Genomic DNA, 72,089 nt, shown 5'->3' on the forward strand with positions numbered 1-72,089 from the left:
TGTCCATATAGCTGTGCTTATATGCACACCATAACATTCCAAACATTTATATGTTAATAACTCACATCAAAATATGTACTAACACAAAACACTGTACAGACAGGATCATACAAGTTTAAGTCAGTCCAACCCAAGACTTATATACAAAAGTAGTTCAATGCTTTCGCCAACATAACAAAACTATGAATAAAGGACAAAGGCGAAGACAGTCTCGTGCGTGAGACGTTTGGGCTGACTCCTCAAAACTTTGACTGTTTCTCACAATTTTATCGAGGCTGGTTCTGGACATCCCTTGGCTCACCTACATGTACATGAATGAGCGTGAGCAAAAGCCCGGTGAATAATATCAAATAAGGAAAATACATAAGCAATCTTTGAAATAGTTACAGCAGACGGCCCCAATCACTTATATCAATCGGCCTTCGGTCCAATCATTTATGTCAATCGGTTTTTGGCCTAATCATTTATGTCAATCGGCCTTCGGCCCAATCATTTATGTCAATCGGCCTTTGGTCCATCATTCATGTCAATTGGCCTTTGGCCCAATCATTCATGTCAATCGGCCTTCAGCCCAATCATTCATGTCAATCGGCTTTCGGCCCAATCATTCATGTCAATCGAACTTCGGCCCAATCATTTATGTCAATCGACCTTTGGCCCAATCATTCATGTCAATCGGCCTTTGGCCCAATCATTCGTGTCAATCGGCCTTTGGCCCAATCATTTATGTCAATCGTTGTCCACCATTCAAATTAATGAACTTACAAAACTTACATAGAAGTAAACAATTTGACAACAACATATTTCAAATATCTTGTAAGATATTATTCACAGTGATTGGTTGGTTGGTTTGCTTTGGAGCTCGACCCTACACATTCCATGAACACAAAAGGGTCACAAACAATTCAATACATTACAAATTCACATTTTCCTCTTTAAATTTCATTCTTATCTCTTTAACTCAATTACAATGCTCAATGCATGCCTAAGAGTACTTGGAAGTGAAAGAGAACAGAAAATGAAACAGATAATGTCTTTTCAAAATTTCAGAAAACAGGGTCCTCGCTCGAGCGTGGACTTCCCCGCTTGAGCGGCCCCTTGAGGCCTGCAAAAGTGCTAGATATGTCAAATTTACACTCGATCGCGAACTCTGGCACTCGAGCGAAAGGCCTCTCTACATGGCTCCCCGCTCGAGCGGACACCATGTCTGCAGAAAATACTGGGAACACGAATTTCACGCTCGAGCGGCGGTTTCTCCGCTTGAGCGGGAATCAAAATTCTGGAAAATCTAGAACATGTTCTTGAGCTTCAATTCGACATTCTAACCAAGATTTCTTGCATGGAATAGCTCAAACTTCAAATACACTTGTACTAACATGGTATAAACCCCAAATTACAACCCAATGAAGCTCAATCTCATCATTTAATCACATGCATGTCCCAATCTACACCAAATTCACCTCCAACATAACAATTTCATACATTCAAGCTCATACCTCTTATGAATGGTACATGGTGGTCATAAGCATGGATTCTAGCCACAATTTTACATGGATCATATTTTTCATGCTCAATTATGCAAATTCATGGTTATTATGCACATGCATGCATTCCATGACTTCAAATACAACAAAACCAACCCAATTTTCTTATGATCAAACTAACTCATGTTCTTGACCATTAATCAAACTTGAATTCACAATTTACAAACAAAAATCCATGAGTCAATGGTTGGTTACTCACCTAGGAGCCTTGATTCTCACAATTGTGGCTATGTCTTGCACTTAGCCTTCCCAATTCACAAATTATAAGCCAAAATACACCAAGATGCCTCCTTTCCCTCTCAAGGTCGGCTCTCTCTCTTTTCTAAGACTCAAATTCTGATTTTTGCGCTCAAGTAAGTGAATTGGGTGTAATGCCTTTCCTTACGTAAGTCCCACTAATTCCAACTTATTAATATAAAACAATTGGGCACTTAATTCGTTAATTTAATCTAATTAATTTGATCCAAATCAATTTCCAATTAAATTTCACCGTAGGTTCTAAAAATTATGTCAATCACAATGGCGTAATCAATTTCGGGTTCTGTGACCGATAAGGCCTTCAATTTAATTTCCAAAGCAAATGATCAAACAGATATTCCTACGGTGAACAGATAGAAATTCAAAACCACATATTTTCACATAATGGCACACAAAATCATATTAAACACATAATCATGCTCATATTAAGGACCAATTAATATATTACAGAACAGGGATATCACAGTGTAACTTAGTGTGTGTTCGTTCTGTAACTGTAGGGTTGGCATCCGAAGACGCTCATTAGTTGCTTATAGCCCAGTGCTCTGTGAGTAACAATGTTGTAAAGATATGTTCAATTACGAATATTTTCTGAATGATCAACTATTCAGTTTACTGAAACGTTATTGTTTAATGAACGAATGTTTGTCCTATTTGTAAACTGTATTCGTGGTATCCATAACAACTTACTGTTACTGTACTATTATTGCTACTGTCACAGATATCTCTGTCGGTTCCCAAGTTTGGAACCACTACTGTTACTGTTATGATGGCCATCAACTGACTGTTTGGTCTGTTAAGATCTACTGTACTGTTTTGCTATTGGATGTACTACATATAACTGTTATGGTTTCTAAATGGCTGATATGATTGTTTAATGACTGAAAGGACATTCATTCTTAACCTCTTTACACAACTGTCATTCACTGGGCTTTAGCTTACTGTTTATATTTATATGTAGGTGTTCAGGCACCGGATCGATGCTAGGAGCATCGGGGTAACTCCCTTTTTGTCAAGCCAACCATTGTGCCTCACTTCGAGGATCCAAGTGCTGCCAAGTCAAGGCTGTTTTGGGATGTTTTAGATTTCCCCTTTTGCCTTAGTTCTGTAATAAATGTTAAGACTTGCACTGTATTGTTATGGTAAGGATTTGGTCCGTAACCTGAATGTTTGTATATATGACGTACGTGTATACTGTTTTGGTTTTGAATGTGAATATGCTCAGGAAAGTCTTTTTGCATTCAGAATGTCACAGCTCATTGGACACCTTTTATTTACTGTTTTGGCTTCCGCCAGCCCCCGTACTCTGTGTTACTGTCTTGACTGTTAAGCAGGCCTTCAGTAATCACAGATTACTAGCCGGTTACGGTGCTAAACCCCTAGGGGTGGGTTTGGGTCGCGACAGTGAAAACTGCTCAGTTTCGATCCTACCCGGATTCATGCTAAACTTCTCCTCAACTTGGTTTCTCCTATCCTCTCCTCTTTTCTTTAACTCCAAACCCCAAAGTAAGGTGTTCTGAAAGATTTTTCAAAAGAGTTCATCTCTCCTTCATTCATTTCCACTTTGCCCTTGCTCGATTTACCGAAAACGCAACATTTAACAAAACGCGAGTCTCGAAACATCGTAGGAACTTTGTGTCAAAAATATATTTTGAAAGAGAGGGTTTTAAGGTCTAAAATCATTTGTTCAAAATCATTTTAGTCCAAAAGGGGGTGTAAGGTTAGGATTTGACTCTCCTCTTGCCGAAGAAATCGAACCTTTGCACTGTACATCTTTCACCACCAAGTAAACCATCAGTAGCACCCAAGTCTTAAGGACGGTCAAAAATGGGGTGTTTACAGCCCCTTCCTTTAGCAACAACTCCTCAAGCTGAATCATTAAGGCCTGACCAGGGATCAACCTCTGCTCCAGTAGAACAACCATCTACTTCAGCTCCTCAATTGATTCCACCCTCTCAGCGCCAACGGTGACGTCGAGCGCCACTTTTTGCACCAGTAGGCAAGACTCGTAGCTAAAGATGCCTACGTGTCAAGGCGTCCTCTTACGATCCAGCCAACCCACCAATAGCTCTACCAGCAATCCTTCTTGGCACTAAAGTTACCGTTGCCATCTCCTCCAACTAAATGGGTAGCAAGAAGGCAGTTTCTGATGATCTTCTGGCTGACATCCCGAATGTTGTTACCGCCCAATCTCTAGCTTCCCAATCTCAACCCAAACCAAAACCGAAGAGGCTAAAGAAAGCCCAACCCAAGGCAACGGTAACTCAGACTGACACTGAGGACACCTTGCCAATTTCAAAACTGGCCGAGGGCGAGAAGACCTCCTCCGCCGCCGAGAAGAGGCCTGCTGAGGCCGAACCATCCGAATCCACCAAGTCAAAGAGGCCGAGGTCAGACTCTGCGGCCAGCTTGGGTTCTCTCAAATCCGATGCCCCTTGGGCCCCCTCAATCACAATTGAGGACAAGCCAGTCAAAGCTGGTGACAGAGCCGATGACATCGAAGTCAGCGTTACCCTCTCTACTGCCTTGCTCCTTCCCAAATATCTCGACCGCAAAGCCGAGGTCAGCGAATATGAAAATTTCGCTCTGATATTGCAACACTCCCTAAAATTAAGCCCCTGTAGACACTCCATTTTTGACCGTCCTCAAGACTCGGACGTCACCGCTTGGAACACTCGGTGATTATCCATGTTTGTGTTCGTTTGGAGTTCCCGGAGGTCTCGGCTACGCACCCCGCCTCAGGATCTCTGAACTTGACTGTTTAGTGTCTGGTTTTGCACCAAACACTTGTGTTTTGCCTTGGAGGGGCAGGGAATGCCTTGTGAGGCATCCCCACATACCACCGGTAGTGGCTAGAGGCCACCGGCTGGTTTTTGATTCCATCGGCAATGTATATTGCCGGTCGGCACTCTTTGTTGCCGGTCGGCACTCAATTTTGCCAAAATGGCATTTTTGGCCGGCCGACTACTGTGCATCTGCTTTTGCAGATATTTTAAGACAGCTATCTTGCTTTTGGCTCCGCTCCATACACGTGTATGGAGGGATCTCCCTCTTTAGAAGCTTGTCTTGTAAGCTTTACAAGAGAAAAACTTCTATAAAGAGAAGCCTTGTCTCTTGGCTTTAGGGTTAGACACTTGAGACATTTTTGAGATAGAAAAGACAGAGAGAAGCTCTGGTTTTAGGGTTAGGGTTCATACATATCTCCTATCTCTCTTTTTCTCTCTTTGTGCTCTTGGTGTTTTAGTTCATACTATTGCACACAAACACCTAGTGTTTCACCTTCCTTTGGCTCCTGAGGTTCTAAGGGGCTGATTTTGGTGTTTTGGTGTTGGATTCAAGCCAAGGAGGGCCATTGGAGCATCATTTGTGAAGGTGGTCTACAAGGGTGAGAAACTTCCCTTTTATTCTCCATTTTTGCATCTTGTTTTTGCCTATCTTTGAACTGTTTTTGTGCTTAGTGTATAATACAAAAAAGTTCTATTTTTTAGCCCTCTTGATTGTTTATTAAGAGTTTTTTGTGGTTTGAGGGTGTTTGACCCCTCTTAGGCCTTGAAAGGCCCCATTTTGAGCCATTTTGAGCAAGTTTCGAGACTTTGATGTTTGGGCCTCTTCACCACTGAAATCTTGAGGGATTTCACGGGTGGAGATGGTGCCTTAAAGTCTCCAAAAGGAGAGGGCCACCCCCTCTCCTTGTTGTCCTTGAAAAGGACCATTTTTGGCCTCTTGAGGGAGCACCTAGCTAAGCTTCATGTTGACCATGCCTTAGTTGTTTTTTTTGCTTATTATGTCATAATATGCCTCTGTTTTTACTTGGTTTTGGTACACCATGCATGCATAGCATACCTGCCATGTAATGCCATGTTATTGCCTTAATATGCCTTAGGTTATTAGCCTTCGTTAGAGCATGTTTTAGGCTTAGTTTTGTGAAGTTTGTGTGCTCATTTTGCCATGTCTTAGGTCTGTCTATAGTTATTTGGGTCGGATTTGGCATGCTTAGTATAGCTCCTTTGCATTCCGGCTTGTTGGCCTTAAGTATGCGAATGTATAGCACGACATTTTTGCATTGATTTGGTGATTTGGAACCATCCACCATGTCATTTCAGTCCCATTTGCATGCCTATATGTTTACCTTGGATGCTTCCTTAATGCTTTGAAAGCTTGTGTAGCATGTTCCATGTTTTGGCCATTGTGCATGCCTTTAAATTTGAGCCACTTAGATGCCATCTAAGAGCCCCTTTTGCACGGTCTAGGACTGTCTTGAACCTATTTTAAGTCCTCTTAGCCTTGTGAGGCTTGGTTGGCTTAGCCATGGTTCAAGCCCCTTTGACTTGCTTCAAGCACTTGGGCCATTTGTTGCATGCTTAGCTTGACTTGTTGCTTGGTTTGGCACCATGTTTTAACATGATTTTCAGAGCTTATGTTGCATGCTAATTGTCCATGATGTCCATTTTCAAGTGTGCTTGAGAGTTGCACAATTTGTGCCTAAGTGTTGGCCTTTAATCATGTGCATGTGTGTATGTGTTTAGTCCCTTATTTTGGTCACTTTGGCCATTGTTTTAGGCCTATTTAGAGTTGCCTAAATTATGTGTAAGTCCACCTTTCCATTAATTTGCATTACCTCATGTTTGCTTGTATGCTTGCATAAGTGTCTTGCTATGCCATGTTGCACCCTTAGCTTGCATGCCTAGGTTGCATTGCATCTTGCATGCATGCCTTGTTCCTTGACTTGGTGATAGGAATTGGGCCTTGGTTTGTTTGCTTGGTTTGCATTTCATTTGACATGAAAGTTGCACACTTGATTCTTTGGGCCGTCATGCATGAAAATGCGTGATTGGCGGTCCGAGAATCGAGACACATGCCCCTTTGAGTCACAAACATGATAGGGGGCATGATTAGTGCATACATGCCTTGAATTGTGCTGCCATGCTTTGCCTTGCCCTCTGTTGCTGTCAATTGCAGATTCTGCAGGAACACTCTGCCGACCGGCAGTACCAAGTGCCGATCGGCACTCCTATCTCTGCCGATAGCTTCACCAACGGCCGATAGCTATATACCATTGCCGGTGGCAATACTATTCAGCCGGTGGTGATTTCCAGTATCCAGGGAAGCAATCCAGAGGTTTTGGCAGCCTCCAGAGGAGTAAAAGAAGGAAAACAGAGGCAGACTAGGCATGGCGGTGCACTTCCGAGCGAGACCCGAGCACGCGCTGCATCTGGCCCTCCTCCCGAGGCGGTTTACTGATTTTCTTAGCTTATTTAATTTGTTAATTAATTAGGCAATTTGTAATGTTAATTAGCTTGCGTAGTTAATTAATTTGTATTATTTATTTGGTCCCTCCGAGCGAGGGCAAATATGTAATAAGTGTGGGTGAGTAGTGTGTATGTCTTCCAATCCCCACTTCTTTCTTCCCTTTTATTTACCTACTTTGATGGTTAGTATTAGGGCACGTCTAAATTAGCATACCTCATGTAATGCATGCGTGCATTCATACATTTGCTTTGCATGCACCGGGCTCGGCGCATCATTCTAACTACATCTGTATTTCAAATTCCAAATTGAATACATGTTGATTGTGCATTTTCACATGTCATTCATAGAATAGCCGAGCCTACTCTAGTGACATTTTGTATGCGATGCATTAGGCACTTAACATGGACTTGGATCATGCATTGATTACTAACTAGTTTATTGTTTTGGCACGGAGTACGATGTAAGTATTTTCACTTTAGCATCTCGCATGCGTGTGAATGTTGCCATGACAGTATGTTTACCATGTGGCTAAATGCTTACGTGATATTACTGTTTGAATGCCTGAGGGTGAAGGTTAGATTGTTTGAGTTGGAGAAACTCGTTGAAATCCGTATTTTAGCCTACTTGCGAGTAGAAAATTCCAAAGTGTTTTCTAAAACAAACGGATATGCAATGCTTATTTCCAAATTAGGCAATCTAGTCTATACTTGTTTGCTGCGCGCATAACATAGTAATTCTTGGCTAATAAATGGAATAAGAACACATAACGTTTTCAAAATCGGATATCATGGTTAGTAGAGGCCGGTCTTCGGACCGGGCGAAAGGGGGTGCTCATAGCTGACCTTTCCCGATCGTACCCAAGCTCCCGCGCGGAGACAACTCCGGTGATGACGGACATGTGGCCTTCGGCACCGAGTCAGGGTTTCCTAAATTTCCCCATTAAAAAATATTTAGGTGGCAACTCTGTATCTGGCAAAGCAGTCCATGTTTGGCACTTCTTTTCAAAAAACCTGTTTCTCAAAACGATTTGCCGGATTTGGACTCTTTGGTTCAAGATTAAGAACCGTGACACAAATCGAGTTCGAACTGTAGCGAAGGCCCCTCGCGGGACGCGTCTACAGTTTCTGGCGACTCTGCTGGGGATTTTAGAGAGCTTGACTCGAACTCGTGATATCCCATTTTGATTTCATTTATGTGTCTCTTTGCATTGCGTGTGCATTGGTGCGCCTAGGAACACAGTGTTTGCCATCTGCCATTCCTGAACGGTTTGCCGGAGGCTTGTCTTGTCAAGGCATGACCATAAGGCTGACCGGTTATGGGCTCTGACAGTATGGGAACACAAACCCCGGTTTTACCGGGGCACCCTTTTTGACCATTCGACCTAGTGCATATTCGGAATCCATAGTGACCATTCCAAACTAGGGCTGGTTGTTTGAAACCGCTGTGTGCATAGTGAAACCCTAGCTCCTGACAAAATAGGACAGGGAAACCCTACCCCAACATAGGGGTGTTTTGGCTCTCTTTACTTGCTATGTGCTTTTAGAATGTATCTCTACAGGGAAAGTACATATCAGTTTGCAAGTTTAAGTATCAGACCTGAGGACACCAGTATCAGTATCAGTTATGAGAATCAGTTATCTGCGGGTATCAGGGTTCAGTTTTTGGGAACAGTGATGTCTAGGGAACAGTGATCAGCAGTAGAGTACAGTTGTTCAGCTACACCCGTGTTTGATCCGTTTGGGCTGAAATGCTGTTTGTTTCTCCTTTCAGTTCAGAGTGTCCAGAGCCGGTACAGAATAGCCAACGTCCCCCTTGTCGCGGTAGGGCTTGTGATGACGGAGAATTCAGAAGAGATCGTGGTTATGACAGCCGCATTAGAGCAAGGGATCACCCTGCAAGGTGAGGCCAACATTGATGTGTCACATCCACCCAGGTCGCCTGTTGCGCACCCGGTTTGGGCCCCCCAGCTATACCAGGCTCGCGAGCCTACTATATTTGAGCTAATGGGGATGATAGGTGATCTCCAGAGGTCTGTGGCGGATCTCGCCTACGGAATGTCAGCTTCACCCCCAGCCGCACCATATGCCGGGAGCTTTGTACCCCAGGAGCCCCCGTTGTTAGGGCGCATTGTGATTGAACTTAGCCAACCAGAGATGGCCTCCAGCTATGGCAATGACATATCAACATCAACCCAAACCCTCGATCAGGCTGAGGCCAGAGGCAAGAACAAAATGAAGGCAGATGCCGATCCCATTGAACAACTGCTGTGGGCAGTCGAGGCTTTGAAAGCCGGGGGGATGAATAAGCAACAGATATCCGCGGTTGTGGCAAAAACTGTGGAGGATGCTTTCCCCACTGCACCTGAGGGTAGTTCAAGCCAGTCAGAAAATCGGGATGGGCCCCGTCATGCCAGAATAGTTCCTCCTATTCCTACCCCTGCACCTGGGAAAGATCCGAAAGCTAAGGTGGCGCCTGCCGACCCTTTCGCTTGTGCGGCTAGTAAGAGCGCTCAGACTCTAAAGTACCTGCCCCGGGGGCGCAGGACCTTTCATGCTCTCTACATGCCTCTGTCCAAGGCACTTCAGATCCTTGCCGAGAGGGGGCACCTTAAACCCTTGGAGCCTTGGCCTCTCCCGAAAAATCTCCCCGCAACGCATGATGCTGCTCAGTACTGCGCGTACCACCAGCAGACAGGCCACGCAACCGACAATTGCTTCCGCCTCCGTCATGAGGTGCAAGATTTGATTGACAACGAGGTTATCCTCTCGCCTACCTCAGCCAAGTCCGTTACCACCCAGCTATTGGATTTTGAGGACACAGATACTGCAAGTATGTAATCAGAAGGTGAACCATCTGCGGGCGGCGTCCGGTGTATTTTGAATGTGGCGTCTAGCACGCATTTTTGAGTGGCTGTGAACGCTAACTTTGTAAATCCTGGCTTGGGTATCGAGTCAGTCTTTTGTTTTGAGTCTGTCTCTTCGTCTTGAGTCAGTCTTTTTGCTTAAGGGTTTGTCTTGTTGTCGCGAGTCAGTCCCCTTTGTATAAAATACTAGGTGATTCTGGGGTTGTTGCCTCGAACACCGTTTTGTCTTGTAATTACCTGTTTTTGTTTTTGAGTCCGTTTCTGTCGATGGGCCAGTTATACCCACAAATCCGAATGAAATAGCTGTTGCTATCTCACTTTCATGCTTGCTTTCAGCATAAGTGCCAGAGAATTTGAATGGGCTGACAGTACATCTCGCCTGCTCTCCCGCGCGCCAAACTCATTGCATTAACCTAAGTTTTTCAAAAAAAAACCCTTTTGAACACTGCGGTGATGAAAACGAAGAGGAAGGAATTCCTCGGGTTTTGCAAAATTTTGATCATTTTGAGAGAAAGAGAGGCGTGCTAAGCTCTTAATGAATGAAACCATGCTTGTCGGCGTGAGTACTGAGAAGGATCCTGGCTTGATCCAGATTGGTTCCACACTATCTTCGGCGCGAGCGATTTGTCGCTTTCTTAAAAACTTTCAAAAACAAATGTTTTACGCGGCCCTGTGAAGACCTGTGTGGAATCGCTCTTGAGATTGTGCAGCCTAGGATCGCTCTCAGCCTCAAGATTCAACCCGTTCGTTTTCAAACTTTGAACCCGTTCAGAACGTTCAGAAAGTTCAACGGGCAAACGTCATGCAAGGTCTGTATGGCCAGATCAGGGGCAGCCCACGAGCAAGAGGCACCAAAGCCGAATCTGCATCAAAGGAGTAGATCTCACCAGAAGGAGCTCGTGGAGCAGCCATGATAGATTCTCCTACAAATCATTGCAACAACCGTTCTCCTAGACACAGAGAGGCTTCAACTTCAAAAACCATTTGGCATGGACTTGTTACACTTTTACCCTTTGAGAGGCTCGCTGGGCCGAAAACCCGGAAGCGCGACCCAGGCAAAAGTTAGAGCAAGAGAAAAATACAAAAAAAAAGCAAAAAATGCAAAAGAAAAGAAAAGAAAGAAAAAATGTGAAAAAAAAAGAAGAAAATGAAAAGAAGCTCGCAAGGTCGAAAACCCGCATTGGGCACCTTGGCAAAAGTTAGAGCCTGAGAAAGTGAAGGTTAAAATACCCGAGTGTACCTTAACCGGAACTACGTAAGGCTTGATTCCCATGATTCGGGATACGTAGGCAACTTCATCATGAAGTCCAGCCCCCAACGCTTTCATAGCGTCTCAGTCCATGCAATGGTTTCGATTTCATCGCAAAGTCCAGTCGCCAACGCTTCCAAGGCGACTGTGTCCATATATTTGTTGTGACCGTCTTCGTCATCTCTGTGTCCAAGAGCTCTACCACCGCCAATGAAGACTGTTTACGGACTGCTGCGGCACCATCCAAACAAGGGGAAACTTTCCATTGCCACAAGTCGCCATGAGCCGCCATTCAAACCAGGGGCAACATTCCGTTGCCATCCCCCCCTTCAAGCCAGGGGTAATTATCCATTGCCTCCGATCCGAGGTTGCGCATCTCAAAGAGTAAGTTCCATGCTCGTTGAGCATTGACTGTTTGTAAAATAGTTTTTGAAAATTTTTACTAAGGTTGACTATTTTCTCGAAAACTATTCCATTTTCCAAAACTGGACCATTTTCTTGGACCCAAAAAGGAAAATTTTCAGTGCTTACAGCCTGACTTGCACGATTTTCAAATAAAAAATCGAACAAGTACGTTAATCCGACTCTCATCTTGATCAAAACTGTTTTAGTAGAAAGTAAAAACAAGAATGGTTAAAGTGATGAACTAGGCACACAGTTGAGCCAGATGTTCTGTCTCCCCCCCGTCGTCAACATACTTGCCAGAAGGGTACTCTACCTGCCAGAAAAGGGCACCACTGAAGCTGACCGCAAAAGGGCAGAAGGCTCTCACATCCTCCACGCAACGAGGTATCAAGCCAAGTGCGAAGCACGAACGGGAACTGATCAAGATATTCCACTCCTTTGTTTGGACAGATCTAATCACGTCCAAACTCCCCAGCAGAGCATCGTCAACCGATGTCAGTTGCAGATCTGCTACCCGTCCAGTTGTAGCACAGCCCCTCTCTGGGAGAAACTCACTACTGTGAATAAGAAGAAGAATCTAGCGGAATGCTAGGGGCAAGAGCCCGCAACTTTTTGTTTATCCATCAACCACCCAGGGAAGGGATTTAAAATGAGAGATTAAAGAATAGAGAGATGTGCGTTGAGAGAAAAAGTGAGGAAAAGGGCTTTTTTAGAAAACTAGAGATTGAGTGCCAAGTGATGTGAGAATCACAAGTGAGAAAGGGTGGGAAACAATACCCGGGGAAACAGGCTCCATGTGCACATTTGAGTCTTGTGTTTTATTTTGTCTGTCTCGATTCCTGTTTTGAGTCGCTTCGAGTGTTACTCGATGTGTTTAGGTTGTTTACCTTTGTTTTTTTCCCTTGTCGAGTCGTTTTGGCTATGGCCAATCGTCGGCTCAATACCCAGTCATGAACTCATTTCTCGATTTCCAAAAAATCATCTTGTGCTCAGGGTGCTGTGCCATTCTCCACATTTGTGCAAAACAGTATTTGTTCTTTCATAAACCTGCAGGGTCCACCCCCGATAAGTGTGAACAGTAGAACAAGGACCTATCTGAAGCTATGTAGGTTCCAGACTGCAAAGCAAAAGAAAAAAGGAAAATTTGGAGCATCTTAGGGTGTTCCAGCTTTGGCAAGATCCGAGACTGTATTTCAGGTGCACCTTCCCAGACCTCGCAATTTCTCTAGAGTATGAGTGTATCTCGACCCCAAGTGTAAGCCTGCTTCAATACAAAATGGCAATTAAAGCAGCAGCAGATGTTATCTCTCGCCAATATAAACTGGGTGTCCCCTTTTGAGCTGAGCGTATTGCCAAGTCCTCCAAAAGGTAAATCGAAGGCACCAGAGTACATGTTTGATGCCCTTCCATTGCATAGAATGTGCACTTTCATATACACTTCTGTGACATGCGTGCCGCGCATCGTTATGATTCATGCATAGAATATGCTTGCTTTCGATTCTGTATAGAATTTGCTTTCAATATTGCATAGAATATGCTCCTGTTTCTTGCATAGAAAATGCTTGTATCTTTTGCATAGAAAATGCACTCTTCCATACTTGCATAGAAAATGCACCTCATTTGCATAGAACATGCATTCACTCGCACTGTCTTGTGCACTTACACTTGGTATCTCACTAGCACTGTCTTGTGCATCTTGTGGTTGTATCTCGCTCGCACTATTTTTTGCATTGCATATAACTCGCGTTGTTTAGCGTATCGCACTGTCTTGTGCATTTCAAAATCAATCGCGCTGTTTAGCGTATCGCACTGTTTTGTGCATTTCAAAACACTCACGCTGTTTAGCGTATCATGCTGTTTAGCGTATCGCACTGTTTTGTGCATTTCAAAACACTCACGCTGTTTAGCGTATCATGCTGTTTAGCGTATCGCACTGTCTTGTACATTTCAAAATCAATCGCGCTGTTTAGCGTATCGCACTATTTTGTGCATTGCATATCAATCGCGCTGTTTAGCGTATCGCACTGTCTTGTGCATTTCAAAATCAATCGCTTTGTTTAGCGTATCGCACTATTTTGTGCATTGCAAATCAATCGCGCTATCTAGCGTATCGCACTTTCTCACGCTATTTTGCGTATTGCACTGTTTTGTGCAGTTTACATTCGTGCTATTTTGCACATCGCACTGTTTTGTGCAGTTTATCATTCGCGCTATTTTGCGCATTGCACTGTTTTGTGCAGTTTATCATTCGCGCTATTTTGCGCACCGCACTGTTTTGTGCAGTTTATCATTCGTGCTATTTTGCGCATCGCACTGTTTTGTGCAGTTTACATTCGCGCTATTTTGCGCACCTCAATTGCACTATTTTGTGCAGTTTACATTCGCGCTATTTTGCGCATCGCACTATTTTGTGCAGTTTATCATTCGGGCTATTTTGCGCACCGCACTGTTTTGTGCAATTTATCATTCGCGCTATTTTGCACATTGCATTGTTTTGTGTAGTTTACATTCGTGCTATTTTGCGCATCGCACTGTTTTGTGCAGTTTATCATTCGTGCTATTTTGCGCATCGCACTGTTTTGTGCAGTTTATCATTCGTGCTATTTTGCGCATCGCACTTTCTTGTGCATTTCAAATCACTCGCACTGTCTTGTGCATTTCAAATCACTCGCACTATTTTGCGCATCGCACTGTTTTGTGCACGTTACTTGCATTTTGCATGTATCCTATCGCGCTATCTTGCGCACCTTACTTGTACTTGCTAGTACATTGCATTGTTTTGAATATAAACCGGCTTCGCGTAGCGTATAAGTCCAATTTTCAAAATTTTGCATTCCGTGTGGCATGCGTGTCACACTTGTATCATTTTTGCATCTTATGAGGCATGCATGTCTCATTTGTTTCATTTTACATTCCGTGTGGCATGCGTGTCACACTTGTATCATTTTTGCATCTTATGAGGCATGCGTGTCTCATTTGTTTCATTTTACATTCCGTGTGGCATGCGTGTCACACTTGTATCATTTTTGCATCTTATGAGGCATGCGTGTCTCATTTGTTTCATTTTGCATTCCGTGTGGCATGCGTGTCACACTTGTATCATTTTGTATCTTATGAGGCACGCGTGTCTCATTTGTATCATCTTGCATCATGCTTCATTTGCATCGGCATGCGTGTCACATTTTCGCTGGTATGTGTGTCGTCATTAGCATTAGCATGCGTGCCTCATTCTTGCATTGTCATGCATATTGTGCCGGTCTGGCGAGACCTTAAACACGCACGGTCTAGGAGACCTTAAATCCTTGGGAGGTGCGAAACCTCCGGTGCATTGATGTGCACAGTTTTTCGTGGCGTATAAGTCCAATTGTATCAGTTTACATTCCATGTGGCATGCGTGCCTCATTCTTGCATTGTCATGCATGTTGCTACGTGGTCTGGCGAGACCTTAAACACGCACGGTCTAGGAGACCTTAAATCCTTGGGAGGTGCAAAACCTTCGGCACATTGATGTGTGCAGTTCGGTTGCATTGTCATTGCTAACGATATTGTACCTGTTAAGTTTGTTTTCTTTGCAGGCACGATATTGTATGTACGGTTCATTTAAGGCTGGCGCAACCAGACGAACCGCACAGGTATACGCCATGGTTTGGCGAGACCTTAAACACGCACGGTCTAGGAGACCTTAAATCCTCAGAAGGTGCAAGTCCTTCGGTGTTTTTACATTTTGCATCACGGTCTAGGAGACCTTAAATCCTCAGAAGGTGCAAGTCCTTCGGTGTTTTTACATTTTTTGCATCACGGTCTAGGAGACCTTAAATCCTTTGGAGGTGCGAAACCTTCGGTGCATTTCTTGTGCAATCTACACGGTCTAGGAGACCCTAAATCCTCTGAAGGTGCAATTCCTTTGGTGTTTGTCGTGCCCGAACGACTTTCGGTGGTCTGGTAAAGCCACCTGCCTATGGTTGCGGTGAGTTCCTAGAAGACCAACTGGGACGGTGGAAACTAGAGTTCGAACGGCTTATGCCTAGAACGCAAAGGTTCGGGAGTTCCGAGACTAAAGTCTGGTTTAAATACCCAGGGGTGTATCCTCGGCTTGAAATCTGTATGGAAGCCCCATAGATTGAGGCGGCATGTCTACGCCTCAGTTCTGGATACTGAACCAACCTAGTATATCGCCCTGTTGGTAAGATAGGGAAAGTTGCAATCATAGCCATTGCATCATAGTGCATTGTCATGCATTTCCATTATAGCTTGCATGCATCCATTGCATTTTCCCCAGTAGATCGCATCATACTGCATTGTCATGCATTTTGTAAATACCCTTTCCATTGCATGTTCGTAAATATTGCATTGTAGTTTGCATGCATTCATTGCATCACCTCCGCTTATGGCTCGCGCCTTTCCATGTTGAGCTTGGTTTGGTATGTGCCCATACTTCTCGTGTCAAAGCATAGTTCAGTGGACCGTTCTATGTTAGCCGCGGCTTGTTTGTGTACATGCCTTTCCTAGGCAAGATTTGGTTTGGCCCGCGTGCCATATCCATTGCATTGTAGTTTGCATGCATTCATTGCATCACCTTCCATCTATCGCTTGCGCCTTTCCATGTTGAGCTTGGTCTGGTATGTGCCCTTACTTTTCACGTTAAAGCACAGTTCTGCATGTGTACGCGCCTATTCCACGCTGGTATGTTGGTTTGAGGGTTGCGGCACTTTTTCTGTGTTAGACATGGCTCATTTGTGTACATGCCTTTCCTAGGCAAGATTTGGTTTGGCCCGCGTGCCATATCCATTGCATCCATATCCATTGCATCGTAGATCGCATGCATTCATTGCATCACCTTCCATCTATGGCTTGCGCCTTTCCATGTTGAGCGTGGTCTAGTATGTGCCCATACTTCTCGTGTCGAAGCATAGTTCAGTGGACCGTTCTATGTTAGACGTGGCTTGTATGCGTACATGCCTTACCTAGGCAAGATTTGGTTTGGCCCGCGTGCCATATCCATTTCATCTCCCCAGCATATCCATATATATATATATATTACATTGTAGTGTAATTTTTGCATCCGGCATTAGGATCATTGTCCTTTCTCCAGCGGGTTGTTTCCCCACTTATGTCAATCCCCCCCAATACTTATTCTTGTGTCTGTCTACGATGCTCATAGTTCAGTTGACCGTTCTATGGTAGACAGACTTGTTACCTCCATCAATCTATTTGACATAGGTGTGGTTTCGAACCACTCGTGATTGGATCGTGATTCAATTGCTTTGCATATAGTTTGCATTGTTTCAATTGCATTGCATCTTCGTTTGCATTATTTATACATTGTTTTGTATATATTGCATATCATTTTGCATCCATTTCTGCATTCTTATGCATGTTGCTAACAATATTGTACCTGTTAAGTTTGTTTTCTTTTCAGGCACGATATTGTATGTACGATTCATTTGAGGCTGGTGCAACCAGACGAGCCGCACAGGTATTGTATCCTCCGAGTGAGACGTATTGAGAATTGCATAATTCTCTTACATCCTTTCTGCATTATAGTGCAGTTCGGTGTTTGCTAGCTTAAAACTGTCGCATGTTTGCTTCATTACAGCTTTCTTTGCATGATCATAAGTTGTGTCCGGCTTCGTGCATTGTCTTGCATTTTGCCCATGCCTTCGGGCGCATATCTTATTTGTCTTGCATGTTTGTCTGAGTCTTCGGCCTTGTCAAAAATGGGTCGTCTCTGGGCTTTGAAATTCACTCCCGTCATTGTTATGACTTTCGAGTTCTGTCAAAGAGGGGCAACTGTAGACACCCCATTTTTGACCGTCCTCAAGACTCGGACGTCACCGCTTGGAACACTCGGTGATTATCCATGTTTGTGTTCGTTTGGAGTTCCCGGAGGTCTCGGCTACGCGCCCCGCCTTAGGATCTCCGAACTTGACTGTTTAGTGTCTGGTTTTGCACCAAACACTTGTGTTTTGCCTTGGAGGGGCAGGGAATGCCTTGTGAGGCATCCCCACATACCACCGGCAGTGGCTAGAGGCCACCGGCTGGTTTTTGATTCCATCGGTAATGTATATTGCTGGTCGGCACTCTTTGTTGTCTGTCGGCACTCAATTTTGCCAAAATGGCATTTTTGGCCGACCGACTACTGTGCATCTGCTTTTGCAGATATTTTAAGACATTTGTCTTGCTTTTGGCTCCCCTCCATACACGTGTATGGAGGGATCTCCCTCTTTAGAAGCTTGTCTTGTAAGCTTTACAAGACAAAAGCCTCTATAAAGAGAAGCCTTGTCTCTTGGCTTTAGGGTTAGACACTTGAGACATTTTAGAGATAGAAAAGACATAGAGAAGCTCAGGTTTTAGGGTTAGGGTTCATACATATCTCCTATCTCTCTTTTTCTCTCTTTGTGCTCTAGGTGTTTTAGTTCATACTATTGCACACAAACACCTAGTGTTTCACCTTCCTTTGGCTCCTGAGGTTCTAAGGGGCTGATTTTGGTGTTTTGGTGTTGGATTCAAGCCAAGGAGGGCCATTGGAGCATCATTTGTGAAGGTGGTCTACAAGGGTGAGAAACTTCCCTTTTATTCCCCATTTTTGCATCTTGTTTTTGCCTATCTTTGAACTGTTTTTGTGCTTAGTGTATAATACAAAAAAGTTCTATTTTTTAGCCCTCTTGATTGTTTATTAAGAGTTTTTTGTGGTTTGAGGGTGTTTGACCCCTCTTAGGCCTTGAAAGGCCCCATTTTGAGCCATTTTGAGCAAGTTTCGAGACTTTGGTGTTTGGGCCTCTTCACCACTGAAATCTTGAGGGATTTCAGGGGTGGAGATGGTGCCTTAAAGTCTCCAAAAGGAGAGGGCCACCCCTCTCCTTGTTGTCCTTGAAAAGGACCATTTTTGGCCTCTTGAGGGAGCACCTAGCTAAGCTTCATGTTGACCATGCCTTAGTTGTTTTTTGTGCTTATTATGTCATAATATGCCTCTATTTTTACTTGGTTTTGGTACACCATGCATGCTTAGCATACCTGCCATGTAATGCCATGTTATTGCCTTAATATGTCTTTGGTTGTTAGCCTTCGTTAGAGCATGTTTTAGGCTTAGTTTTGTGAAGTTTGTGTGCTCATTTTGCCATGTCTTAGGTCTGTCCATAGTTATTTGGGTCGGATTTGGCATGCTTAGTATAGCTCCTTTGCATTCCGGCTTGTTGGCCTTAAGTATGCGAATGTATAGCACGACATTTTTGCATTGATTTGGTGATTTGGAACCATCCACCATGTCATTTCAGTCCCATTTGCATGCCTATATGTTTACCTTGGATGCTTCCTTAATGCTTTGAAAGCTTGTGTAGCATGTTCCATGTTTTGGCCATTGTGCATGCCTTTAAATTTGAGCCACTTAGATGCCATCTAAGAGCCCCTTTTGCATGGTCTAGGACTGTCTTGAACCTATTTTAAGTCCTCTTAGCCTTGTGAGGCTTGGTTGGCTTAGCCATGGTTCAAGCCCCTTTGACTTGCTTCAAGCACTTGGGCCATTTGTTGCATGCTTAGCTTGACTTGTTGCTTGGTTTGGCACCATGTTTTAACATGATTTTCAGAGCTTATGTTGCATGCTAATTGTCCATGATATCCATTTTCAAGTGTGCTTGAGAGTTGCACAATTTGTGCCTAAGTGTTGGCCTTTAATCATGTGCATGTGTGTATGTGTTTAGTCCCTTATTTTGGTCACTTTGGCCATTGTTTTAGGCCAATTTAGAGTTGCCTAAATTCTGTGTAAGTCCACCTTTCCATTGATTTGCATTACCTCATGTTTGCTTGTATGCTTGCATAAGTGTCTTGCCATGCCATGTTGCACCCTTAGCTTGCATACCTAGGTTGCATTGCATCTTGCATGCATGCCTTGTTCCTTGACTTGGTGATAGGAATTGGGCCTTGGTTTGTTTGCTTGGTTTGCATTTCATTTGACATGAAAGTTGCACACTTGATTCTTTGGGCCGTCATGCATGAAAATGCGTGATTGGCAGTCCGAGAATCGAGACACATGCCCCTTTGAGTCACAAACATGATAGGGGGAATGATTAGTGCATACATGCCTTGAATTGTGCTGCCATGCTTTGCCTTGCCCTCTGTTGCTGTCAATTGCAGATTCTGCAGGAACACTCTGCCGACCGGCAGTACCAAGTGCCGATCGGCACTCCTATCTCTGCCGATAGCTTCACCAATGGCCGATAGCTATATACCACTGCCGGTGGCAATCCTATTCAGCCGGTGGTGATTTCCAGTATCCAGGGAACCAATCCAGAGGTTTTGGCAGCCTCCAGAGGAGTAAAAGAAGGAAAACAGAGGCAGACTAGGCATGGCGGTGCACTTCCGAGCGAGACCCGAGCACGCGCTACATCTGGCCCTCCTCCCGAGGCGGTTTACTGCTTTTCTTAGCTTATTTAATTTGTTAATTAATTAGGCAATTTGTAATGTTAATTAGCTTGCGTAGTTAATTAATTTGTATTATTTATTTGGTCCCTCCGAGCGAGGGCAAATATGTAATAAGTGTGGGTGAGTAGTGTGTATGTCTTCCAATCCCCACTTCTTTCTTCCCTTTTATTTACCTGCTTTGATGGTTAGTATTAGGGCACGTCTAAATTAGCATACCTCATGTAATGCATGCGTGCATTCATACATTTGCTTTGCATGCACCGGGCTCGGCGTATCATTCTAACTACATCTGTATTTCAAATTCCAAATTGAATACATGTTGATTGTGCATTTTCACATGTCATTCATAGAATAGCCGAGCCTACTCTAGTGACATTTTGTATGCGATGCATTAGGCACTTAACATGGACTTGGATCATGCATTGATTACTAACTAGTTTATTGTTTTGGCACGGAGTACGATGTAAGTATTTTCACATTAGCATCTCGCATGCGTGTGAATGTTGCCATGACAGTATGCTTACCATGTGGCTAAATGCTTACGTGATATTACTGTTTGAATGCCTGAGGGTGAAGGTTAGATTGTTTCTGTTGGAGAAACTCGTTGAAATCCGCATTTTAGCCTACTTGCGAATAGCAAATTCCAAAGTGTTTTCTAAAACAAACGGATATGCAATGCTTATTTCCAAATTAGGCAATCTAGTCTATACTTGTTTGCTGCGCGTGTAACATAGTAATTCTAGGCTAATAAATGGAATAAGAACGCATAACGTTTTCAAAATCGGATATCATGGTTAGTAGAGGCCGGTCTTCGGACCGGGCGAAAGGGGGTGCTCATAGCTGACCTTTCCCGATCGTACCCAAGCTCCCGAGCCGAGACAACTCCGGTGATGACGGACATGTGGCCTTCGGCACCGAGTCAGGGTTTCCTAAATTTTCCCATTAAAAAATATTTAGGTGGCGACTCTTTCTCTGGCAAAGCAGTCCATGTTTGGCACTTTTTTCAAAAAATCTGTTTCTCAAAACGATTTGCCGGATTTGGTCTCTTTGGTTCAAGATTAAGAACCGTGACACAAATCGAGTCCGAACTGTAGCGAAGGCCCCTCGCGGGACGCGTCTACAGCCCCTAACACTTAATACTCTCCATACTCTGTTTTTCCATACTTAAAGTTTTATTAACTTTTGTTTTGTCCATTTCTTCTAGGCAATCCAGCACGCCGACTCCTTCATGATACAGGCTTTTGACATCAAGAAGGAGTTCGTCATCAAGACCAAAAAGGCTGCTAATTTGTTGAAGACCGTCAACAGAGTAGAGGCCAAGATGAAAAAGCTCATAGATTAGGCCAAGGCATCCAAACAGGCCCAAGAAGAGGCCGAGGAGAAGGTAGGAGCTGCTGAGGCCATCGCTAAAGTCCTCGAGGCTGAAAAGAAAGAGGCCGAAGCGAAGACCGCCGAGGCCCAAACCGAGCTCATTGCTGCCTTGGCCACAAAGGACGCCGAGATCAAGGCGGCGGACGAGAAAGCAAACACCGAGGGGGCAGCCGACATCCGCGAGGACTACAAGAAGTAAGTGAAATAGGCATGCAACAAGGGTTTCACCCTTAGTTGGATGGCTGCTTTAAAGGAGTTGGTTGTCCCTAAGGACTTGCCTCTCCGAGAAAATAGCTACATCGTCCTGCCATTCCCTCCCTCTCCAAGCCAGTCCGAGGACGAAGTTGAATCTGAAGATCAGGCTGAGGCTGAGAAGATCGAAGAAGCTGCTGGGGCCAAGTCCCCAACCCTGAATGAGCAAGTCTTGGACTTGACTCAGGATGAGGAGGATGAAGTCTCTAAGGGTGCCTCCTCCTAGAAGACAGCCTCCGAGGTGCCAATCGCTGAGAAAAGCATCGATCAGACTCTACAAGAGATCGATGTCGAGCTCAAGGCTGAGAAGGCTGCCGAGAAGGGCTCACAGTTGTCTTCTGAAGCTGGGACACAACCAACTGTTGGCACTGAGTAGTCCATTTTGATGCTTTTCTTTATTTCTTGTACCTTGTACTTTTTTCTTACTTTTGAAGCAATGTTAGCTTTAATTTGGTCGACGTGCCACCTTTGTAATCCGAACAAGTAATCCCTTTGTAGGCCGAAGTGCCATTTTCCATCTTTGCATGCAAGTTCAACTTTTTCTTTCAAATGTTTGTATGTTTGTCTTTCCTTTTCTGCCTTTTATGCTTCCATACTTAGAATATTTTGCATGTCTTCAAAGTACACCTTAACTGTGCAATCTTTTTGGGGTAAAATACCTCGGATATATCCACTGACTTGTTTATCTTGGCCTTGGTTTAACACTTGAAAACATTTTGTAGAAATATTTTCACAAGTGTTTATCTTGGTACTTCACTTTTAGTTAACAAGACTTTTGTGTTAGATGGTAATCTCGGCAAGTACGTAGATACTTCTTTCAACATAACCTCAGCTTAACTACAATTTGTAAATTTTCTTTAAAATTTCAACAAGTGTTAAACCAATTTCCTTTCAACATGACCTCGGCTTACCTTCAACTTGTAAATTTTTTTTAAAATTTCAAAAAGTGTTAAACCAACTTTAGCATGTAAATTCCAACTTCCAAGCATTATTCTTCAACTCTCTGCCCCCTAATGTGAACTTAATTTTCACTTATGTTCACATTAAGTATGTACCTATGATCTTGTCGCCAAGATCAGATTCAAACAGGGACTGGCTGAGGTCATCAACCTCGGTCTCTATTAATCTAACTGATATGTATTTAGTGCCATTCAAAGTTTTCATTCTATCAACACAACAAATCTAGGTTAATTCAACTTAGTTCAACTTGATTATATGCAAGTATAATTCAACTCTGCCATGTAATAAGTCTATGTTATTCATCATGTTCCAATCAGGAACATCGCCAACTTAGTTCAACTCTATTATATGCAAGTATAATTTAACTATGCCATATAATAAGTCTAAGTTATTCATCATGTTCCAATCCGGAACATCGCCAACTTAGTTCAACTCTATTATATGCAAGTATAATTTAACTATGCCATATAATAAGTCTAAGTTATTCGTCATTTTTCAATCAGAAACATCGCCAATTTAGTTCAACTCTATTATATGCAAGTATAATTCAACTCTGCTATATAATAAGTCTAAGTTATTCGTCATGTTTCAATCAAAAACATCGCCAACTTAGTTCAACTCTATTATATGCAAGTATAATTCTACTATGTTATATAATAAGTCTAAGTTATTCGTCATGTTTCAATTAGAAAGATCGCTAAGTGACTGGTCAATCCTTTTACACAAGTTTGGAATCGAGCTAAAATTTTATTAATTACTTCGGCTAATAACAGAAAAACTTAAAAACAAAAGGAAATTTTAATGATAGAAGAACTTCAGGTTGCAAGTATTCCAAGGTCTTGGAAATTCTTTGTCTTCACTGTCTTCAAGCCGATATGCCCCATTGCTTAGGACCGAGATGATTTTATAAGGTCCTTCCTAATTTGGGCCAAGCTTGCCCTCTCTAGGATCCTTCTTGTTGCCGACGACTTTTCTCAGGACAAGGTCCCCAACTTGAAACTCTCGTGGGTTGACCTTTTTGTTGTAAGCCTTGGCAAGCTATTGCTGGTATGTCCCCAGTTGAATTGCTGCTTTCTCCCTTGTTTCTTCCAATAAGTCCAGATCTCGGGCTAAAAATGCATTATTAGTCTCATTCTCCACTCCCCGGGTTCTGACCTCTGGGGTGCCGACCTCTAATGGGATTACTACCTTTGTGCCATAAGCCATGGCAAATGGAGATTCTCCAGTTCATCTTCTCGGTGTAGTCCGATATGCCCATAGTACACTGGGAAACTCATCCACCCACTTGCCCTTTGCTGCTTCCAGCCTTTTCTTAATTCCATCTAGGATAACCTTATTGGATGCTTTTACTTGGCCATTACTATGAGGGAAGCTTGGAGTAGAGTAATAATTCTTCATCTTGTATTTTGCACAGAAGCTCTTGATTAGCTTACTGTCAAACTGCGTACCATTGTCTAATATTGTTGCCCTTGGGATCCTAAACTTGGTAATGATGTTCTTTCATATGAAGTTATTTACATCAATGTCCCGAATCTTTGCAAGGGGTCCGGCTTCAACCCATTTGGTGAAGTAATCTGTTGCCACTAGCAGGAACTTCCTTTGTCCAGTTGCTTGAGGCAGTTGTCCAACAAGATCCATGCCCCATTGGGCAAATGGCCAAGGGCTGGATACTGGGTTCAAGTCTGCTGCTAGTTGGTGTATCAAAGGTGCAAAACTCTGACACTTCTCACACTTTCTGACATAAGCTTCAGCATCTTTCTGCACATAGGGCCACCAATACCACTGAGTAATGGCCCTATGAGCAAGTGACCTGTCCCCCAGTGTGGCTTCCACATACTCCTTCATGTATCTCATACGAGAAGTCTTCAATTTGTGAAGGATGCATACACCTCAAAAGGGGACTAGTAAAAGATCTTCTGTAGAGATGCCCCTCTGCTGTCAGACTGAATCTTGCCGACTTCAGTCTGATCTTATGTGCTTCTTTATAATCATCTAGCAGTTTCCCCTCTTTAAGGAATACTATTATTGTATCCATCCAGCTTGGTCCCATCTCCACACATATTACTCCATACTCTGTGTTCAGTGGTTCTACACTTGGTCCTGGCAAGTAGTCAACCATTATTGTTCTTGCCTCTCCTGGTTTCATTGCACTAGCCAGGTTGGCCAAGGCATCGGCATCATTGTTGTCATCTTGGCCGACTTGCTGTAGTCGGAAATTTTGGAACAATGCCATCAGTCTGCCCACCTCCTTTACATAGGCCATCATCGTTTCATCTCGGGCTGAATATTCGCCTATTGCCTGGTTGACGATAAGCTGGAAGTCACAAAAGACAATTACCTCGTCAGCTTCCATTGCCGCTGCCAATTTTAATCCTGCGATTAATGTTTCATACTCTGCTTCGTTGTTTGAGGCCTTAAACCCCAAATGAATGGATTGTTCCAACATCTGCCCTTCTGGTGATACTAACACTACTCTTGCCCCCGCTCCTTGTCAGTTTGAACTTCCATCAACAAACAGGTGGAAGGAGTCACCGATGTAAATACTGCAGGGCCTGAGTTTCTCTTATTTCCTTTGTTTGGCTATCCCCAACTGGGTTTCTCCTTGTTCACTTGGGTGTCGTATACCTCGGCTCAACGGAGTCCGATGTATGATGGCGCTCGGTGTGAACTCGGCCACGAAGTCGGCCAACACTTGGCCTTTGATTGCTGTTCTGGGTCTAAATTCCAGGTCATATTGTCCTAACACCACTGCCCATCTGGCTATCTTGCCTATCAGATCCCCTTGCTGCAACAGAGACTTCAGAGGGTGCTCAGTTAACACCACAATCTTGTGGGCTTGAAAGTAATGATTCAGCTTCTTAAAGGCCAGTACCAAAGCTAGTGTTAGCTTTTCCAAAGGTAGATGCATGGTCTCTGCATCTGCTAAGGTTTTACTCACGTAGTAAACTGCCCTCTGTTCTTCCTTATCTTCCCTGATTATTATTGCACTGACTGCATGCTCTGAGACTGCCAAGTATAAGAACAGCTCCTCTCCAGGTACTGGATTTGAGAGAATTGGAGCTGTGGTCAAGTACTTTTTCAAGTCGGCCAAGGCGACTTCGCACTCCTTTGTCCATAAGAAGTCTGTGGCTTTCTTTACTAAACTGAAGAAAGGTTTGCATTTATCAGAACTTCTACTTATGAATCTATTTAGGGCTACAACCCTTCCAGTCAACATCTGTATTTACTTTGCCGACGTTGCGCTCTTTAACTCCAAAATGGCCTTGATTTGATCTGGGCTTGCCTCAATGCCCTTTCTAGGGACCAAGTATCCTAGGAATTTCGCTGACCCAACTCCAAATGCACACTTTGATGCATTGAGTCGGAGCCGAAATATTCGTAGGATGTCAAAGACTGTCTTTAGGTCGGCCAGATGATCTTCTGGTTCCTTGGTCTTCATGACCATGTTATCAATGTATACCTCCACTATTTTGCCTATTAGATGCCTGAACATCTTAGTAACCAATCTCTGGTAAGTTGCACCTGTATTTTTCAACCCGAAAGGCATCACTCTGTAACAATACAACCCTTTTAGGGTGATAAATACTGTCTTCTCCTCATCTGGGGGGTACATGGCTATCTGGTGGTACCCCATGTAAGCGTCTAGGAAGCTCATCCTTCCATTTCTTGAAGTGGCATCCACCAATTGGTCAATCTTGGGTAGTGGGAAACTGTCTTTGGGACAAGCCTTGTTCAGGCTGGTGAAGTCCACGCAGACCCTCCACTTTCCATTCTTTTTCTTCACAACCACCATGTTTGATAACCGTGTTGGGTTATTTGCCTCTCGAATGGCTCTGGCCTCCAGAAGTTTATCCACTTTCTCTTCTACTGCCTTAACATGCATCAATGTTGGCCTTCTTGCTCGTTGGATGACAAGTTTCGACCTGTCCACATTCAGTCTATGGCAAGTGACCTCGGGGTCAATGCCAGGCATCTCGTACGATGTCCAAGCAAACACCTCAAGGTTTGCTCTCGAGAATGCCTCTAGTTCCGTTTCTTCCACCTCAGCCAAGCCTGAGTCGAGAAGGAAGAAGCGCTCTTTATCCCCTTGCTAGACCAAGACCTTCTTTAGGGCTTCCTCACTTTTCTCGGTTGGTTCCTTGCCGACGTCCTCTTTAAGGACCTCTATGTCCTCATCTTCAATCTCTGCTACTTCCACTTCTCATATGCGGATTTCATTGCTTTCATGGAGCAATTCTTTGCATGTACTTGATCTCCTCTAACCTCCTCAATTCCATGCTCTGTCTGGAATCGCAACAACTGGTGCAATATTGAGGGAACAGCCTCCATTGCATGCAGCCATGGCCTTCCCAGGATAGTATTGTAAGGAGAGGGAGTGTCAATTATTGTGAACTTTGTTTTTACCTTCTTGGTGCTAGCCTGCACCTCTAAACTCACTGCTCCTAGGGGCCACGTTGGCGTTCCATTGAACCTGACCATTGGACCATTGGACCATTGGATTGTTCCAAATCATCTTGGTGAAGGCCAAGCTCCATGTAACACCTGACATACATGATGTCACAAGAGCTACCCTGGTCGATTAGAATTTGCTTTACCTGGCACTCTCCAATCTGGAGGGATACCACCAAGGCATCGTTGTGTGGATGTTGCACAATCTCTAGGTCATCTTCAATAAAGGACACCACTGGTCCCTGGCACTCGTCTGCCCTAGGTCTCTTCTGTCAGACTTGATACACATATTAGAGGTGTTTTACTTTATGAGTTTCCCCCCGTATCTCATTCTCATTCACCTGCCTGTGGTTGTGGTGCTGGCAGGGGTGGTGCTACTGGTGCCTAAGGTAGTCTCGCTTGCTCTTCCCTTGTCCTGGTCTCATCTATCAGGTCTCTTAAATGACCCTGTCTTACCAGGTCTTCCAGATGCGCCTTTAGGGCTCTGCACCCTTGAGTTAGATGCCCATCCTCATTGTGGTAGGCACAATGTTTCCCCAGACTTCTTCCCATAAATTCACCAGGAAGCTTTTCTGGTGCTCTGTAATAGGGCTGATTCCGAATTCTTTCCAAGACTTTGTAGACCGGAATTCAGAATACGGTTGTGACTGCTTGTGCAGCCCTTAGTCTTGTTTTTGGTTTATTGTATCCACCATTACCTCGGCCTCGCTTCGGCGAGCCATTTTTTTTCTCTTGTTTTGACGCCTTTGTCCCTGGCGTGTCCTCCTTGGCCCTGGCATACTTTTCTATCTTGGCCATAGGTTTCTCCATACGTTTTGGCAATGTCTTTGATAGTGATTTTCGAAGTAGGCAATCATCTTTCAAGCCATTCTTAAAAGACACGACCGCCACCTCCTGGTTGCATCCTGGTATCCGATTAAATACTTCATAATACCTTTTGGCATAGGCCCTAAGGCTTTAATCCTCGTCAATTCTAAGAGCCATCAGGGCGTCCACCCTCAATGGCTGTAGTTTGTTTGTCACAAACCTGGCCACAAACATCTCGGCCAAGCCTTTCCAACTTTTCACAGTTTCTTTTAGCAACTTGTGAAACCAGTCTGATGCAATTTCCCTAAAGGATGAGGGGAACACTTTGCAGAGCAACGGTTCGTTCCCGGTGTACAGTGCCATTGAGTTCAGGTACAAGCCGACGTAAAAGTTAGGATCCGACTTACCGTCGTATATCTGGAACCTCAGCATGTGGAACCTTTTCGGGGCCTCAAATTTGTCCAACTCCACCGAGAACGGCATTCTCGGCTTGACTGGAGAGGTTACCTCGACATCTTGCTGCTTCCTCTGGAGGTAATTCCTCAGATCCTTCTTAGTCTGTCTAGGAGCTCGGCTATCAATGAATTTCAGTCTTTTCGGTGTGCTACTCCCAGCATCGTTATGAGTCCGCTTGAACCGTTCTCCATTGGTTGCGTTGAAACACAGTTCCTTCCCTTGAACATGCTGATGTTCTTCGAGTTTAGCTTTGAAAAATCTAGAAATCCCCTAGATGTTGATTTGTGATTATGTATCAATTTTAAATAGTATATAACAATCCCAATCAAATAATCAAGACAAATTGACACAACGATTTTACGTGGGAAAATCACAATTGGACACCTCCAATTGTGATAAAAAAAACCACGGACAACAGCCACAAAACAATCCACTAAGAAGATATAAAGGAATTACACAGGTACACTCTCAATTACCTAGCGAATCCACGCCCGAATTGAACCAACCTCTATGTGCCTCTTCCAACCCCGTCTTCACCTCGGACTTGTCTTGACGATGAGCCACTCCGGAATCCACCGAAGAACAACCTTCTCTTTTGTGTAGAATAAACAAACAACCCTTTGATGTATACTCTTTAAACTATGAGTTGAATACTCAATCAAAACATTAAAGAAAACTAGCAAAATATCCCCAGATATAAGCCCTAGAACCCAAAAAGAAGATTTGGAGGAGTTATACAAGTTTTGAGAGAAAACCAACTACGTATAGAAAACCAAAGTAATCCTAGTTTTGGAAGAAAACCAAATCCTTATAGAAATCCGAAAATCTGTGTTCGCGCGGTCCGCTTGAGCATGGGACTTCTTACTCGAGCGGAGGCTTCAAAATTGTGTGATTCATATAGACTTCACGCTCGAGCGGAAGTTTCCATGCTCGAGCTCCGAATCACACCATCCAGTACTTTTTCAGGCGAAGCAGAGATGCTGTGAGCTTGCAATCCCCGCTCGAACGGGACGACGAAAATTGGAAAATCTGGAAAACTAGATCCTGTTACAACCTCAGTTTTGATCCACGAAAATTGACAAAGGCACGATTCGGGTTAGATTTGCATCTAATAAACTCATAGCCTCACTGAAATAAAAAGTGCAAAAACAAATACAACTGAAAGGAGTTTTGTCAAACGGGGTTGCCAAGAATAAAACCTAACAATCTCCCCCTTTGGCAATGTCGTGACAAAACAAACCTAACAAATAAAATCCTAAACACCCCAACCCATTATAGCCCACAAAAGCCAACTTCTTTCTCAAGGTCATGATTTGCAAAATAGTTATTAGTGCCACAATCTCCAAAACAACTATTAGTCCCACAAGAGTATATGAAAAAGCAATAGACATATGACACGATTATCTTGAAACATGAGATGGAAAACATGAAGGGATGAAAAGTAAGACTCAGGAAAATAACTCTCAAACAACAAAAGCAAGATCATAAGCCACACAACCAATGATATGATGATATAACTACCAGGGGCATGCAAAAAGAAAATAACAAGCTAACAGTGCAAAGCAACATGCAAAACAACTAAAGCCAATCTCCCTTACCAAACAAATCAAAGTGTTCATGCTAACATACTCTTGTAATGATAAACCAAACTTCCTTACCAACCCAAATCAGGATGAACCAAACTCCCCCTCACTAAAAGCAACCACAAACACTGAAAACAGTGAACAAGAAGAAAAAGACAAAAAATAATATGGTGGAGCAAGCAAGGAATTTCAGATTTGTACCTTGAAACACATAAGATTATCCAAGAAGCACAATTACTTGAAAACACAATATGCACAGCCTCTAGAAGATTCCTCATGAAAGAAAGTGATGCATTATGTGAAAAGAATAGATCCCATGAGAAAAGTGTGTGTGTGACTCTTGGAGTTCGACAAACACTAGATTCAATCCTAGTAGTGATCAGAAAGTTGGACCTCCGACAAGAGAATCTAAGCACAACAAAGGAAAGTCAAACCACTAAGAATCAAGGGGTATTTGGTGAGTAAAGGCAGAGGCTCCCCCTCAATCAATGAATCTTTTCTTTTTTTCTTTCTTTCTTTTACACATTTTTTCTTTCTTTTGCATATTTTTTCTTTTTCTTTTGCACACTCATTGGCAGCTGACACGCTCAAGAGTATGGAAACTGAACCAGAGAAGCATGGATATAATAAGGATGGCCTGGTTGGTGACTCTGAGGTAGCCTTTTCCTCATGGCTAGACTGCAAAGAATTGAGGGGAAAGCCATGGAGATGCAAAAAGATGGAAGGTGGTTAAGAGACTCAACATCACCCATGATATGCTAGTATAGGTCAATTCCTATAGAAAAGCAAAAGATACAATGCCAGAAGTCCATAAAAAAAATAATCACCAAGGCGGAAGACTCCAGAATTTGCTAATCCAAGAGTGTATAGAATGAGACATACTAATCAAAGAACACACACTCCAAAATGAGTAATGACCACAGAAAGCACACATATTAACATGTAATGGATATTCTTATCAATTCCAATACGCACCAAGGACCACTAACACATTTTTTTTTTCTTTTTCTGAAACAAAGCAAGCCAGAAAACAAACATGCACACATTAAATGACTCAAAAGAAAAAAAAAACACACAGAAACCTAAAAACTAAAAAGAATAAACAAATTAACACAAGTCAAGTTTTCTCACCCAAACTGCTTTAGTACGAACAAAGTTGTGAGAATTGCAATTCTTGGGTGGTGTCTTGACATTGTGGTTCGTTTCCCCTACAATGGGAACCCGTCTCGACTTGGCTTCCAACTTCCAATTTTTAGGTCTAGGAAAAGACACTCTCCCATGCAACTTATAACAATAAGGATGAATATAACGATGCATACCACAATGATGACAAATAAAAACAAGGTGTACAGGGTGTACCTTCTTTTCCTTTACCTTACCAACTCTAGGAAGTTTGAGAAGTCCATCCTTATGTTGAATTTTTTGTTCTTCCTTTCTTTAAGTTCTTGTATCATGAGATGTGGAAGCACTCTGTTTTTGCTCTTTCTTACCACCAAAGCCAATGCCACTCTTGTCAGAATAGATTTGTAGAGACCCAATGATATTGTCCAAAGTTTTTGATCCTTTGTTCCAAAGACCAATGGTAGTCAGCACACTTGAGTTCTTCCTCTTTCTTGATGATTAGTTCTTCCAAGGCAAGTTGAGACATCTCGAGAGTTTCAATCTTTTCTTCATACGTTGCATAGATTTGTTGTAGCTCATTCGTCTCTGTCTCACAAGTCAAGAGTTTTGCACAAAGAGCTTGTCGATCATTAGAAATCTTAAGGGCATCAATCCTAACCTCGGAAATCTCCTTATTCAATTTGACATTCTCACTTTCACATGCTTTGAGTTTCATAGTGAGTTTGTCATTCAATTTGGATAACTTAAGAGACTCCTTATACAACTTTTCATAAGCTTGCTCAAGCTCTTCATCATCACTTTCCGAGGATTCATCATCAGTGGCATTCTCAACCAAGCTCTTTGGATACTCTGTTCGTCCTTTAGTTTCGGAAGCCACCATGAAAGCAAGGAATTGTTTATGTCCCTCTTCGCCTTGATCTTCATTGTCACTTTCATCTTCATCAAATTCTGATTCATCATCCCAAGTGATGGCGAGGGCTTTCTTCTTCTTCAAACGAGTGGGGCATTCTGAAGCAAAGTGGCCATATCATTGGCATTCATAGCATTAGACTCTTTCAAAGTTCCCTTGTATCTTTCCTTTCTCCTTCTTGGCTATAGAATTAATTTTGAGTTTATCTTTGCCTTTAGATTTATGAGTATGAGTAGAGTCCAAAAGATTAGGATTCTTTTTCAAAAAAGATTTTTTAAATTGTTTAACAAAAGCAGCCGTAATCTTGGAATCTATCTCATAATCCTCATCAGAATCCTGTCCAACTCTATGAGTACTACTAAAAGCAATATCTTTTTGTTTCTTTTTGAAATTTCTATGTGCTTCATAAGTTTGGAGATTTCCAACCAACTGATCCAACTTGAGGTTGTCAACATCTTGAGCCTCCTCAATAGCCGTAACTTTTAGTTGGAACCGATCGGGCAAGGATCTCAAAATTTTTCCCTCAACTTTGGATTCTAGTATTTTTTTCACCTAAATTGAAGCTGGAATTTACAATGTCACTTAACTTCGCATAAAATTCATCAAAGGTCTCACTTTCTTTCATTGAAAGGTTTTCGAAACTAGACGTGAGCCTTTGAAGTTTTGAGCGTTCAACAGAATGAGTGCCCTTATGAATAGTTTGTAAGATATCCCAAGCCTCTTTTGCGACTTCACAATTGCAAATATGACTAAACTCTTCAGGTGTGATAGTGCAAAAAAGAGAATTGATAGCTTTACTATTCCAGCTACTATTTTGGTAATCAGTTGTGTCCCACTTTTCAATTGGTTTGGGGAAAGTTACTCCATCAACGGTAATTGTTGGTTCGGTCCACCCATTCATTACAAATTGCCAAACTTTTTCATCTATAGATTTCAAAAACGATCTCATCTGAGCTTTCCAAAAAGAATAATTGGATCCGTCAAGTAGGGGTGGTCGAACCATAGAATTTCCCTCACGAATTGAATCCATTATCACAAATCAAACAAGATCACGTTCTAAAAGAATATTTAAAAAAAAAAAAATAGAACGACCTGCTCTGATACCAATTGAAAAATCTAGAAATCCCCTAGATGTTGATTTGTGATTATGTATCAATTTTAAATAGTATATAACAATCCCAATTAAACAATCAAGACAAATCAACACAACGATTTTACGTGGAAAAATCACAATTGGACACCTCCAATTGTGATAAAAAAAACCACGAGCAACAGCCACAAAACAATCCACTAAGAAGATATAAAGGAATTACACACGTATATTCTCAATTACCTAGCGAATCCATGCCCGAATTGAACCAACCTCTATGTGGGTCTTCCAACCCCGTCTTCATCTCGGAATTGTCTTAACGATGAGTCACTCCGGAATCCACCAAAGCTTCAGGCTCAAATTCTTCAGAATCCACCGAAGAACAACTTTCTCTTTTGTGTAGAATAAACAAACAATCCTTTGATGTATACACTTTAAACCATGAGTTGAATACTCAATCAAACGTCAAAGAAAACTAGCAAAATATCCCCAGATATAAATCCTAGAACCCAAAAAGAAGATCTGGAGGAGTTGTACAAGTTTTGAGAGAAAACCAACTACTTATAGAAAACCAAAGTAATCCTAGTTTTGGAAGAAAACCAAATCCTTAAAGAAATCTGAAAATCTGTGTTCGCGCGGTCCGCTCGAGCGTGGGACTTCCTGTTCGAGCAGAGGCTTCAAAATTGTGTGATTCATATAGACTTCACGCTCGAGCGGAAGTTTCCACGCTCGAGCTCCGAATCACACCATCCAGTACTTTTTCAGGCGAAGCGGAGATGCTGTGAGCTTGCAATCCCTGCTCGAGCATCACTTTCCCCGCTCGAGCAGGACGACCAAAATTGGAAAATCTGGAAAACTAGATCCTGTTACAACCTCAGTTTTGATCCATGGAAATTGACAAAGGCACGATTCGGGTTGAATTCGCATCTAATAAACTCGTAGGCTCACTGAAATAAAAGGTGCGAAAACAAATATAACTGAAAGGAGTTTTGTCAAATGGGGTTGCCAAGAATAAAACCTAACAAGCTTCCTTGGTACGATGCGTCCTCCTAGAATCTCCCCTTCTTGACTCTCCTTGCCCGACCTCCCTTGAAGGCCGGTGAGAGTGTTCCTCGGTCCTAGTGTGCTGGGGGACTGTAGGGACTGTTTTCTGCCCTCCTTTCTGGGCACTGTTCTTGGCTGCTGGAATCGGCATGTCTTGTAACAGAAACGGTGGCTGCATGACGTTGTTCTGCATCATGAAATTAATGACTGATTGCAGGCCTGCCAATTTGTTCAACATTCCTTTCATCTCGCCGTCCCTCTTCAGGCATCTATCTTTCCATACTTGGAGGTTGTCCTCGTTATAATACCCGCCTCGGTCTGACTTCTTTGGTACGTCACCCTCCTTACCGACATCTTTCTCTCTGGGATTCTGATCCTGAGTTTCTTCATTACAGTTATCCTTCTCCACATTAGTGTCAATGTTCTTACCACTCCCAGTAGGGATGTCATCCCCAGTCTTTTCTTTTTGTCCACCGTTGGCCATCTATTCTCCTTTCTTTCCCATAGACGGCACCAAATTGTGTGTGTTGTTTTCTGACCACACTGCCAAATAGGTACTCAGCTGGAGAACACTAGCAGAATAGATTGTGCCCAAACGACCTGTCACAGAAAGGAAAAAACTCCGGTGGTGGTTCGTCCACCTGGGGGCACTCCGACGATCAAGTCAGTTGTCTCTCAAAGATAGCAAAAGTACTTTACTCACTATTCAGAATACAAAAAGCGTACCTTAGACCCACGAGGGTGCCTTACTTTTATAACCAACACTGGCCTGATCCCTGTAGAAGCCTAACTTCAGTGGACTCTGGCTCAACGCCTATCCAGGACTCTCAAATAGATAAAGATAAACTCCCTAAGAGCTTTATCCTTATCCAGGCTAAAGTCCTTCCTCATTTAGGACTCTTGTAACTTATCCGCTCATCTCGGATTCTAGTATCTCCGCAGATAACCTCGGCCTAACCTAAATTACCTCGGCATTAAGTCAAGGACACGTGGCACCTCGGCTGGCACTTTGGTGCCACTTTGGCCACGTGTTGCTATCCAAAAAATATGTCCCCACAAAAATTATTCAACATTAGTTGCGACACTATCACAAATGAATATTCACTGTGCTTGGAGCATCCAATACAACTGTTAAAAGAATTGTAAAACTTAAATTTTGACAAAAAATGCAAAATTGTGGTTCGTTAATGGCCGGTCAAATTTTGACAGTAACCAAACTTTGTGCCAGTAAAATTTGAAAAATAACTAAATGAAAGTGGTATCAAATTGCAGTTCATTAAAAGAACACATTTTCATTTTGTCACTGCAGGAAATATGGTTTTTAACAGCGTTTGAAAATGTCACTAAAATTGTCAAAAACACGCTAAACACTACAACATTTCTTAGTTTAGTGACATTTGAAAGTGCCACAAAACTATTCTTCTAATAACATTTTTTAGTCTTGTGGTATTTTAAACAAGTGTCATTTATACCTGTGCCACGGTAGATACTAGTGGCACCTCAGTGACACTTGCAAGTGCCACTATACCATCATGGCTAAAGACTTTCAATGACACTTTGATATCATGATAAACACTACTGTGGCACTATTGAGCGCCATTAAAAAAAGATTTAGTGGGACTTCAGTGACACTTGTAAGTACACCATCAAGGCTAAAGACTTTCAGTGACACTTTAATGTCATGTAGTCACTATTCATGACGATATCAAGTGCCATTAAAGAAGATTTACAATCTAAAAAATGCCACTATATGGATTTTTAATGGCGTTTGTTATGCCACAATTGATATTTTTAACAACTTCATAAATACCACTAAATCCAATTCATTTGTGCCATTAAATGGATATAAGTGCCATTGGAGTTTATTTTAGTGACACTTCGCAAAGCTACTACCACTACTACAAAATGCCACTTATATGTTCTTTTCATTGACACTTTTAAAAGCCACAACTAAGCATGCATAAATGCCAGTAAAAATTGAAGCGATTGTATAAAAAAATTGAATGTTAATTGCCACATCCTATATTAATTTGACATCCATTCATCCTGTAATATTTTCATAATAACAAATAAATATTACCGCAATAGTATCATCACATCAAAAACAAAAAAAAATAAAATTCAAACCACAATCATTTTTTTATCTAAAAATATAAATTTATTAATATTGCAATACAAATCATAATCAAAATTATAAAATATTTGACCACACTAACAAAATTAAAGCAAAAATTTTTTATAGAAAATTATTCCAACCATAAGTTCTGAAAAGCCATAGTGATATCCATCTTCTGGAGAGACAAATTATCAAAACAAATTCAGTTCCCAAATTCTTAACCTCACTTGTATAAATATTCTTGGTTAGCATCCATAACTTCCAAAATCTGCATCCAAAAGATAAACATATAATGGTAATTGAAACTATATTAAGTTAATATAAATTTGTTAATGAAATTAATATTTACGAAAGAAATATACCACAAATAGAGCAGGCCAAGCAACATAAGTTCCAATAGCTTGTCCAATTGTTTTGACAAGTCCATATAATCAGATCAAGCTCTCATTAGGTTTGACTGGCACTTGAATATGTACCTCCCAATAGTTAGGTTCTAGTTTCTCCTTTTCTACTTCTTTAGATGGGTCTGTGCTTTTAAGTACTCCAATTATAACTGTTTCTGTTGGCCTAATGATACCTTTTAGAACAACTCTATTGTAGACGCGCCCGCGAGGGACCCCGCTACAGTTCGGACTCGATTTGTTGTCACGGTTCTTAATCTGAACCAAAGAGTCCAAATCTGGCAAATCGTTTTGAGAAACAGATTTTTTTGAAAAGAAGTGCCAAACATGGACTGCTTTGCCAGATACAGAGTCGCCACCTAAATATTTTTATGGGAGAATTTAGGAAACCCTGACTCGGTGCCGAAGGCCATATGTTCGTCATCACCGGAGTTGTCTCGGCTCGGGAGCTTAGGTATGATTGGGGAAGGTCAGCTATGAGCACCCCCTTTCGCCCGGTTCGAAGACCGGCCTCTACTAACCATGATATCCCATTTTGAAAGCTTTATGTGTTCTTATTCCATTTATTAGCCTAGAATTACTATGTTATGCGCACAGCAAACAAGTATAGACTAGATTGCCTAATTTGGAAACAGGCATTGCATATCCGTTTGTTTTGAAAAGCCCTTTGGAATTTGCTACTCGCAAGTAGGCTAAAACACGGATTTCAACGAGTTTTTCCAACTCAAACAATCGGACATTCACCCACGGGCATTTAAACAGTAATATCACGTAAGCATTTAGCCACATGGCAAACATACTGTCATGGCAACATTCACACGCATGCGAGATGCTAAAGCATAAATACTTACATCGTACTCCGTGCTAAAAACAGGAACATGTTAGCAATCAATGCATGATCCAAGTCCACGTTAAGTGCCTAATGCATCGCATACAAAATGTCACTAGAATAGGCTCGGCTAGTTAGAGTGATGAAAATGCACAACGTACGTGTATTCAATTTGGAATTTGAAATACAGATGTAGTTAGAGTGATGCGCCGAGCCCGGTGCATGCAAAGCAAATGTATGAATGCACGCATGCATTATATGAGGTATGCTAATTTAAACGTGCCCTAATACTAACCATCAAAGCAGGTAAATAAAAGGGAAGAAAGAAGTGGGGATTGGAAGACATACACACTACTCACCCACACTTATTACAGATTTGCCCTCACTCGGAGGGACCAAATAAATAATACAAATTAATTAACTACGCAAGCTAATTAAATATTACAAATTTCCTAATCAGCTAACAGACTAATTAAGCTAAGAAAAGCAGTAAACCGCCTCGGAAGGAGGGCCAGATGCAGCGCATGCTCGGGTCTTGCTCGGAAGTGCACCGCCATGCATAGTCTGCCTCTGTTTTCCCAGTTCTGCCCCTCTGAAGACTGCCAAAGTCTCAAAGATGCTCTTCTGGATACTGGAGATCACCACCGGCTGAATAAAATTACCACCGGCAGTGGTATGTGGTCATCGGCACAGAATGAAGCTATCGGCAGAGAATGATAGCCGGTCGGCAATGTACACTGCCGGTCGGCAAAGAATGCCTGCAGAACCTGCAACTCACAGCAGCAGAGGACAGAACTTGCATGACAATACAATTCAAACAGTGTATGCACCAATCATGTCCCTTATCATGTTTGCGACTCAAAAGGACACGTGTCTCGATTCTCGGAACACCAATCACGCATTTCCATGCATGATGGCCCAAAGAATCAAGTGTGCAACTTTCATGTCAAATGAAATGCAAACCAAACAAACAAACCAAAGCCCAATTCCTATCACCAAGTCAAGGAATAAGGCATGCATGCAAGATGCAATGCAACCTAGGCATGCAAGCTAAGGGTGCAGCATGGCATGGCAAGACACTTATGCAAGCATACAAGCATACATGCGGCAATGCAAATTAATGGAAATGTGGACTTACTCGTGATTTAGGCAACTCTAAATAGGCCAAAAACAATGGCCAAAGTGACCAAAATAAGGGACCAAACACATACACACATGCACATATTGAAGGCCTAAATGCTTAGGCACAAATTGGACAACTCTCAAACACATTTGAAAGAAGGTAATCATGGACATATAGCATGCAACATAAGCATTGAAAATCATGTCAAAACATGGTGCCAAACCAAACAACAAATCAAGCCAAACATGCAACAAATGGCCTAAGTGCTTGAAGCAAGTCAAAGGGGCTTGAACCATGACCAAGCCAACCAAGCCTCACAAGGCTAATGGGGCTTAAAATAGGTTCAAGGCAGACCTAGACCATGCAAACGGGACCCCCTAGATGTTATCTAAGCGGCTCAAAAACAAAGGCATGCATAATGGTCAAAACATGGAACATGTTACACAAACCTTCAAAGCATCCAAGAGGTAACTAAAGCAAGCATACAAGCATACTATAAGCTCTGAAATGACATGGTGGATAATTCCAAACCACTAAATCAATGAGAAAATGTCATGCTATACACTCATACACTTAAGGCCAACAAGCCGGAATGCAAAGGAGCTATACTAAGCATGCCAAATCCGACCCAAACAACCTAGGGCAGACCTTGAACATGGCAAAATGAGCACAAAACCTTCACAAGGATAAGCCTATAACATGCTAGAACTAAGGCTAACAACCTAAGGCATATTAAGGCAATAACATGGCATTACATGGTAGGTATGCTAAGCATGCATGGTGTACCAAAACCAACACACAACAAGGTTATATCATGGCATAATAAGCATGGAAAACAACCAAGATGTGATCAATACACATTCTAACATGATGCTCTCTCAAGAGGCCGAAAAGGGTCCGTTTCAAGGACAACAAGGAGAGGGGGTGGCCCTCCCCTTTTGGAGACTTCAAGGCACCATCTCCACCACTGAAATCCCTCAAGATTTCAGTGGTGAAGAGGCCCAAACACCAAAGTCTCGAAACTTGCTCAAAATAGCACAAAATGGGGCCTTTCAAGGCCTAAGAGGGGTCAAACACCTCCAAACCACAAAACACTCTTAATGAACAAACAAGAGGGCCTAAAAACAGAGCTTTTTTGTATTATACACCAAGCTCAAAAACGATTTTAAGACAGGTCAAAATACAATGTAAAAATGGGGAATAAAGGTGTTAGTTTCTTACCCTTGAAGACCCCTTCAACAATGGTGCTCCAACAGCTCCTTCTAGGTTGAAAACAGCTCCAAAACTTCAAAATCAACCTCTTAGAACCTCAGTAGCTAAGTGAAGGTGAAACACTATGTGTTTGTGTGCAATAGTAAGACACAAACACAATTTAACACACACAAGAGGGAGATATAGAGATAGAAAGTGTATGGTTTCTAACCCTTGAACTCAAAACCCTAAAAAAATGGCTGTCTAAAAATATCTCAAGACTCTCAAGTGTCTAACCCTAAAGCCAAGAGACAAGGCTCTCTCTTATAGAGCTTATTGTCTTGTAAAGCTTACAAGGCAAGCTTCCAAAGAGAGAGTGTATGGAGGGGAGCCAAAAGCAAGACAGCTGTGATAAAATATCTGAAAAAGCAGATGCACAGTAGTCGGCCGGCCAAAAATGTCATTTTGACAAAATTGAGTGCCGACCGGCAACAGAGAGTGCCGACCGGCAATATACATTGCCGATGGCAGCAAAAACCAGCCGGTGACTTCTAGCCACTGCCGGTGGTGTGTGGGGATGCCTCACAAGGTATTCCCTGCCCCTCCAAGGCAAAACACAAGTGTTTGGTGCAAAACCAAACACAAAACGGTCAAGTTCGGAGATCCTGAGGCAAGGCGCGTAGCCGAGACCTCCGGGAACTCGAAACGAACACAAACATGGATAATCACCGAGTGTTCAGATGGTGACGTCCAAATCTTGAGGATGGTTAAAAATGGGGTGTCTACAGTTGCCCCTCTTTGACAGAACTCGAAAGTCATAACAATGACGGGAGTGAATGTCAAAGCCCAGAGACGACCCATTTTTGACAAGGCCGAAGACTTAGACAAACATGCAAGACAAACAAGGTATGCGCCCGAAGGTAGGGGCAAAATGCAAGACAATGCACGAAGCCGAGCATAACTTATGATCATGCAATATATACAAAACAATGTATAAATAACGCAGATGCAAATCAAAATGAAAATGCAATGCAATTGAAACAATGCAAACCATATGCAAAGCAATTGAATCACGATCTAATCACGAGCGGTTCGAGACCACACAAATGTCAAATAGATTGATGGAGGTAACAAGTCTGTCTACCATAGAACGGTCAACTGAACTATGAGCATCGTAGACAGACACAAGAACAAGTATTTTGGGGGGGAATGACATAAGTGGGGAAACAACCCGCTGGAGAAAGGACAATGATCCTAATGCTGGATACAAAAACTACACTACAATGTAATCTATACGGATATGCTGGGGAGATGGTAATGGATATGGCACGCGGGCCAAACCAAATCTTGCCTAGGCAGGGCATGTACGCATACAAGCCACGTCTAACATAGAACGGTCCACTGAACTATGTTTCGACACGAGAAGTATGGGCACATACCAGACCAAGCTCAACATGGAAAGGCGCGAGCCATAGGCGGAGGCGATGCAATGAATGCATGCAAACTACAATGCAATGGAAATGGATATTTACAATGGATATGGCACGCAAGCCAAACCAAATCTTGCCTAGGAAAGGCATGTACGCATACGAGCCTTGTCTAACACAAAAAAGGTGCCGCAACCCTCAAACCAACATACCAGCGTGGAATAGGCGCGTACACATGCAGAACCGTGCTTTAACGTGAAAAGTAAGGCCACATACCAGACCAAGCTCAACATGGAAAGGCGCAAGCCATAGATGGAAGGTGATGCAATGAATGCATGCAAACTACAATGCAATGGTATGGCACGCGGGCCAAACCAAATCTTGCCTAGGAAAGGCATGTACACAAACAAGCCGCGGCTAACATAGAACGGTCCACTGAACTATGCTTCGACACGAGAAGTATGGGCACATACCAGACCAAGCTCAATCATGGAAAGGCGCAAGCCATAGATGGAAGGTGATGCAATGAATGCATGCAAACTACAATGCAATATTTACAAATATGCAATGGAATGGATATTTACAAAGTGCATGACAATGCAGTATGATGCGATCTACGGGGGAAAATGCAATGGATGCATGCATGCTACAATGCAAATGCACGACAATGCACTATGATGCAACGGCTATGATTGCAACTTTCCCTATCTTACCAACAGGGCGATATACTAGGTTGGTTCAGTATCCAGAACTGAGGCGTAGACATGCCGCCTCAATCTATGGGGCTTCCATACAGATTTCAAGCCGAGGATACACCCCTGGGTATTTAAACTAGACTTTAGTCTCGGAACTCCCGAACCTTTGCATTCTTGGCATAAGCCGTTCGAACTCTAGTTTCTACCGTCCCAGTTGGTCTTCTAGGAACTCACCGCAAACATAGGCAGGTGGCTTTACCAGACCACCGAAAGTCGTTCGGGCACGACAAACACCAAAGGAATTGCACCTTCCGAGGATTTAAGGTCTCCTAGACCGTGTAGATATACTTGCGGCTTAAGACATGCATGGCAATGTAACCGGACTGCACACATCAATGTGCCGAAGGTTTTGCACCTTCCAAGGATTTAAGGTCTCCTAGACCGTCTGAATACCTGTGCGGTTCGTCTGGTTGCACCAGCCTCAAATGAACCATACATACAATATCGTGCCTGCAAAGAAAACAAACTTAACAGGTACAATGTTGTTAACAATATGTGTATTAATGTATTTGAAAATGCGTGACAGCGCAAAGCAAGTGGGAAACATAACAATGTTGTGAAAGCACAGTGATGTAAGCGGAGCACGCGGTCTACGCAGGCAACGAAATTGACATGCGGTCTACGCAGGTAATGAAGTTGGACAAATATACGGTCTACGCGAGCAAAACATGCGGTCTACGCAAGTAATGAATTTGAACAATTATGCGGTCTACGCAAGCCAAAACAGGCGGTCTACGCAGGTTATGAAATTGAACAAATACGCGGTCTACGCAAGCAAAACATGCGTTCTATGCAGGTAATGTAATTAACATGCGGTCTACGCAAGTAATGAAATTGATTACAAACATGCGGTCTACGCAGGTAATGAAATTGAACAATTATGCGGTCTACGCAAACAAAACATGCGGTCTACACAGGTAATGAAATTGAACAATCACGCGATCTACGCAAGCAAAACATGCGGTCTACGCAGGTAATGAAATTGAACAATCATGCGGTCTACGCAAGCAAAACATGCGGTCTACGTAGGTAATGTAATTAACATGCGGTCTACCCAAGCAAAACATGCGGTCTACGCAGGTAATGTAATTGAACAATCATGCGGTCTACGCAAGCAAAACATGCGGTCTACGCAGGTAATGAAATTGAACAATCATGCGGTCTACGCAGTTGATGTAATTAACATGCGGTCTACGCAAGCAAAACATGCGGTCTACGCAGGTAATGTATTTGAACAATCATGCGGTCTACGCAAGCAAAACATGCGGTCTACGCAGGTAATGAAATTAAACAATCATGCGGTCTACGCAAGCAAAACATGCGGTCTACGCAGGTAATGTAATTAACATGCGGTCTACGCAAGCAAAACATTTGGTCTACGCAGGTAATGTAATTAACATGCGGTCTACGCAAGCAAAACATGCGGTCTACGCAGGTAATGTAATTGAACAATCATGCGGTCTACGCAAGCAAAACATGCGGTCTACGCAGGTAATGAAATTGAACAATCATGCGGTGTACGCCAGCAAAACATGTGGTCTACGCAGGTAATGTAATTAACATGCGGTCTATGCAAGAAAAACGTGTGGTCTACGCAGGTAATGTAATTGAACAATCATGCGGTCTACGCAAGCAAAACATGCGGTCCACGCAGGTAATGAAATTGGACAATCATGCGGTCTACACAAGCAAAACATGCGGTCTACGCAGGTAATGTAATTAACATGCGGTCTACGCAGGTAATGAAATTGATTAGATATGCAAAATGCATTGAGATGCGCAAAACAGCGCGATGCGTTAGACAACGCGAGTGCACAAGACAGTGCCATGGATTTGAAATGCACAAAACAGTGCGATTGAATGCAATGCACAAAACAGTGCGATGCGCTAAACAGCGCGAGTGATTTTGAAATGCACAAGACAGTGCGATGCACTAAACGGCGCGATTGAAATGCAATGCACAAAACAGTGCGATGCGCTAAACAGCGCGAGTGTAAACTGCACAAAACAGTGCGATGGAGGTGCGATGCATAAGGGGCAACTTTTGAGCTTTTATAAAAGCTAAAAGGATACGAAAAGGATAGGGTTGAGCGTCGGGGATGCACTTTCGAGCGCCACGCATGGAAGACATGACCCAAGGTCACAACGGAGGCCGGTTGAGCGTCGGGGATGCACTTTCTTGCACTTTCTTGAGCTATGAAAACCAAAAACTACTAATATGGCCTAAACAAGGCTGCGGGAACACCATCGGCTGGGAGGGGAAGCCACCGGCTGCCCATCGGCTGAAAAGGAATCCCATCGGCACAATATTCTGCCGGCCGGCACAAAATGTTGCCGACCGGCAAACAGTTCCTGAGTCGGGGCAGTTTCGACAATTCACCACGGGTGTTTTAAAATAGGGTTGCTAAACCCTATTCTTTACTTCCTCTTTGGCCGAAAACTCACATTCTCTCTCTCTAGAGCATTTTCCTTTCCTTTTTCCTCCGTTTCTTCGCGTTCTACGCCCGTTTCATCGTCGGATTCGCGATTTTCTTCGCGTTTCGGACATTTTCAACCGAACAAAACTTTGTTTCGGTGCCTCTTTTGCCGTTCCCACCTTTTTAGGGTTTGTTCCCCTTGCTTTCCTCTTGATTTCCGTGCCCTTTTCACATCCCGGCCTTTTCGGTCATTTTCGGCCTTCTCGGGAGTTGACTTTTCGGTTGACTTTCCGTATTCTAGCCCGGTTTTCCTTCCTCCGGCTATTTTCTCATCATTTTTGATATGGCGGATGACATTCCACGCGGTGGGACTCCCCCGGATCACGAGATGGATCCCGGAGTCGAGCTCCTACCTCTGAGCGAGCGCCCGTTCGACCCGGCGACCTACCGGCCGGCGATCCATGTTCTGCCCCCAGACGGACTGCGCCAGTTTCGGAGTTTCGAGAGGTACGCGCGACCCGAGCTATTACTGCGCGAGCTGACCTCCCACCTGTCCTTCGACGCTTCCGAGGTAACTCTCTGTTCCCTGCTTTACTTTCTGCAATGTGGGATACAGAACTGTAGTAGCTAGTTGTACTCTTTAACTGCTTTAGCTCAGATACCCTGCATACTGTAATTGATTGCAAATGCACTTGCAACTGAATATCTGCTTGAGACTGACACATGCACACACACTGCACTAGCCTTGAATCACTCAACACACGGCACACACCGTATTCCACTGCAAACACCGGCACCCGATATCTGCTTGAGTCTGAACGTACGCACACATGCTATGCTGTACTGAAACACCCGAACACGTTGACGCATCACATGTTGTAGTTCACTGTAAGCACACCGGCACCCGGTATTTGTTTAAATCTGTCAAACTTGCACACATGCTACATCTATTCTGAACCACCCAAACACGCTGACACATCACACGTTGTAGTTCACTATAAGCACACCGGCACCCGGTATTTGTTTAAATCTGTCAAACTTGCATGCATGCTACATCTATATGCTTTTTAGAATTGTATTTTGAAAATTTCCTTGCGATTGTTGTTTTCTGTTTACAGGGAGATTCCCATACCATTCGTGGGTATGGGAACACCGGCGCTCGAGAGTGGTACGCCGAGCTTCCTGATGCGGTCAGTCGCATAATGGACCAAGCGGGTTTCGGCGCCTTCTGCAGAGGACTCTCCCGGCTCACCACGTGCAGACCTCTACTCGCCGCTTTGGTGGAGAGGTGGTGGGACACCACCGATTCATTTCATTTCTCTGCGGCATGGGACATGACGATGACCCCTTACGATTTCTCGATGCTAACAGGCATCGGGGTAGGGGGTGATCCGATCCCCTTTGATACCAACATGGATGAGTGGACTGCCGCGCAGATCTACTTGCTCGGTGAGGTGCCACCCCTTGCTCGTCCAGGTTACGTCCGATACTCTTGGTTCGAGGTACAGTTCCGGGTCCAGCCTACCCTTGTTGACGTAGCCCCGATGACCCCGGAGGCCGTGGAGAGGTACGCTCGCGGCTTCCTCATGATTTTGTTCGGGACGACTATCTTTGCCGACAGGGCGAAGACCGTGCCTCTCTGCCTGCTCAACGCACTGGTGGCCGTCAGGCGGATCTTACATTACGATTGGGGTGGCGCCGCTCTGGCCACCCTCTACGGATACATGAGCTCGGCTTCCCGCGGCAGCGGACAGTTGCTTGGAGGCTACTGGCGGGTCTGGGAGGTGCGTTTCTTCTCCGCTTTTCATTTCTGTTCTATATTTCCTGTACTCTGTACACTGCACACACTGTAGTCTGCTTTATACCTGTTGTATACTGTACACATGGCACACACATACACTCTGCTTTACACTGACGGTACACTGCTCACACTGCACACTCTGCACAACATACTGCACAACACATGGCTCCGCCATTTCTGCTTTCTTCTATATTCTGCTTTTTCAGATAAATGCACTGGTATTTACCTTGCAGTTGTGGGTTTACACCTACTTTCCTAGGCTCGCACCTGTACCGGTCACGGAGACCCCTCTGGTCGTCCCTTTCTCGCGCCGCTTTGACGGGAGATGCACCCGGAGGCCGCGAGAGACTTTCAGCTTCTTCCGCTGCTTCTTCGACACCATCACCCCCACGGAGGTATGTTTTACTTTCAGTTTATTTAAGCTTCGCCTTTCCACTGCATATTTCAATAACAGTAGATAACAGACTGCTTTGCATTTTCAGATCACCTGGCAGCCTTGGGCTCCTTTGCCAGCTGTGACGCGGGATCGGTTTGCCGGTGCCGATGAGACCTCGCGTTTCCGGATCTTGTTGGAGGGCCCGGCCTGTCGGGCTTGGTACCTAGGTGAGCGTTTTTTACGCCAGACCCTAGGGTTACCGGAGCAGATAGTCCCGGTTCACCCTCCCGAGGATATGAGGGAGACCGAGAGGCTCACCACTGAGCAGATGGACGATTACACCATCGGTTGGGAGGCGACCCGCTTCAGAGGCATCGGCGACTACCGAGAGTATGTGCAGACGTATCTTATGCGGCCTCTGAGCGGCGGCCGTCGGGTTGAGGGAGCTAGGCCTGCGGTGCCAGCGGCGAGGGCAAGAGCGGGAGCTGGAGCTGGGGCTTCGAGGAGGGCCTGAGTCCGTGGCAGGGGCGGAGTTCAGGAGGGACGGGGGACCGGTTGGCCTGTTCTGCCCGATTCACTGACTTTCTGAGGGCAGGGCGGGGCGACCTATCAGATCCCCTTCGCCCCTCCGCCGGCTGATCATGAGTTCGTCGGTGTCCCCGACTTGCCTCCTGTATGTATTACTGCATTTTTGTACAGTCATTTCATTTCAGTTTATTTGATATTCCACAGAATATTGATGCATCTGATATTTTTGCAGGCTTCTTCTGCGTACACCCGGCAGTCATTGGAGATGAATGCCTCCATGATGGGGATGTTGCAGCGGACCTTTGATCTCCTGGCCCTCTACAGCATTCCGGTATGTTCTTCTGATCACGGCCTCAAATCACTCACAAGCTGATTCACGTAATCTGATGCACGACACAACACCTGATACACTGATCTCACAGCGTCTGATACACTGCATACACAGCATTCTGCACTGTACTCTGCACTGATAAACTGCCCACGACATTCACACACTGTACTCATACACTGCATTCTGCACTGGCAAACTGTCCACGGCATTCACACACTGTACACTGCATTCTGCACTGATAAACTGGTCACGGCATTCACACACTGTACTCATACACTGCATCCTACACTAATAAACTGTCCATAGCATTCACACACTGTATTCATACACTGCATCCTGCACTGATAAACTGTCCACAGCATTCACACACTGTATTCATACGCTGCATCCTGCGCTGATAAATTGTCCACAGTATACTGATGCATTTGCCTTTTGTGTACTTTTTCGGCCTCCTTTCCAGATTCCCGGGGTAGGAGGTGCTTCAGCTGGACCTTCCATCCCTGCCCGAGGGAGAGATGAGGAGGGCCGAGTATTCCCCCGCACCAAGGCGGGGCGCACTTATGCCGGGAGCAGCTCGCGGGCTCCCGTCCCTGACGATGATGATGATGAGGACGACGAGTCAGAGGCGGAGGCAGGGTCAGAGGCGGAGTCATCAGAGGAGGAGACGGGAGGCGACACTAGATCGGGCTCTGACGACGACGCTAACGATGCTCCTGGACCTTCGTCCAGGAAGACAACTAGGACAGACTGATGGCCCCTGGAGTCGCTTGATACAGATACAGATTTTGTTGTTTTTCTTCTTTCTTGTACTTTTCCTTTTTGTTGGTAGTTGGATTACCTTGCACTGCCGCAGGCAGATTTTTGTTTTTCTCAAAACTTTGTACTTGAAAACGATTATGAAATGAACAAATTTTTTGTTTAAAAAGTGTTACATTTACATATCTTATGTATTGCATCGCATCCCATCATGTTACACTTCAATGTAAATGGAATTGATCTGTGGTCTGAATGTTGAACACTTGCATGGTAATAATCAGATAATTGAATAGCCAACAGCAAAGCAACCCACTGCCTGATTCTGGACACACAGCCCTTACTCTGTTTGGGATTAATCTGCATACAGCCCATAACACAGCGTTCGGTTCATTCCGCACACAGCAAACTTTGAGCGAACGGCCCAATCTGACAAGACGGAACCCAAAGATGGAACCGATTGGAGTTGAAGCATGCTCAAATGTAGAGAATGGCACAGCATTCTGGGTATAAACGATTCTGAAATTAAATAAGGGTTTTTCGAACCGGGGTATCGAGCCTACAACTGGACACAGCGGGGAGGACTCGAACAAAAGGGTACATGACCTAAACATAACGAGACATGCTCGGAAAAGACCTAAAGCAAAGGTTGAGGTAAACAAAACCAAAGACACGACATACAGACGTGTTGACGAGGACGGGGAACCTCAGATCACGAGGAGCCAGTTTCTCTGGGTATTGTTTCCCACCCTTTTCTCATTTGTGATTCTCACATCACTCTGGCACTCAAGCTCGATTTTTCTCTCGAAACCCTTTTCCTCACTTTTCTCTCAACTCACACCTCTCTATTCTTCATTCTCTCATTTTTCATCCCTCCCCGAGGTGTTTGATGAATGCATAGGAAGTTCGCTCACGGCTATTTCTCCTAGTGGGTAGAGTGCCCTTCTGGCAAGTATGTTGACGACCCGGGGGGGGGGGGGAGACAGAGCGCCTGGCTCAACTGTGCCCCTAGTTCACCACTTTAACCATTCTTTGTTTTTGCTTTCTACTAAAACAGTTTTGATCAAAATGAGAGTCGTATTAACATACTTGTTCGATTTTGATTTGAAAAGCATGCAAGTCAGGCTGTAAGCACTGAAAATTTTCCTTTTGGGGTCCAAGACAATGGTCCAGTTTTGGAAAATGGAATAGTTTTCGAGAAAATAGTCAACCTCAGTAAAAATTTTCAAAAACTATTTTGCAAACAGTCAATGCTCAACGAGCATGGAACTTACTCTTTGAGATGCGCAACCCCGGATCGGAGGCAATGGAAAATTGCCGCTGGTTTGAAGGGGGGGATGGCAACGGAAAGTTGCCCCTGGTTTGAATGGCGGCTCACGGCGACTCGTGGCAACGGAAAGTTGCCCCTTGTTTGGATGGTGCCGCAGCAGTCCGCAAACAGTCTTCATTGGTGGTGGTCGAACTCTCGGACACAGAGATGACGAAGACAGTCACAACAAAATATATGGACACAGTCGCCTTGGAAGGTGTTGGCGACTGGACTTTGGATGAAATCGAAACCATTGCATGGACTGAGACGCTATGAAAGCGTTGGGGGCTGGACTTCAGGATGAAGTTGCCTACATATCCCAAACATGGGAATCAAGCCTCACGTAGTTCCGGTTAAGGTACACTCGGATATTTTAACCTTTACTTTTCAGGCTCTAATTTTTGCCAAGGCGCCCGATGCGGGTTTTCGACCTTGCGAGCTTCTTTTCCTTCTCTTTTTTTACTTCTTTACTCTTTTTCTTTTCTCTTTTTTTTTGCATTTCCTTTTTTTTGTTTCTTTTCTTTTTTTTTGTTTTTGTTTGTTTTTTTATTTTCTTTCTTGTTTCTTTTTTTTTGTACTTTTCTTTTGCTCTAACTTTTGCCTGGATCGCCCTTCCAGGTTTTCGGCCCAGCGAGCCTCTCAAAGGGTAAAAGTGTAACAAGTCCATGCCAAATGGTTTTTGAAGTTGAAGCCTCTCTGTGTCTAGGAGAACGGCTGTTGCGCTGATTTGCGGAAGAATCCATCATGGTTGCTCCACAAACTCCTTCTGGTGAGGTCTACTCTTCTTGATTGGCCTCCGATGTCTCTTGCTCGAGAGCTACTTCTGATCTGGCCACACAAACCATACATGACGTTTGACCGTTTGAACTTTCTGAACGGGTTCAAGGTTCGAAACGGATGGGTTGAATCTTGAGGCTGAGAGCGATCCTAGGTTGCGCGATCTCAAGAGCGATTCCACACAGGTCTTCACAGGGCCGCGTAAAACATTTGTTTTTGAAAGTTTTTAAGAAAGCGACAAATCGCTCGTGCCGAAGATAGTGTGGAACCAATCTGGATCAAGCCAGGGTCCTTCCCAGTACTCACGCCGACAAGCATGATTTCATTCATTAAGGGCTTAGCACGCCTCTCTTTCTCTCAAAATGATCAAAATTTTGCAAATCCCGAGGAATTCCTTCCTCTTCGTTTTTATCACTGCAGTGTTCAAAAGGGGTTTTTGAAAAACTTAGGTTAATGCAATGGATTTGGCGTGCAGGAGAGCAGGCGAGATGTATTGTCAGCCCAATCAAATTCTCTGGCACTTATGCTGAAAGCAAGCATGAAAGTGAGATAGCAACAGCTGTTTCATTCAGATTTGTTGGTATAACTGGCCCCTCGGCAGAAACAGACTCAAAAACAAAAACAGGTAATTACCAGACAAAACGGTGTTCGAGGCAACAATCCCAGAATCACCTGGTATTCTATACAAAGGGGGACTGACTTGCTACAACAAGACAGACCCTTTAAGCAAAAAGACTGACTCAAGACAAAGAGACAGACTCAAAACAAAATACTGACTCGATACCCAAGCCAGGATTTACAAAGTTAGCGTTCACAGCAACTCAAAAATGCGTGCCAAACGCCACATTCAAAATACACCAGATGCCGCCCTCAGGTGGTTCACCTTCTGATTACATACTTGCAGTATCTGTGTCCTCAAAATCCAGTAGCTGGGTGGTAACGGACTTAGCTGAGGTAGGCGGGAGGATAACCTCGTTGTCAATCAAATCTTGGACCTCATGACAGAAGTGGAAGCAATTGTCGGTCGCATGGCCCGTCTGCTGGTGGTACGCGCAGTACTGAGCAGCATCATGCGTAGCGGGGAGATTCTTCGGGAGAGGCCGAGGCTCCAAGGGTTTAAGGTGCCCCCTCTCGGCAAGGATCTGAAGTGCCTTGGACAAAGGCATGTAGAGAGCATGAAAGGTCCTGCGCCCCCGGGGCAGGTACTTTGGGATTTGAGCGCTCTTACTAGCTGCACAAGCAAAAGGGTCGGCAGGCGCCACCTTAGCTTTCTGATCTTTCCCGGGTGCGGGGGCGGGAACAGGAGGAACTATTCTGGCATGACGGGGCCTATCCCGATTTTCTGACTGGCTTGAACTACCCTCAGGTGGTGTGGGGAAAGCCTCCTCCACAGTTTTTGCCACAACTACGGATATCTGTTGCTTGTTCATCCCCCCCGGCTTTCAAAGCCTCGACTGCCCACAGCAGCTGTTCAATGGGATCGGCATCTGCCTTCATTTTGTCTTTTCCTCTGGCCTCAGCCTGATCGAGGGTTTGGGTTGATGTTGATATGTCATTGCCATAGCTGGAGGCCATCTTCGGTTGGCTAAGTTCAATCACAATTCGCCCCAACAGCGGGGGCTCCTGGGTACAAAACTCCCGGTATACGGTGCGGCTGGAGGTGAAGCTAACATTCCGTAGGCGAGATCCGCCACAGACCTTTGGAGATCACCTATCATCCCCATCAGTTCAAATGTAGTAGGCCCGCGAGCCTGGCGTATAACCGGGGAGCCCAAACCGGGTGCACAACAGGTGACCTGGGTAGATGTGACCCATCAATGCTGGCCTCACCTTGCAGGGTGATCCCTTGCTCTAATGCAGCCGTCATAACTATGATCTCATCTGAATTCTGCGTCATCATAAGCCCTGCCTCGGCGAGGGGGAGCACTAGCTATTTTGTACCAGCTGTCCGAACTGAAAGAGACAACAAACAGCATTTCAGCCCAAACAGATCAAACACTGGTGTAGCCGAACAACTGCACTCTACTGCTGATCACTGTTCCCAGAAATCACTGTTTCCAAAAACTGAACCTGATACCCGCAGATAACTGATTCTCATAACTGACACTGATATTGGTGCCCTCAGGTCTGATACTCAAACTTGCAAACTGATATGTACTTTTCCTGTAGAGATACACTCTAAAAGCACATAGGAAATAAAGAGAACAAAAACACCCCTACGTTGGGGTAGGGTTTCCCTGTCCTACTTTGTCAGGAGCTAGGGTTCCACTATGCACGCAGCAGTTTTCAAACAACCTAACATCGGGTAAGCAACCTGTCCTAATTTGGAATGGTCATTTCGGATCCGAATATGCACTAGGTCGAATGGTCGAAAAGGGTGCCCCGGTAAAACCGGGGTTTGTGTTCCCATACTGCCAGAGCCCATAACCGGTCAGCCTTATGGTCATGCCTTGACAAGACAAGCCTCCGGCAAACCGTTCAGGAATGGCAGATGGCAAACACTGTGTTCCTAGGCGCACCAATGCACATGCAATGCAAAGAGACACATAAATGAAATCAAAACAGGATATCACGAGTTCGAGTCAAGCTCTCTAAATCCCCAGCGGAGTCGCCAGAAACTGTAGACGCGCCCGCGAGAGACGCCGCTACAGTTCAGACTCGATTTGTTGTCACGGTTCTTAATCTGAACCAAAGAGTCCAAATCTGGCAAATCGTTTTGAGAAACAGATTTTTTTGAAAAGAAGTGCCAAACATGGCTGCTTTGCTAGATACAAAGTCGCCACCTAAATATTTTTATGGGAGAATTTAGGAAACCCTGACTCGGTGCCGAAGGCCACATGTCCGTCATCACCGGAGTTATCTCGGCTCGGGAGCTTGGGTACGATTGGGGAAGGTCAGCTATGAGCACCCCCTTTCGCCCGGTTCGAAGACCGGCCTCTACTAACCATGATATCCGATTTTGAAAGCTTTATGTGTTCTTATTCCATTTATTAGCCTAGAATTACTATGTTATGCGCACAGCAAACAAGTATAGACTAGATTGCCTAATTTGGAAACAAGCATTGCATATCCGTTTGTTTTGAAAAGCGCTTTGGAATTTGCTACTCGCAAGTAAGCTAAAACACGGATTTCAACGAGTTTTTCCAACTCAAACAATCCAACCTTCACCCACGGGCATTTAAACAGTAATATCACGTAAGCATTTAGCCACATGGCAAACACACTGTCATGGCAACATTCACACGCATGCGAGATGCTAAAGCTTAAATACTTACATCGTACTCCGTGCTAAAAACAGGAGCATGTTAGCAATCAATGCATGATCCAAGTCCATGTTAAGTTCCTAATGCATCGCATACAAAATGTCACTAGAATAGGCTCGGCTAGTCTATGAATGGCATATGAAAATGCACAACGTACATGTATTCAATTTGGAATTTGAAATACAGATGTAGTTAGAGTGATGCGCCGAGCCCGGTGCATGTAAAGCAAATGTATGAATGCACGCATGCATTACATGAGGTATGCTAATTTAAACGTGCCCTAATACTAACCATCAAAGCAGGTAAATAAAAGGGAAGAAAGAAGTGGGGATTGGAAGACATACACACTACTCACCCACACTTATTACAGATTTGCCCTCACTCGGAGGGACCAAATAAATAATACAAATTAATTAACTATGCAAGCTAATTAAATATTACAAATTTCCTAATCAACTAACAGACTAATTAAGCTAAGAAAAGCAGTAAACCGCCTCGGGAGGAGGGCCAGATGCAGCGCATGCTCGGGTCTTGCTCGGAAGTGCACCGCCATGCATAGTCTGCCTCTGTTTTCCCTGCTCTGCCCCTCTAAAGACTGCCAAAGTCTCAAAGATGCTCTTCTGGATACTGGAGATCACCACCGGCTGAATAAAATTACCACCGGCAGTGGTATGTGGTCATCGGCACAGAATGAAGCTATCGGCAGAAGAATGATTGCCGGTCGGCAATGTACACTGCCGGTCGGCAAAGAATGCCTGTAGAACCTGCAACTCACAGCAGCAGAGGACAAAACTTGCATGGCAATACAATTCAAAAAGTGTATGCACCAATCATGTCCCTTATCATGTTTGCGACTCAAAAGGACACGTGTCTCGATTCTCGAACCACCAATCACGCATTTCCATGCATGATGGCCCAAAGAATCAAGTGTGCAACTTTCATGTCAAATGAAATGCAAACCAAACAAACAAACTAAAGCCCAATTCCTATCACCAAGTCAAGGAATAAGGCATGCATGCAAGATGCAATGCAACCTAGGTATGCAAGCTAAGGGTGCAACATGGCATGGCAAGACACTTATGCAAGCATACAAGCATACATGTGGCAATGCAAATTAATGGAAAGGTGGACTTACTCGTGATTTAGGCAACTCTAAATAGGCCTAAAACAATGGCCAAAGTGACCAAAATAAGGGACCAAACACATACACACATGCACATATTGAAGGCCTAAATGCTTAGGCACAAATTGGACAACTCTCAAACACATTTGAAAGAAGGTAATCATGGACATATAGCATGCAACATAAGCATTGAAAATCATGTTAAAACATGGTGCCAAACCAAACAACAAATCAAGCCAAACATGCAACAAATGGCCTAAGTGCTTGAAGCAAGTCAAAGGGGCTTGAACCATGACCAAGCCAACCAAGCCTCACAAGGCTAAGGGTGCTTAAAATAGGTTCAAGGCAAACCTAGACCATGCAAAGGGGACCCCCTAGATGGCATCTAAGCGGCTCAAAAACAAAGGCATGCATAATGGTCAAAACATGGAACATGTTACACAAACCTTCAAAGCATCCAAGAGGTAACTAAAGCAAGCATACAAGCATACTATAAGCTCTGAAATGACATGGTGGATAATTCCAAACCACTAAATCAATGCGAAAATGTCATGCTATACACTCATACACTTAAGGCCAACAAGCCGGAATGCAAAGGAGCTATACTAAGCATGCCAAATCCGACCCAAACTACCTAGGACAGACCTTAAGCATGGAAAAATGAGCACAAAACCTTCACAAGGCTAAGCCTAAAACATGCTAGAACTAAGGCTAACAACCTAAGGCATATTGAGGCAATAACATGGCATTACATGATAGGTATGCTAAACATGCATGGCGTACCAAAACCAACACACAACAAGCTTATATCATGGCATAATAAGCATGGAAAACAACCAAGATGTGATCAATACACATTCTAACATGATGCTCTCTCAAGAGGCCAAAAAGGGTCCGTTTCAAGGACAACAAGGAGAGGGGGTGGCCCTCCCCTTTTGGAGACTTCAAGGCACCATCTCCACCACTGAAATCCCTCAAGATTTCAGTGGTGAAGAGGCCCAAACACCAAAGTCTCGAAACTTGTTCAAAATAGCACAAAATGGGGCCTTTCAAGGCCTAAGAGGGGTCAAACACCTCCAAACCACAAAACACTCTTAATGAACAATCAAGAGGGCCTAAAAATAGAACTTTTTTGTATTATACACCAAGCTCAAAAACGATTTTAAGACAGGTCAAAATACAATGCAAAAATGGGGAATAAAGGTGTTAGTTTCTTACCCTTGAAGACCCCTTCAACAATGGTGCTCCAACAGCTCCTTCTAGGTTGAAAACAGCTCCAAAACTTCAAAATCAACCTCTTAGAACCTCAGTAGCTAACTGAAGGTGAAACACTATGTGTTTGTGTGCAATAGTAAGACACAAACACAATTTAACACACACAAGAGGGAGATATAGAGATAGAAAGTGTATGGTTTCTAACCCTTGAACTCAAAACCCTAAAAAAATGGCTGTCTAAAAATATCTCAAGACTCTCAAGTGTCTAACCCTAAAGCCAAGAGACAAGGCTCTCTCTTATAGAGCTTATTGTCTTGTAAAGCTTACAAGGCAAGCTTCCAAAGAGAGAGTGTATGGAGGGGAGCCAAAAGCAAGACAGCTGTGATAAAATATCTTAAAAAGCAGATGCACAGTAGTCGGCCGGCCAAAAATGTCATTTTGACAAAATTGAGTGCCGACCGGCAACAAAGAGCGCCGACCGGCAATATACATTGCCGATGGCAGCAAAAACCAGCCGGTGACCTCTAGCCACTGCCGGTGGTGTGTGGGGATGCCTCACAAGGTATTCCCTGCCCCTCCAAGGCAAAACACAAGTGTTTGGTGCAAAACCAGACACAAAACGGTCAAGTTCGGAGATCCTGAGGCAAGGCGCGTAGCCGAGACCTCCGGGAACTCCAGACGAACACAAACATGGATAATCACCGAGTGTTCAAACGGTGACGTCCAAATCTTGAGGACGGTAAAAAATGGGGTGTCTACAGTTGCCCCTCTTTGACAGAACTCGAAAGTCATAACAATGACGGGAGTGAATGTCAAAGCCCAGAGATGACCCATTTTTGACAAGGCCGAAGACTCAGACAAATATGCAAGACAAACAAGGTATGCGCCCGAAGGCAGGGGCAAAATGCAAGACAATGCACGAAGCCGAGCATAACTTATGATCATGCAATATATACAAAACAATGTATAAATAACGCAGATGCAAATGAAAATGAAAATGCAATGCAATTGAAACAATGCAAACCATATGCAAAGTAATTGAATCACGATCTAATCACGAGCGGTTCGAGACCACACAAATGTCAAATAGATTGATGGAGGTAACAAGTCTGTCTACCATAGAACGGTCAACTGAACTATGAGCATCGTAGACAAACACAAGAACAAGTATTTTGGGGGGGAATAACATAAGTGGGGAAACAACCCGCTAGAGAAAGGACAATGATCCTAATGCTGGATGCAAAAACTACACTACAATGTAATCTATACGGATATGCTGGGGAGATGGTAATGGATATGGCACGCGGGCCAAACCAAATCTTGCCTAGGCAGGGCATGTACGCATACAAGCCACGTCTAACATAGAACGGTCCACTGAACTATGTTTCGACACGAGAAGTATGGGCACATACCAGACCAAGCTCAACATGGAAAGGCGCGAGCCATAGGCGGAGGCGATGCAATGAATGCATGCAAACTACAATGCAATGGAAATGGATATTTACAATGGATATGGCACGCAAGCCAAACCAAATCTTGCCTAGGAAAGGCATGTACGCATACGAGCCATGTCTAACACAGAAAAGGTGCCGCAACCCTCAAACCAACATACCAGCGTGGAATAGGCGCGTACACATGCAGAACCGTGCTTTAACGTAAAAAGTAAGGCCACATACCAAACCAAGCTCAACATGGAAAGGCGCAAGCCATAGATGGAAGGTGATGCAATGAATGCATGCAAACTACAATGCAATGGATATGGCACGCGGGCCAAACCAAATCTTGCCTAGGAAAGGCATGTACACAAACAAGCCGCGGCTAACATAGAACGGTCCACTGAACTATGCTTCGACACGAGAAGTATGGGCACATACCAGACCAAGCTCAATCATGGAAAGGCGCAAGCCATAGATGGAAGGTGATGCAATGAATGCATGCAAACTACAATGCAATATTTACAAATATGCAATGGAATGGATATTTACAAAGTGCATGACAATGCAGTATGATGCGATCTACGGGGGAAAATGCAATGGATGCATGCAAGCTACAATGCAAATGCACGACAATGCACTATGATGCAACGGCTATGATTGCAACTTTCCCTATCTTACCAACAGGGCGATATACTAGGTTGGTTCAGTATCCAGAACTGAGGCCTAGACATGTCGCCTCAATCTATGGGCCTTCCATACAGATTTCAAGCCGAGGATACACCCCTGGGTATTTAAACCAGACTTTAGTCTCGGAACTCCCGAACCTTTGCATTCTAGGCATAAGCCGTTCGAACTCTAGTTTCCACCGTCCCAGTTTGTCTTCTAGGAACTCACCGCAAACATAGGCAGGTGGCTTTACCGGACCACCGAAAGTCGTTCGGGCACGACAAACACCAAAGGAATTGCACCTTCCGAGGATTTAAGGTCTCCTAGACCGTGTAGATATACTTGCGGCTCAAGACATGCATGGCAATGTAACCGGACTGCACACATCAATGTGCCGAAGGTTTTGCACCTTCCAAGGATTTAAGGTCTCCTAGACCGTCTGAATACCTGTGCGGTTCGTCTGGTTGCACCAGCCTAAAATGAACCGTACATACAATATCGTGCCTGCAAAGAAAACAAGCTTAACAGGTACAATGTTGTTAACAATATGTGTATTAATGTATTTGAAAATGCGTGACAGCGCAAAGCAAGTGGGAAACATAACAATCTTGTGAAAGCACAGTGATGTAAGCGGAGCACGCGGTCTACGCAGGCAACGAAATTGACATGCGGTCTACGCAAACAAAACATGCGGTCTACGCAGGTAATGAAGTTGGACAAATATACGGTCTACGCGAGCAAAACATGCGGTCTACGCAAGTAATGAATTTGAACAATTATGCGGTCTACGCAAGCCAAAACATGCGGTCTACGCAGGTTATGAAATTGAACAAATATGCGGTCTACGCAAGCAAAACATGCGGTCTACGCAGATAATGTAATTAACATGTGGTCTACGCAAGTAATGAAATTGATTACAAACATGCGGTCTACGCAGGTAATGAAATTGAACAATTATGCGGTCTACGCAAACAAAACATGCGGTCTACGCAGGTAATGAAATTGAACAATCACGCGGTCTACGCAAGCAAAACATGCGGTCTACGCAGGTAATGAAATTGAACAATCATGTGGTCTACGCAAGCAAAACATGCGGTCTACGCAGGTAATGTAATTAACATGCGGTCTACGCAAGCAAAACATGCGGTCTACGCAGGTAATGTAATTGAATAATCATGCGGTCTACGCAAGCAAAACATGTGGTCTACGCAGGTAATGAAATTGAACAATCATGCGGTCTACGCAAGCAAAACATGCGGTCTACGCAGGTATTGTAATTAACATGCGGTCTACGCAAGCAAAACATGCGGTCTACGCAGGTAATGTAATTGAACAATCACGCGGTCTACGCAAGCAAAACATGCGGTCTACGCAGGTAATGAAATTGAACAATCATGCGGTCTACGCAAGCAAAACATGCGGTCTACGCAGGTAATGTAATTAACATGCGGTCTACGCAAGCAAAACATGTGGTCTACACAGGTAATGTAATTGAACAATCATGCGGTCTACGCAAGCAAAACATGCGGTCTACGCAGGTAATGAAATTGAACAATCATGCAGTCTACGCAAGCAAAACATGCGGTCTACGCAGGTAATGTAATTAACATGCAGTCTACGCAAGCAAAACATGCGGTCTATGCAGGTAATGAAATTGATTAGATATGTAAAATGCATTGAGATGCGCAAAACAGCGCGATGCGTTAGACAACGCGAGTGCACAAGACAGTGCCATGGATTTGAAATGCACAAAACAGTGCGATTGAATGCAATGCACAAAACAGTGCGATGCGCTAAACAGCGCGAGTGATTTTGAAATGCACAAGACAGTGCGATGCGCTAAACGGCGTGATTGAAATGCAATGCACAAAACAGTGCGATGCGCTAAACAGCGCGAGTGTAAACTGCACAAAACAGTGCGATGGAAGTGCGATGCATAAGGGGCAACTTTTGAGCTTTTGTAAAAGCTAAAAGGATACGAAAAGGATACACCTTGCGTGAATTCGAGCGCCACGCATGGAAGACACGATCCAAGGCCACAACGGAGGCCGGTTGAGCGTCGGGGATGCACTTTCTTGCACTTTCTTGAGCTATGAAAACCAAAAACTACTCATATGGCATAAACAAGTCTGTGGGAACACCCCCGGCTGGAAGGGGAAGCCACCGGCTGCCCATCGGCAGAAAAAGAATCCCATCGGCACAATATTCTGCCGGCCGGCACAAAATGTTGCCGATCGGCAAACAGTTCCTGAGTCGGGGCAGTTTCGACAATTCACCACGGGTGTTTTAAAATAGGGTTGCTAAACCCTATTCTTTACTTGCTCTTCCGCCGAAAACTCACATTCTCTCTCTCTAGAGCGTTTTCCTTTCCTTTTTCCTCTGCTTCTTCGCGTTCTACGCCCGTTTCGTCGTCGGATTCGCGATTTTCTTTGCGTTTCGGACATTTTCAACCGAACAAAACTTTGTTTCGGTGCCTCTTTTGTCGTTCCCACCTTTTTGGGGTTTGTTCCCTTGTTTTCCTCTTGATTTCTGTGCTCTTTTCACATCTCGGCCTTTTCGGTCATTTTCGGCCTTCTCGGGAGTTGACTTTCCGTATTCTAGCCCGGTTTTCCTTCCTCTGGCTATTTTCTCATCATTTTTGATATGGCGGATGACATTCCACGCGGTGGGACTCCCCCGGATCACGAGACGGATCCCGGGGTCGAGCTCCTACCTCTGAACGAGCGCCCGTTCGACCCGGCGACCTACCGGCCGGCGATCCATGTTCTGCCCCCAGACGGACTACGCCAGTTTCGGAGTTTCGAGAGGTACGCGCGTCCCAAGCTATTACTGCGCGAGCCGACCTCCCACCTGTCCTTTGACGCTTCCAAGGTAACTCTCTGTTCCCTGCTTTACTTTCTGCAATGTGGGATACAGAACTGTAGTAGCTAGTTGTAGTCTTTAACTGCTTTAGCTCAGATACCCTGCATACTGTAGTTGATTGCAAATGCACTTGCAACTGATTATCTGCTTGAGACTGACACATGCACACACACTGCACTAGCCTTGAATCACTCAACACACGGCACACACCGTATTCCACTGCAAACACCGGCACCCGATATCTGCTTGAGTCTGAACGTATGCACACATGCTATGCTGTACTGAAACACCCGAACACGTTGACGCATCACATGTTGTAGTTCACAGTAAGCACACCGGCACCCGGTATTTGTTTAAATCTGTCAAACTTGCACACATGCTACATCTGTTCTGAACCACCCAAACACGCTGATGCATCACACGTTGTAGTTCACTGTAAGCACATCGGCACCTGGTATTTGTTTAAATCTGTCAAACTTGCACGCATGCTACATCTATATGCTTTTTAGAATTGCATTTTGAAAATTGGCTTGCGATTGTTGTTTTCTGTTTACAGGGAGATTCCCATACCATTCGTGGGTATGGGAACACCGGCGCTCGAGAGTGGTACGCCGAGCTTCCTGATGCGGTCAGTCGCATAGTGGACCAAGCGGGTTTCGGCGCCTTCTGCAGAGGACTCTCCCGGCTCACCACGTGCAGACCTCTACTCGCTGCTTTGGTGGAGAGGTGGTGGGACACCACCGATTCATTTCATTTCTCTGCGGCAGGGGACATGACGATGACCCCTTACGATTTCTCGATGCTCACAGGCATCGGGGTAGGGGGTGATCCGATCCCCTTTGATACCGACATGGATGAGTGGAATGCCGCGCAGATCTACTTGCTCGGTGAGGTGCCACCCCTTGCTCGTCTAGGTTACGTCCGATACTCCTGGTTCGAGGTACAGTTCCGGGTCCAGCCTACCCTTGTTGACGCAGCCCCAATGACCCCGGAGGTCGTGGAGAGGTACGCTCGCGGCTTCCTCATGTTTTTGTTCGGGACGACTATCTTCGTCGACCGGGCGAACACCGTGCCTCTCTGCCTGCTCAGCGCACTGGTGGACGTCAGGCGGATCTTACATTACGATTGGGGTGGCGCCGCTCTGGCCACCCTCAACGGATACATGGGCTCGGCTTCCCGCGGCAGCGGACAGTTGCTTGGAGGCTACTGGCGGGTCTGGGAGGTGCGTTTCTTCTCCGCTTTTCATTTCTGTTCTATATTTTCTGTACTCTGTACACTGCACACACTGTAGTCTGCTTTATACCTGCTGTATACTGTACACACGGCACACACATACACTCTGCTTTACACTGACTGTACACTGCTCACACTGCACACTCTGCACAACATATTGCACAACACATGGCTCTGCAATTTCTGCTTTCTTCTATATTCTTCTTTTTCTGATAAATGCACTGGTATTTACCTTGCAGTTGTGCGTTTATGCCTACTTTCCTAGGCTCGCACCCGTACCGGTCACGGAGACCCCTCTGGTCGTCCCTTTCTCGCGCCGCTTTGACGGGAGATGCACCCGGAGGCCGCCAGAGACTTTCAGCTTCTTCCGCCGCTTCTTCGACACCATCACCCCCACTGAGGTATGTTTTACTTTCAGTTTATTTAAGCTTCGCCTTTCCACTGCATATTTCAATAACAGTAGATAACAGACTGCATTGCATTTTCAGATCACCTGGCAGCCTTGGGCTCCTTTGCCAGCTGTGACGCGGGATCGGTTTGCCGGTGCCGATGAGACCTCACGTTTCCGGATCTTGTTGGAGGGCCCGGCCTGTCGGGCTTGGTACCTAGGTGAGCGTTTCTTACGCCAGACCCTAGGGTTACCGGAGCAGATAGTCCCGGTTCACCCTTCCGAGGATACGAGGGAGACCGAGAGGCTCACCACTGAGTAGATGGACGATTACACCATCGGTTGGGAGGCGACCCGCTTCAGAGGCATCGGCGACTACCGAGAGTACGCGCAGACGTATCTTATGCGGCCTCTGAGCGGCGGCCGTCGGGTTGAGGGAGCTAGGCCTGCGGTGCCAGCGGCGAGGGCAGGAGCGGGAGCTGGAGCTGGAGCTTCGAGGAGGGCCTGAGTCCGTGGCAGGGGCGGAGTTCAGGAGGGACGGGGGACCGGTTGGCCTGTTCTGCCCGCTTCACTGACTTTCTGAGGGTAGGGCGGGGCGACCTATCAGATCCCCTTCGCCCCTCCGCCGGCTGATCATGAGTTCGTCGGTGTCCCCGACTTGCCTCCTGTATGTATTACTGCATTTTTGTACAGTCATTTCATTTCAGTTTATTTGATATTCCACAGAATATTGATGCATCGGATATTTTTGCAGGCTTCTTCTACGTACACCCGGCAGTCATTGGAGATGAATGCCTCCATGATGGGGATGTTGCAGCGGACCTTTGATCTCCTGGCCCTCTACAGCATTCCGGTATGTTCTTCTGATCACGGTCTCAAATCACTCACAAGCTGATTCATGTAATCTGATGCACGACACAACACCTGATACACTGATCTCACAACGTCTGATACACTGCATACACTGCATTCTGCACTGTACTCTGCACTGATAAACTGCCCACGGCATTCACACACTGTACTCATACACTGCATTCTGCACTGGCAAACTGTCCACGGCATTCACACACTGTACACTGCATTCTGCACTGATAAACTGCTCACGGCATTCACACACTGTACTCATACACTGCATCCTACACTGATAAACTATCCACAACATTCACACACTGTATTCATACACTGCATCCTGCACTGATAAACTGTCCACAGCATTCACACACTGTATTCATACGCTGCATCCTGCGCTGATAAACTGTCCACAGTATACTGATGCATTTGCCTTTTGTGTACTTTTTCAGCCTCCTTTCCAGATTCCCGGGGTAGGAGGAGCTTCAGCTGGACCTTCCGTCCCTGCACGAGGGAGAGATGAGGAGGGCCGAGTATTCCCCCGCACCAAGGCGGGGCGCACTTATGCCGGGAGCAGCTTGCGGGCTCCCGTCCCTGACGATGACGATGATGAGGATGACGAGTCAGAGGCGGAGGCAGGGTCAGAGGCGGAGTCATCAGAGGAGGAGACCGGAGACGGCACTAGCTCGGGCTCCGACGACGACGCTGACGATGCTCTTGGACCTTCGTCCAGGAAGACGACTAGGACAGACTGATGGCCCCTGGAGTCGCTTGATACAGATACAGATTTTGTTGTTTTTCTTCTTTCTTGTACTTTTCCTTTTTGTTGGTAGTTAGATTACCTTGCACTGCCGCAGGCAGATTTTTGTTTTTCTCAAAACTTTGTACTTGAAAAAGATTATGAAATGAACAAATTTTTTGCTTAAAAAGTGTTACATTTACATATCTTATGTATTGCATCGCATCCCATCATGTTACACTTCAATGTAAATGGAATTGATCTGTGGTCTGAATGTTGAACACTTGCATGGTAATAATCAAATAATTGAACAGCCAACAGCAAAACAACCCACTGCCTGATTCTGGACACACAGCCCTTACTCTGTTTGGGATTAATCTGCATACAGCCCATAACACAATGTTTGGTTCATTCCGCACACAGCAAACTTTGAGCGAACGGCCCAATTTGACAAGACAGAACCCAAAGATGGAACCGATTGGAGTTGAAGCATGCTCAAATGTAGAGAATGGCACAGCATTCTGGGTATAAACGATTCTGAAATTAAATAAGGGTTTTTCGAACCGGGGTATCGAGCCTACAACTGGACACAGTGGGGAGGACTCGAACAAAAGGGTACATGACCTAAACATAACGAGACATGCTCGGAAAAGACCTAAAGCAAAGGTTGAGGTAAAGAAAACCAAAGACACGACATACAGACGTGTTGACGAGGATGGGGAACCTCAGATCACGAGGAGCCAGTTTCTCTGGGTATTGTTTCCCACCCTTTTCTCATTTGTGATTCTCACATCACTCTGGCACTCAAGCTCGGTTTTCTCTCGAAACCCTTTTCCTCACTTTTCTCTCAACTCACGCCTCTCTATTCTTCATTCTCTCATTTTTCATCCCTCCCCGGGGTGTTTGATGAATGCATAGGAAGTTGCGGGTTCATGCCCAATGCCGTTAGCTCACGGCTATTTCTCCTGGTGGGTAGAGTGCCCTTCTGGCAAGTATGTTGACGATCGGGGGGGGGGGGAGACAGAGCGCCTGGCTCAACTGTGCCCCTAGTTCACCACTTTAACCATTCTTTGTTTTTACTTTCTACTAAAACAGTTTTGATCAAAATGAGAGTCGGATTAACATATTTGTTCGATTTTGATTTGAAAAGCATGCAAGTCAGGCTGTAAGCACTGAAACTTTTCCTTTTGGGGTCCAAGACAATGGTCTAGTTTTGGAAAATGGAATAGTTTTCGAGAAAATAGTCAACCTCAGTAAAAATTTTCAAAAACTATTTTGCAAACAGTCAATGCTCAACGAGCATGGAACTTACTCTTTGAGATACGCAACCCCGGATCGGAGGCAATGGAAAATTGCCCCTGGTTTGAAGGGGGGGATGGCAATGGAAAGTTGCCCCTGGTTTGAATGGCGGCTCACGGCGACTCGTGGCAACGGAAAGTTGCCCCTTGTTTGGATGGTACCGCAGCAGTCCGCAAACAGTCTTCATTGGTGGTGGTCGAACTCTCGGACACAGAGATGACGAAGACAGTCACAACAAAATATATGGACACAGTCGCCTTGGAAGGTGTTGGCGACTGGACTTTGGATGAAATCGAAACCATTGCATGGACTGAGACGCTATGAAAGCGTTGGGGGCTGGACTTCAGGATGAAGTTGCCTACGTATCCCAAACATGGGAATCAAGCCTCACGTAGTTCCGGTTAAGGTACACTCGGGTATTTTAACCTTCACTTTTCAGGCTCTAATTTTTGCCAAGGCGCCCGATGCGGGTTTTCGACCTTGCGAGCTTCTTTTCCTTCTCTTTTTTTACTTCTTTACTCTTTTTCTTTTCTCTTTTTTTTGCATTTCCTTTTTTTTTGTTTCTTTTCTTTTTTTTGTTTTTGTTTGTTTTTTTCTTTTCTTTCTTGTTTCTTTTTTTTTTTGTACTTTTCTCTTGCTCTAACTTTTGCCTGGATCGCCCTTCCGGGTTTTCGGCCCAGTGAGCCTCTCAAAGGGTAAAAGTGTAACAAGTCCATGCCAAATGGTTTTTGAAGTTGAAGCCTCTCTGTGTCTAGGAGAACGGTTGTTGCGCTGATTTGCGGAAGAATCCATCATGGTTGCACCACAAACTCCTTCTAGTGAGGTCTACTCTTCTTGATTGGCCTCAACAGAAACAGACTCAAAAACAAAAACAGGTAATTACCAGACAAAACGGTGTTCGAGGCAACAACTCCAAAATCACCTGGTATTCTATACAAAGGGGGACTGACTTGCTACAACAAGACAGACCCTTTAAGCAAAAAGACTGACTCCAAACAAAAGACTGACTCGATACCCAAGCCAGGATTTACAAAGTTAGCGTTCACATCCACTCAAAAATGCGTGCCAAACGCCACATTCAAAATACACCAGATGCCGCCCTCAGGTGGTTCACCTTCTGATTACATACTTGCAGTATCTGTGTCCTCAAAATCCAGTAGCTAGGTGGTAACGGACTTGGCTGAGGTAGGCGGGAGGATAACCTCGTTGTCAATCAAATCTTGGACCTCATGATAGAGGCGGAAGCAATTGTCGGTCGCATGGCCCGTCTGCTGGTGGTACGCGCAGTACTGAGCAGCATCATGCGTAGCGGGGAGATTCTTCGGGAGAGGCCGAGGCTCCAAGGGTTTAAGGTGCCCCCTCTCGGCAAGGATCTAAAGTGCCTTGGACAAAGGCATGTAGAGAGCATGAAAGGTCCTGCGCCCCCGAGGCAGGTACTTTGGGGTTTGAGCGCTCTTACTAGCTGTACAAGCGAAAGGCTCGCCAGGCGCCACCTTAGCTTTCTGATCTTTCCCGGGTGCGGGGGCGGGAACAGGAGGAACTATTCTGGCATGACGGGGCCTATCCCGATTTTCTGACTGGCTTGAACTACCCTCAGGTGGAGTGGGGAAAGCATCCTCCACAGTTTTTACCACAACTGCGGATATCTATTGCTTGTTCATCCCCCCGGCTTTCAAAGCCTCGACTGCCCACAGCAGCTGTTCAATGGGATCAGCATCTGCCTTCATTTTGTCTTTTCCTCTGGCCTCAGCCTGATCGAGGGTTTGGGTTGATGTTGATATGTCATTGCCATAGCTGGAGGCCATCTCCGGTTGGCTAAGTTCAATCACAATTCGCCCCAACAGCGGGGGCTCCTGGGTACAAAACTCCCGGCATACGGTGCGGCTGGAGGTGAAGCTGACATTCCGTAGGCGAGATCCGCCACAGACCTTTGGAGATCACCTATCATCCCCATCAGTTCAAATGTAGTAGGCTCGCGAGCCTGGCGTAACTGGGGAGCCCAAACCGGGTGCACAACAGGCGACCTGGGTGGATGTGACACATCAATGCTGGCCTCACCTTGCAGGGTGATCCCTTGCTCTAATGCAGCCGTCATAACTACGATCTCTTCTGAATTCTGCGTCATCATAAGCCCTGCCTCGGCGAGGGGGAACACTAACTATTCTGTACCAGCTGTCCGAACTGAAAGAGACAACAAACAGCATTTCAGCCCAAACAGATCAAACACTGGTGTAGCCGAACAACTGCACTCTACTGCTGATCACTGTTCCCAGAAATCACTGTTCCCAAAAACTGAACCTGATTCCCGCAGATAACTGATTCTCATAACTGACACTGATATTGGTGCCCTCAGGTCTGATACTCAAACTTGCAAACTGATATGTACTTTTCCTGTAGAGATACGCTCTAAAAGCACATAGGAAATAAAGAGAACAAAAACACCCCTACGTTGGGGTAGGGTTTCCCTGTCCTACTTTGTCAGGAGCTAGGGTTCCACTATGCACGCAGCAGTTTTCAAACAACCTAACATCGGGTAAGCAACCTGTCCTTATTTGGAATGGTCATTTCGGATCCGAATATGCACTAGGTCGAATGGTCGAAAAGGGTGCCCCGGTAAAACCGGGGTTTGTGTTCCCATACTGTTAGAGCCCATAACCGGTCAGCCTTATGGTCATGCCTTGACAAGACAAGCCTCCGGCAAACCGTTCAGGAATGGCAGATGGCAAACACTGTGTTCCTAGGCGCACCAATGCACATGCAATGCAAAGAGACACATAAATGAAATCAAAACAGGATATCACGAGTTCGAGTCAAGCTCTCTAAATCCCCAGGGGAGTCGCCAGAAACTGTAGAAGCGCCCGCGAGGGACGCCGCTACAGTTCGGACTCGATTTGTTGTCACGGTTCTTAATCTGAACCAAAGAGTCCAAATCTGGCAAATCGTTTTGAGAAACAGATTTTTTTGAAAAGAAGTGCCAAACATGGACTGCTTTGCCAGATACAGAGTCGCCACCTAAATATTTTTATGAGAGAATTTAGGAAACCCTGACTCGGTGCCGAAGGCCACATGTCCGTCATCACCGGAGTTGTCTCGGCTCGGGAGCTTGGGTACGATTGGGGAAGGTCAGCTATGAGCACCCCCTTTCGCCCGGTTCGAAGACCGGCCTCTACTAACCATGATATCCGATTTTGAAAGCTTTATGTGTTCTTATTCCAATTATTAGCCTACAATTACTATGTTATGCGCACAGCAAACAAGTATAGACTAGATTGCCTAATTTGGAAACAAGCATTGCATATCCGTTTGTTTTGAAAAGCGCTTTGGAATTTGCTACTCGCAAGTAGGTTAAAACATGGATTTCAATGAGTTTTTCCAACTCAAACAATCCAACCTTCACCCACGGGCATTTAAACAGTAATATCATGTAAGCATTTAGCCACATGGCAAACATACTGTCATGGCAACATTCACACGCATGCGAGATGCTAAAGCATAAATACTTACATCGTACTCCGTGCTAAAAACAGGAGCATGTTAGCAATCAATGCATGATCCAAGTCCATGTTAAGTTCCTAATGCATCGCATACAAAATGTCACTAGAATAGGCTCGGCTAGTCTATGAATGGCATATGAAAATGCACAACGTACGTGTATTCAATTTGGAATTTGAAATACAGATGTAGTTAGAGTGATGCGCCGAGCCCGGTGCATGCAAAGTAAATGTATGAATACACGCATGCATTACATGAGGTATGCTAATTTAAACGTGCCCTAATACTAACCATCAAAGCAGGTAAATAAAAGGGAAGAAAGAAGTGGGGATTGGAAGACATACACACTACTCACCCACACTTATTACAGATTTGCCCTCACTCGGAGCGACCAAATAAATAATACAAATTAATTAACTACGCAAGCTAATTAAATATTACAAATTTCCTAATCAGCTAACAGACTAATTAAGCTAAGAAAAGCAGTAAACCGTCTCGGGAGGAGGGCCAGATGTAGCGCATGCTTGGGTCTTGCTCGGAAGTGCACCGCCATGCATAGTCTGCCTCTGTTTTCCCTGCTCTGCCCCTCTGAAGACTGCCAAAGTCTCAAAGATGCTCTTCTGGATACTGGAGATCACCACCGGCTGAATAAAATTACCACCGGCAGTGGTATGTGGTCATCGACACAAAATGAAGCTATCGGCAGAAGAATGATTGCCGGTCGGCAATGTACACTGCCGGTCGGCAAAGAATGCCTGCAGAACCTGCAACTCACAGCAGCAGAGGACAGAACTTGCATGGCAATACAATTCAAACAGTGTATGCACCAATCATGTCCCTTATCATGTTTGCGACTCAAAAGGACACGTGTCTCGATTCTCGGACAACCAATCACGCATTTCCATGCATGATGGCCTAAAGAATCAAGTGTGCAACTTTCATGTCAAATGAAATGCAAACCAAACAAACAAACCAAAGCCCAATTCCTATCACCAAGTCAAGGAATAAGGCATGCATGCAAGATGCAATGCAACCTAGGCATGCAAGCTAAGGGTGCAACATGGCATGGCAAGACACTTATGCAAGCATACAAGCATACATGTGGCAATGCAAATTAATGGAAAGGTGGACTTACTCGTGATTTAGGCAACTCTAAATAGGCCTAAAACAATGGCCAAAGTGACCAAAATAAGGGACCAAACACATACACACATGCACATATTGAAGGCCTAAATGCTTAGGCACAAATTGGACAACTCTCAAACACATTTGAAAGAAGGTAATCATGGACATATAGCATGCAACATAAGCATTGAAAATCATGTTAAAACATGGTGCCAAACCAAACAACAAATCAAGCCAAACATGCAACAAATGGCCTAAGTGCTTGAAGCAAGTCAAAGGGGCTTGAACCATGACCAAGCCAACCAAGCCTCACAAGGCTAAGGGGGCTTAAAATAGGTTCTAGGTAGACCTAGACCATGCAAAGGGGACCCCCTAGATGGCATCTAAGCGGCTCAAAAACAAAGGCATGCATAATGGTCAAAACATGGAACATGTTACACAAACCTTCAAAGCATCCAAGAGGTAACTAAAGCAAGCATACAAGCATACTATAAGCTCTGAAATGACATGGTGGATAATTCCAAACCACTAAATCAATGCGAAAATGTCATGCTATACACTCATACACTTAAGGCCAACAAGCCGGAATGCAAAGGAGCTATACTAAGCATGCCAAATCCGACCCAAACAACCTAGGACAGACCTTAAACATGGAAAAATGAGCACAAAACCTTCAAAAGGCTAAGCCTAAAACATGCTAGAACTAAGGCTAACAACCTAAGGCATATTGAGGCAATAACATGGCATTACATGATAGGTATGCTAAGCATGCATGGTGTACCAAAACCAACACACAACAAGGTTATATCATGGCATAATAAGCATGGAAAATAACCAAGATGTGATCAATACACATTCTAACATGATGCTCTCTCAAGAGGCCAAAAAGGGTCTGTTTCAAGGACAACAAGGAGAGGGGGTGGCCCTCCCCTTTTGGAGACTTCAAGGCACCATCTCCACCACTGAAATCCCTCAAGATTTCAGTGGTGAAGAGGCCCAAACACCGAAGTCTCGAAACTTGCTCAAAATAGCACAAAATGGGGCCTTTCAAGGCCTAAGAGGGGTCAAACACCTCCAAACCACAAAACACTCTTAATGAACAATCAAGAAGGCCTAAAAATAGAACCTTTTTGTATTATACACCAAGCTCAAAAACGATTTTAAGACAGGTCAAAATACAATGCAAAAATGGGGAATAAAGGTGTTAGTTTCTTACCCTTGAAGACCCCTTCAACAGTGGTGCTCCAACAGCTCCTTCTAGGTTGAAAACAGCTCCAAAACTTCAAAATCAACCTCTTAGAACCTCAGTAGCTAACTGAAGGTGAAACACTATGTGTTTGTGTGCAATAGTAAGACACAAACACAATTTAACACACACAAGAGGGAGATATATAGATAGAAAGTGTATGGTTTCTAACCCTAGAACTCAAAACCCTAAAAAAATGGCTGTCTAAAAATATCTCAAGTCTCTCAAGTGTCTAACCCTAAAGCCAAGAGACAAGGCTCTCCCTTATAGAGCTTATTGTCTTGTAAAGCTTACAAGACAAGCTTCCAAAGAGAGAGATCCAGTGTATGGAGGGGAGCCAAAAGCAAGACAGTTGTGATAAAATATCTGAAAAAGCAGATGCACAGTAGTCGGCCGGCCAAAAATGTCATTTTGACAAAATTGAGTGCCGACCGGCAACAAAGAGTGCCGACCGGCAATATACATTGCCGATGGCAGCAAAAACCAGCCGGTGACCTCTAGCTACTGCCGGTGGTGTGTGGGGATGCCTCACAAGGTATTCCCTGCCCCTCCAAGGCAAAACACAAGTGTTTGGTGCAAAACCAGACACAAAACGGTCAAGTTCGGAGATCCTGAGGCAAGGCGCGTAGCCGAGACCTCCGGGAACTCCAAACGAACACAAACATGGATAACCACCGAGTGTTCAAACGGTGACGTCCAAATCTTGAGGACGGTCAAAAATGGGGTGTCTACATCTATCTCCCACCTATAAATCAAGATATAACTACTTAAGTAATTATATATTTACAATTAATAAAATAATATTCAAAAAAATAAACTAATACAAAGTGCCGGAGTGACGATGATCACAACTGAAAGTGATATGCATTTCTCTAAAAGATAAGCAAGCCACATGATTTAATCACTTAATTGGGACTTTTAGAAATACCATGTTTACGAATCCAAAATAAATAAATAAATAAAAATAAAAATAGATGGGGCTTTAGAA

Source organism: Camellia sinensis, chromosome 10 (assembly GCF_055761805.1).
Source record: "Camellia sinensis isolate YWXY chromosome 10, ASM5576180v1, whole genome shotgun sequence".
In the NCBI taxonomy this organism is placed as follows: Eukaryota; Viridiplantae; Streptophyta; class Magnoliopsida; order Ericales; family Theaceae; genus Camellia; species Camellia sinensis.